The 71,613-nt window shown below is 44.0% G+C and overlaps 3 protein-coding genes across 7 annotated transcripts; 2 read left to right on the top strand and 1 right to left on the bottom strand.

Moving 5' to 3' along the window:
- Positions 1–24,088: 24,088 nt before the first annotated feature.
- On the top strand, positions 24,089–48,294 carry LOC106595311 (IgGFc-binding protein). The gene is given in 45 exon segments (XM_045712851.1): positions 24,089–24,134; positions 24,627–25,661; positions 26,064–26,404; positions 26,564–27,095; positions 27,188–27,564; positions 27,566–27,793; positions 27,956–28,526; positions 28,683–29,281; positions 29,373–29,717; positions 29,749–29,917; positions 30,079–30,275; positions 30,503–30,641; positions 30,788–31,113; positions 31,232–31,764; positions 31,766–31,806; positions 31,899–32,503; positions 32,666–33,236; positions 33,393–33,991; positions 34,083–34,626; positions 34,788–34,984; positions 35,212–35,350; positions 35,498–35,823; positions 35,942–35,978; positions 35,981–36,514; positions 36,607–37,211; positions 37,374–37,944; positions 38,101–38,699; positions 38,791–39,334; positions 39,496–39,692; positions 39,920–40,058; positions 40,206–40,531; positions 40,650–40,686; positions 40,689–41,222; positions 41,315–41,919; positions 42,082–42,652; positions 42,809–42,858; positions 42,860–43,408; positions 43,500–44,043; positions 44,205–44,401; positions 44,608–44,746; positions 44,892–45,220; positions 45,341–45,914; positions 46,059–46,660; positions 46,782–47,343; positions 47,531–48,294. Coding segments are annotated over 45 exon segments (17,733 nt in total). The 3' UTR covers positions 47,959–48,294.
- A 441-nt stretch (positions 48,295–48,735) lies between these two features.
- LOC123723804 (B-cell receptor CD22) lies at positions 48,736–54,850 on the top strand. 4 transcript variants are annotated; one of them, XR_006760480.1, is made up of 6 exons: positions 48,752–49,436; positions 51,023–51,262; positions 51,460–52,019; positions 53,826–53,873; positions 54,248–54,390; positions 54,582–54,850. XR_006760480.1 is itself a non-coding variant. In XM_045701353.1 (6 exons), exons 1-6 carry the CDS (start codon positions 48,905–48,907, stop codon positions 54,294–54,296), a joined length of 618 nt encoding a protein of 205 aa, XP_045557309.1. In that variant the 5' UTR covers positions 48,752–48,904; the 3' UTR covers positions 54,297–54,387. The 4 variants fall into 4 exon arrangements, 1 of the variants encoding a protein (XP_045557309.1); XM_045701353.1 differs by lacking the exon at positions 54,582–54,850 and having other exon boundaries at positions 48,752–48,959; positions 51,460–51,583; positions 51,918–52,019; positions 54,248–54,387; XR_006760481.1 differs by lacking the exons at positions 54,248–54,390; positions 54,582–54,850 and having other exon boundaries at positions 48,736–48,959; positions 49,048–49,436; positions 53,826–53,876.
- LOC106578377 (neural cell adhesion molecule 1-like) lies at positions 54,212–58,665 on the bottom strand. 2 transcript variants are annotated; one of them, XM_045701371.1, is made up of 4 exons: positions 57,909–58,665; positions 57,515–57,680; positions 56,089–56,293; positions 54,212–55,957 (listed from the first exon to the last, which is right to left on the bottom strand). In XM_045701371.1, exons 2-4 carry the CDS (start codon positions 57,585–57,587, stop codon positions 55,831–55,833), a joined length of 405 nt encoding a protein of 134 aa, XP_045557327.1. In that variant the 5' UTR covers positions 57,588–57,680; positions 57,909–58,665; the 3' UTR covers positions 54,212–55,830. The 2 variants fall into 2 exon arrangements, with proteins under 2 accessions (XP_045557327.1, XP_045557331.1); XM_045701375.1 differs by having other exon boundaries at positions 54,212–55,407.
- Between the last annotated feature and the right edge of the window lie 12,948 nt (positions 58,666–71,613).

Below are 71,613 nucleotides of genomic sequence, written 5' to 3'. Positions count from 1 at the left end.
TCTAATCAGGCAGCTACCTCATGGATAACGGTACACCACAGGGGGCGTGATTAGTCCTCTGTTGTTCTCAATCATGATCAATGATGTTTACTCTCCAGTACAGCCGGATATTGGGATATTGTTATTTGCAGATGATGGGGCCTTGTGGAAGAGGGGAAGAAGACTAGATGTCATGCAGGGGCAAGGACTCAGAATATGCAGTGGAGCGTTTTGGACGTCCCCTGTGGCTGCACTACAGGTGGAGATGGGGGATATGCCGTTGCAGATTAGGAGACAGCAGCTGGCAATTAATTATTGGGTCAACCTACAGGGACATGTTGTGTCTCATCCTGCAAAATGGATTTTACAGGCTTGCTGGGAACTTGAGAAAAGACTGAACATGAGCTTGGGTGGGTGCGTAATACCCAGGCAAAGGAGATGGGACTGTATGGAAGAAGTTTAGTCCAACAGTCGCTATTCCTGTAAATCCAGCATGGCTACTCCCGCCTCCAGTAGTTGATCTAGAAGTGTTGGAGAGACTACAGAAAGATAGGGAGGGTGTTGATCCATCTGATTTGTTTAAGAGACGCCTGTATACATTGTATCAGGATTTTGTGGCAATTTACACAGATGGTTCAAAAGATCCAAGGATAAGACATACTGGGTCAGCATTTGTAGCGCAAGAATTTGGGGTTTATATCTGGAAACGTATTACAGATCATCTGGCTGTATATACGGCAGAGCTGATGGCCATACTGTTGGCCTTTCAGTGGGTGGAGGAAGTCAAGCCAGACACATTAGTTATTTGCTTTGATTCATGTGCAGTGTTAATGAGTCTACAGTCATTTAGCTCAAGTAGCAGACAAGGCCTGCTGTTTGAGGTGTTACAAACCCATGGCAGGATTGGACAGATGGGTATACAGATAAGATTTACTTGGGTCCCAGCCCATGTGGGGGTAGAGGGGAATGTGGCAGTTGATGTACTGGCTAAATAAGCACTTAGTAGTGAGGATGTTGATGTTGTTGTTTTTCTCAAAATTCACCAGTCCTTGGTGTCATACATAATCCATCTAGTTAATATTGTCTTAATCGACCTGTGAGTCTACGAAACGTAAGTAGTATACAGTAACAGATGGACTGGATGATGTAGTCTATGCGCGTATGAAATGCATTAAAATGTAAACCGTGATCATTTTCACCTTTATTGGGGATTCTTCTTCTTGTAGTTAGTTTAGCCAATCTCTTCGTAACACTATTACATTTCACCCACAACGCAAACTAATACTTTAGCAATGAAATTTAGTTATCATGAAATTGATGTCTGCCTGAGACAAGTAGTCATGTTTAACTCAAAGCATATAAACTCAGCAAAAGAAGAAACGTCAGCAAACTTAACATGTGCAAATATTTGTATGAACATAACAAGATTCAACAACTGAGACATAAACTGAACAAGTTCCACAGACATGTGACTAACAGAAATGGAATAATGTGTCCCTGAACAAAGGGGGGGGTCAAAATCAAAAGTTACAGTCCGTATGTGGTGTGGCCACTAGCTGCATTAAGTACTGCAGTGCATCTCCTCCTCATGGACTGCACCAGATTTGCCATTTCTTGCTGTGAGATGTTAACCCACTCTTCCACCAAGGCACCTGCAAGTTCCCAGACATTTCTGTAGGGAATGGCCCTCACCCTCACCCTCACCCAACAGGTCGCAGACATGCTCAATGGGATTGAGATCCGGGGTCTTCGCTGGCCATGGCAGAACATTGACAATCCTGTCTTGCAGGGTATCACGCACAGAACGAGCAGTATGGCTGGTGGCATTGTCATGCTGGAGGGTCATGTCAGGATGAGCCTGCAGGAAGGGTACCACATGAGGGAGGGGGATGTCATCCTTGTAACGTACAGCGTTGAGATTGCCTTCAATGACAACAAGCTCAGTTCGATGATGCATTGACACACCGCCCCAGACCATGATGGACCCTCCACCTCCAAATCGATCCCGCTCCAGTGTACAGGCCTCGGTGTAACGATCGTTCCTTCGACGATAAACGCGAATCCGACCATCACCCCTGGTGAGACAAAACCGCGGCTCTTCAGTGAAGAGCACTTTTTGCCAGTCCTGTCTGGTCCAGCAACGGTGGGTTTGTGCCCATAGGCGACGTTGTTGCCGGTGATGTCTGGTGAGAACCTGCCTTACAACAGGCCTACAAGCCCTCAGTCCAGCCTCTCTCAGCCTATTGTGGACAGTCTGAGAACTGATGGAGGGATTGTGCATTCCTGGTGTAACTCGGGCAGTTGTTTTTGCCATCCAGTACCTGTCCTGCAGGTGTGATGTTCTGATGTACCGATCCTGTGCAGGTGATGTTACACGTGGTCTGCCACAGCGAGGACGATCAGCTGTCCGTCCTGTCTCCCTGTAGCGCTGTCTAAGGCGTCTCAAAGTACGGACATTGCAATTTATTGCCCTGGTCACATCTGCAGTCCTCATGCCTCCTTGCAGCATGACTAAGGCACGTTCACGCAGATGAGCAGGGACCCTGGGCATCTTTCTTTTGGTGTTTTTCAGAGTCAGTAGAAAGGCCTCTTTGGTGTCCTAAGTTTTCATAACTGTGACCTTAATTGCCTACCGTCTGCAAGCTGTTAGTGTCTTAACGACCGTTCCACAGGTGCATGTTCATAAATTGTTTATGGTTCATTGAACAAGCATGAGTAACAGTGTTTAAATCCTTTACAATGAAGATCTGTGAAGTTATGTGGATTTTTACGAATTATCATTTAAAAGACAGGGTCCTGAAAAAGGGACGTTTCTTTTTTTGCTGAGTGTAGTATTTAGTTGAAAATATGGATGTGATCCCTTCCATTGTTTTTCACATTGAAGCTTTCTTTTTACAGGTCTACTGTCACAGCTGTCGTGGAAGATAGAATGGGACCAAGGCGCAGCGGGTTGCGTGCTCAACATCTTTATTATAAAAATGAGAACACCACCAAAAAACAATAAACAAACTAACGACAGGAACAGAGTAGCAGGCTCAACAAAAGCAGTGCTAACAAATAACTACCCACAAGTGACAAACAAAACACACACCTACTTATAGGACTCCCAATCAGAGGCAACTAGAAACACCTGCCTCCAATTGAGAGTCCAGCACCCAACCTACACATAGAAAAACTAACCTACAACATACCCATAGAAATACAAACAAACCAGTGACCAACAAACCCCGTAATACATAAATCAACTACCCTCTGCCACGTCCTGACCAAACTACAATAACAAAATATCCTCTATACTGGTCAGGACGTGACAGTGGGTGTAGCTGGTGCACTGTCCGATTTCAAAAAGGCTTTACAGCGAAAGCAAAACATTAGATTATGTCAGCAGAGTACCCAGCCAGAAATAATCACACACCCATTTTTCAAGCTAGCATATAATGTCACAAAAAACAAAACCACAGCTAAATGCAGCACTAACCTTTGATGATCTTCATCAGATGACACGACTAGGACATTATGTTATACAATACATGCATGTTTTGTTCAATCAAGTTCATATTTATATCAAAAACCAGCTTTTTACATTAGCATGTGACGTTCAGAACTAGCATTCCCACCGAACACTTCCGGTGAATTTACTAAATTACTCACGATAAACGTTCACAAAAAACATAACAAATATTTTAAGAATTATAGATACAGAACTCCTTTGTGCAATCGAGGTGTCCGATTTTAAAATAGCTTTTCGGTGAAAGCACATTTTGCAATATTCTGAGTAGATAGCCCAGCCATCACGGCTAGCTATTTTGACACACACCAAGTTTGACCCTCACCAAACTCCGATTTACTATTAGAAAAGTTTGATTACCTTTGGTGTTCTTCGTCAGAATGCACTCCCAGGACTGCTACTTCAATAACAAATGTTGGTTTGGTTCAAAATAATACATAGTTATATCCAAATAGCGGCGTTTTGTTCGTTGCGTTCAAGACACTATCCAAGGGTGACGAAGGGTTACGCGCCCGACGAGTTTCGTGACAAAAAAATTCTAAATATTCCATTACCGTACTTCGAAGCATGTCAACCGCTGTTTAAAATCAATTTTTATGCCATTTTTCTCGTAAAAAAGCGATAATATTCCAACCGGGAGTCGTTGTTTTCGTTCAAAGAGAGAGAAAGTAAACATGGAGTCGACTCGTGCCCGCGCCTCAGTCTCATAGTACTCTGACCGGCCGCCTTCTGAGAGCCCATGGGAGCCGTAGGAAGTGTCACGTAACAGCAGAGATCCCCTGTTTTGGATAGAGATAATCAAGAAGGCCAAGAAATGGTCAGACAGGGTACTTCCTGTACAGAATCTTCTCAGGTTTTGGCCTGCCAAATGAGTTCTGTTATACGCACAGACACCATTCAAACAGTTTTAGAAACTTTGGAGTGTTTTCTATCCAAAGCTAATAATTATATGCATATTCTAGTTTCTGGGCAGGAGTAATAATCAGATTAAATCGGGTACGTTTTTTATCCGGTCGTGAAAATACTGCCCCCTATCCATAACAAGTTATCTTTCAAATGGTGTAAAATAGTCGTATGTTTGAAAAACTGAAATTATTGGATTTTTTAGGTTTTTGTATTTCGCGCCATGCGATCCCATTGGCTGTTTGCTAGGGGTTCCGCTGGCGGAACGGGGTTCCGCTAGCGGAACGCCTAGATGTAAGAGAAGCGCGGTTTGGCGGGTCATGTTTCGGGGGACACATTACTCGACCATCGCCTCTCCCGAGCCCGTTGGGGAGTTGCAGCGATGAGACAAGATCGTAATTGGATTGCAATTGGATATCATGAAATTGGGGAGAAAAAGGGGGTTAAACAAAAAAGAAGATGTAGGTAGGCTAGAAGCTATTGCAATGCTCTATTTCAAGTCGGATGGCCAGGAATCAGATTTGTATCTGACTTCAAACCATCTATGATGGTGGTTTGAAATGTGGCTTGACATATCTGATTCCATGTGCTTTTTGACTGTTCAGACGGAAGAAAAAAAGCACAGTTTCTAATCGGATATGCAAAAAAATGGATTTGAGTCACTTCAAACTGCCAATGTGATAAAGGCTATAGTTAGCCAACCCCTTGACATGTTTCACCAACATATAACTGATAAAGTTGAAATAGGCCTACTTCATCAGTTATCGTGACTAGAGGTTGACCGATTATGATTTTTCAACGCCGATACGAATACAGATTATTGGAGAACCAAAAAAAGCTAATACAGATTAATCGGCCGATTTATATGTATATATATTTGTAATAATTACACTTACAACAATACTGAATGAACAATCACATTTTTATTTTAACTTAATATAATACATAAATAAAATCTATTTAGTCTCAAATAAATTATGAAACATGATCAATTTGGTTTAAATAATGCAAAAACACAGTGTTGGAGAAGAAAGTAAAAGTGCAATATGTGCCATGTAAAAAAAGCTAACGTTTAAGTTCCTAGCTCAGAACATATGAAAGCTGGTGGTTCAATATTCCCAGTTGTTCAATATTCCCAGTTAAGAAGTTTTAGGTTGTATTTATTATAGGAATTATGATGCGTCGACTATTTCTCTCTATTCCATTTGTATTTCATATTCCTTTGACTATTGGATGTTCTAATAGGCACTTTAGTATTGCCAGCCTAATCTAAGGAGTTGATAGACTTGAAGTCATATACAGCGCTGTGCTTCAAGCATTGCTAAGAACTGCTGGTAAACACAGTAAAGTTTGAATGAATGCTTACGAGCCTGCTGCTGCCTACCACCGCTCAGTCAGACTGCTCTATCAAATCATATACTTTATTATACTAAACACAGAAATACGAGCCTTTGGTCATTAATATGGTCTAATACGGAAACTATCATTTAGAAAACAAAACGTTCATTCTTTCAGTGAAATACGGGATCGTTTCATATTTTATCGGAAGGGTGGCATCCCAAAGTCTAAATATTGCTGTTACATTGCACAACCTTCAATGTTATGTCATAATTACGTAAAATTCTGGCAAATTAGTTCGCAACGAGCCAGGCGGCCCAAACTGTTGCATATAACCTGACTCTGCTTGCACTGAATGCAAGAGAAGTGACACAATTTCCCTTGTTAATATTGCCTGCTAACATGAATTTCTTTTAACTAATTATGCAGGTTTAAAAATATATACTTCTGTGTATTGATTTTAAGAAAGGCATTGATGTTTATGGTTAGGTACATTTGTGCAAAGATTGTGTTTTTTTCGGCAATGCACTTTTGTTAAATCATCCCCCGTTTGGCGAAGTTGAAGTAGGCTGTGATTCGATGGTAAATGAACAGGCACCGCATTGATTATATGCATCACAGGACAAGCTAGTTAACCTAGTAATATCATCAACCATGTGTAGTTAAGTAGTGATTATGTGAAGATTGATTGTTTTTTATAAGATAAGTTTAATGCTAGCTAGCAACTTACCTTGGCTCCTTGCTGCACTCGCGTAACAGGTGGTCAGCCTGCCACGCAGTTTCCTCGTGGAATGCAATGTAATCGGCCATAATCGATTGTTATGAAAACTTGAAATCTGTCCTAATTAATCGGCCATTTCGATTAATCGGTCGACCTCTAATCATGACTCTTGGTACATTTAACTGAGACAAGTATAACCATGCATGGTGTAACTCAAGGCATATAGTATTTTCAATATATGGATGTGATCCCCATTTATTTCCACATGTAAGATTTATTTTTACAGGTCTTCTCAAAAGCATGAGGGATGAAAAGACAATTGTCATCTCACAGCTTATGTCGACTTCATTGCTTTTCTCAGGTAGCTAGTTATCATATTCCATCATCTTATCATGTGTACATTTGTATACAAACATTTAGTAAAGCATTATTTAGAATGTTGGTTTTACAACAACCGTCACTATGAAGCACAAAAGTATCACAGTATCTTTGGTGATCAAATACAAGAGAATTTAACTTTTTCCCTAATCTATGGCTGTATTGTCTGTCTCCTTCCTTAGCCATTATTGAGGTTCAGTTGCCTATTTCACCTACGGGAGTGTCAGCTCTGGGCAGTGACATCACCCTTAGATGCTCTTTACCTCCGTATGAAAACCTGAACAACCTGATTGTCAACTGACAGTGTGGAGAATCAGTGGTGGTCCACAGCTATTACCATGGGAGAGATCAGCTGGAAAGACAGAGTGTTGTTTACAAGGGACTCATCTGTTTGAAGACCAGCTCAGTGTGGGAAATGCCTCACTTAGACTGAGTGGTGTGCAGCTGAGTGACCAGGGCCCATACACTTGTGATGTGACAGATGAACAGGGAAGCACCCTGGAAAAGCTACTACTTTTAGTGAGATGTTAGAGAGTAGGTATTTTTGTCCGTTCAGATTTTTTTAGTAATCTTTTATCATTGGGGGATAAAGAGACATAAAAGTATTAAGCTATCTGCACAAAATCAACTTAGTCATCTACTTGCCTAAAGCCCTTTGCAGTCAGAATTCTCCTTTGTTAAGAGCTGAATATGAGTATTGTTGTTTTTGTTTACCCCTGGCCCCCTTCAAGAATCCACAGCTCAGCTGTCTGTACAGTCATCCTGTGACAGCTTCATCATCACCCTCACCTCCTCCCAGGGTTTCCCCCAGCCTGATGTGTGGTGGACGGACTCCATTGGAGGAGACATCTCCAATTAGAGCCACGGCCGTATCGGTCTGGACAGCAGGGGGCGCTATGAGGTCCACAGCTCCATGGAGGTCAGGCCAAACAGTACACTCACCATCATTGCTGAAATGAGACTGGAGGTTCTCAATCAAAGCTTCACCCGCTCGCTCACCCTCCACCCACTCCCAGGTAAAGGTGCGACCTACCAACAGGTTTAGGGGTAGAGCAATGTGACCAAGTATGGATCACTGATTTAGTGATGAAATATTAAACCATTTCATAATCACTAAAGGCTAAACCCTGACAAGAGAGTACTCTTACACAAATTCTGCAATGTATGAATTCTAGACAAAATTTGTAGTCAAACACCCATCCTAAATACGGATTTGACATTTCACTTTGAGGGCAAATGAGTCATATGAGCATTGTGTATCGATGTACTGCATGCAAGAATAACACCATTGCAGAGTGCATCTTCCCATGACAGGAACTGTTTACAATGCCCTCAATGAAAGGTTCAGTGACCAGGCAGTACTACTAGAGGAACAGGTCTTTGGGATGTGAAGCTGAAAGTGTCTCTTTCTCTCTTCTCCTCCTCTTCAACAGAATGCTGTGAGGTGCCTCTTACAACCGGGGGCAGACAGGCTTTGGTATTATTAGGGATAGTTCTCTTAGCAGCATTAGCAATGCCACTCATTTTGTACTTCAGACGCAAGCCTGAAACACACCAACACCAGCTGGTCTCACATGACGATACAACAGGACAAGATGAGGCTCATGAAACAGAGACTTGATACATCATGAACAAAAAGTCTAATAATAAATAATAATAATAAAATAATAAAATAATAATAAATAAATAATAATAATAAAATAATAAAATAATAATAATAATAAAAGTCTAAGCTTATAGGACTGTTTCAATGTCACAAATATAGGTGTGTGTGTGTTGCTGCCTTCTGAAATATTTCCACTCCCTCTTGGTAATGTATTATAGAGTACTGCTAGCAGTAGACTTTGCTACTCTCTGCAGCCCTATGTAATCCAGCCTACTTAGTTTTTTTTGGGATGCAAAGCTGTCATGAAGGCGAAGGGTGGCTACTTTGAAGAATCTCAAATAAAAATATATTTTGATTTGATTAACACTTTTTTGGGTTACGACATGATTTCATATGTGTTATTTTATAGTTTTGATGTCTTCACTATTACGCTACAATGTAGAAAATAGTAAAAATAAAGAAAAACCCTTGAATGAGTTAGTGTGTCCAAACATTTGACTGGTACTGTACATTTTGTCTAATGTTATTGTCAAAGGTGGCCTGGTAACAACAACTGGGAAAAGTACTATCCACCTCACAGTTGGGCTGGTTGAAAAGTTGATGCTACATGACGAGGTGGATGTAACTGCAACGTCTGGGGCATATTACAGAAATATTTCACGTTACTACATGGTACTTGGAGTCACTCTGTGAGACAGTTCATTACATTACCATTTTACTGTTGCTGCAACGCAGCTATTTTGAAAAGCACCTGTCAACCAGCACATCAACCAAGTTGTTACAAGCTGTTGCAACAAGACATGTTTGACAAACCTTGAGCCACCCACAGAAGGTACATATACAAATACAACACACCTACTCCTCCATCCCCACCTTAAATATATTTGTTTTGTAAATTCGCAAGTTGAGCCAACAGGAAAAGGTCACTAATAGGAACTTTTCATTTTATGGGAGGAATTTGCATTGTCACTTAGATAAAGAATGAAATACAACCCTGGTGATAGCAGTTCAAAAAGGCGCCCTCTGACACTTCACCCTCAGAGCTATACTGTGAACCCATACACCAGCCTCCACACCACCACTACCTGCCTTCGTCCCATCTAAGCCGGTTCGTCGAATACCCCTGTCCCTCCCAGAGCATTTTGACGGCGCTTCTTTGACCTGTACCCCGCTTGCTACGCCGACGCTATCTCCGGGAGAGCCAGGGTTGCCACATCATCTCGGCACTGACCAGACGGGCCCTGAACTGGGGTGCCACGGTCTGGGAGATGGGTGGACCCGAAGTCGAGTCCTATGAGCGCTTCACCCTCGTCTTCTGCTTGGTGTTCGAACATTCTGTGGAGGGCCGAGAAGGGAGTGAGCGCCTACTACGAGTACACCAGGGATCTAGGACCGTCCTGGAGTTCCGGACCATCGCAGCCAGAGTCGACAGTAGGGAGTGAACATTACCCCATAGTATACACAGTATGCCGGAGGGAGAAGGAAGTGTCTAAGGATGGAGTAGGCATGTGGGTGTTTGGAATGGCAAAGTGGGATCAATTTCAGGAGCTGAGTGAGCAGGTGATGGCTCAGGTGGATATGAGAGGGGATGTGGATAGTATGAATAACTGGGTGAGAACAACATTAGTGGGGGCTGCTACTGAGGCTATACCTAAGAGTTCAGGGAGGAAGAAAGCAGTCCCATGCTGGACGGAGGAGTGCGGAGCATTGGTGAGGAGTAGGAAGGAAGCAGTAGAGGTACCAATCCGGAATCCAGGGAAGGACCCAATGAGGCCAACAAGCTATCGGCCAGTAGCTTTAACATATGTACAGTTGAAGTCGGAAGTTTACATACAGCTTAGCCAAATAGATTTAAACTCAGCTTTCACAATTCCTGACATTTAATCCTAGTAAAATTCCCTACCTTAGGTCAGTTAGGATCACCACTTTATTATAAGAATGTTAAATGTCAGAATAATAGTAGAGAGAATGATTTATTTCAGCTTTTGTTTCTTTCATCACATTCCCAGTGGGTCAGAAGTTTACATACACTCAATTAGTATTTGGTAGCATTGTCTTTAAATTGTTTACCTTGGGTCAAATGTTTCGGGTAACCTTCCACAAGCTTCCCAGAATAAGTTGGGTGACTTTTGGCCCATTCTTCCTGACAGAGCTGGTGTAACTGAGTCAGGTTTGAAGGCCTCCTTGCTCACACACACTTTTTCAGTTCTGCCCACACATTTTCTATGGGATTGAGGTTAGGGCTTGTGATGGCCACTCCAATACCTTGACTTTGTTGTCCTTAAGCCATTTTGCCACTACTTTGGAAGTATGCTTGGGGTCATTGTCCATTTGGAAGACCCATTTGCGACCAAGCTTTAACTTCCTGACTGATGTCTTGAGATGTTGCTTCAATATATCCACATAATTTTCCATCCTCATGTTGTCATCTATTTTGTGAAGTGCACCAGTCCTTCCTGCAGCAAAGCACCCCACAACATGATGCTGCTATCCCAGTGTTTCACGGTTGGGATGGTGTTCTTTGGCTTGCAAGCCTCTCCCTATTTCCTCCAAATGATGGTCATTATGGCCAAACAGTTCTATTTTTGTTTCATCAGACCAGAGGACATTTCTCCAAAAAGTATGATCTTTGTTCCCGCGTGCAGTTGCAAACCGCAGTCTGGCTTTATTTATGGCGGTTTTAGAGCAGTGACTTCTTCCTTGCTGAGCGGCCTTTCAGGTTATGTTGATATAGGACTCGTTTTACTGTGGATATAGATACTGTACTTTTGTACCTGTTTCCTCCAGCATCTTCACAAGGTCCTTTGCTGTTGTTCTGGGATTGATTTGCACTTTTCGCAGCAAAGTATGTTCATCTCTAGGAGACAGAACGCGTCTCCTTCCTGAGCGGTATGATGGATGCGTGGTCCAATGGTGTTTATACTTGCATACTATTGTTTGTACAGATGAACGTGGTACCTTCAGGCATTTGGAAATTGCTCCAAAGGATGAACCAGACTTGTGGAGGTCTACAATTTGTTTTCTGAGTTCTGATTTCTTTTGATTTTCACATGATGTCAAGCAAAGAGGCACTGAGTTTGAAGGTAGGCCTTGAAATACATCCACATGTACACCTTCAATTGACTCAAATGATGTCAATGAGCCTATCAGAAGCTTCTAAAGCCATGACATAATTTTCTGGAATTTTCCAAGCTGTTTAAAGGCACAGTCAAATTAATGTATGTAAACGTCTGACCCACTGGAATTGTGATACAGTGAATTATAAGTGATACAATCTGTCTGTAAACAATTGTTGGAAATGATGTGCTAACCGACTTGCCAAAACTATAGTTTGTTAACAAGAAATGTGTGGAGTGGTTGAAAAAAGAAGTTTTAATGACTCCAACCTAAGTGTATGTAAACTTCTGACTTCAACTGTACGTAAGATTATTGAATGTATTATTACGGAGAAGCTAAATTTCTTCCTGGAGAGCAGGGTGCTAGTATCGGCACATCAGAGTCGATTCAGGAAAGGTAGGGGAACAATGGACCCAGTGCTCTGCTTAGAAGCAGAGGTCAGGAAGGCTCAGGTGAACAAGGAGACTGTTGTTGCTTTATTTTTTGATGTGGAGAAGGCGTATGATATGATGTGGAATAAGGGGTTGTTAATCAAGCTTGATATTATGGGGGTAGGAGGAAAAACGTACAACTGGATAAAGGATTTCTGTTTGGAAGGTCTATCCAGGTGAGGGTGGGGAAGTCTAATCAGGCAGCTACCTCGTGGATAACGGTACACCACAGGGGGCGTGATTAGTCCTCTGTTGTTCTCAATCATGATCAATGATGTTTACTCTCCAGTACAGCCGGATATTGGGATATTGTTATTTGCAGATGATGGGGCCTTGTGGAAGAGGGGAAGAAATATGCCACACATAGTCAGGAAGGTACAGGAAGCAATTGATGAGATAGAGCAGTGGGCATTAATGTGGGGATTCAGGTTCTCTGTAGAGAACTCATACAGTGTTCTTTACTAGGAGGAAGGTGGGAGATGAGGTATGCTAGAGTTTGAACTTGGATAGAGTGGTGGTAAAGTGTAAGAAGGTGCTAAATGTGATGCTCTGTCTGATGGGGAAGGAGTAGGGGCTGGGCGTTCCTCATTGAGGAACATTTATTGTTCATTGATCCGATCTGTAATAGACTATGGCAGTATAGCATATGGTTCGGCAGCCCGGACCTCATTGGAAAGACTAGATGTCATGCAGGGGCAAGGACTCAGAATATGCAGTGGAGCGTTTTGGACGTCCCCTGTGGCTGCACTACAGGTGGAGATGGGGGATATGCCGTTGCAGATTAGGAGACAGCAGCTGGCAATTAATTATTGGGTCAACCTACAGGGACATGTTGTGTCTCATCCTGCAAAATGGATTTTACAGGCTTGCTGGGAACTTGAGAAAAGACTGAACATGAGCTTGGGTGGGTGCGTAATACCCAGGCAAAGGAGATGGGACTGTATGGAAGAAGTTTAGTCCAACAGTCGCTATTCCTGTAAATCCAGCATGGCTACTCCCGCCTCCAGTAGTTGATCTAGAAGTGTTGGAGAGACTACAGAAAGATAGGGAGGGTGTTGATCCATCTGATTTGTTTAAGAGACGCCTGTATACATTGTATCAGGATTTTGTGGCAATTTACACAGATGGTTCAAAAGATCCAAGGATAAGACATACTGGGTCAACATTTGTAGTGCAGGAATTTGGGGTGGATGTCTGGAAACGTATTACAGATCATCTGGCTGTATATACGGCAGAGCTGATGGCCATACTGTTGGCCTTTCAGTGGGTGGAGGAGGTCAAGCCAGACACATTAGTTATTTGCTTTGATTCATGTGCAGTGTTAATGAGTCTACAGTCATTTAGCTCAAGTAGCAGACAAGGCCTGCTGTTTGAGGTGTTACAAACCCATGGCAGGATTAGACAGATGGGTATACAGACAACATTTATTTGGGTCCCAGCCTATGTGGGGGTGGAGGGGAATGTGGCAGGTGATGTACTGGCTAAATAAGCACTTAGTAGTGGGGATGTTGTTGTTTTTCTCAAACTTCACCTGTCCTTGGTGTCATACATAATCCATCTAGTTAATATTGTCTTAATCGACCTGTGAGTCTACAAAACGTAAGTAGTATACAGTTACAGATGTACTGGATGATGTAGACTATGCGCGTATGAAACGCATTAAAATGTAAACCGTGATCAATTTCACCTTTATTGGGGATTCTTCTTCTTGTAGTTAGTTTAGCCAATCTCTTCGTAACACTATTACATTTCACCCACAACGCAAACTAATACTTTAGCAATGAAATTAAGTTATCATGAAATTGATGTCTGCCTGAGACAAGTAGTCATGTTTAACTCAAAGCATATAAACTCAGCAAAAGAAGAAACGTCAGCAAACTTAACATGTGCAAAAATTTGTATGAACATAACAAGATTCAACAACTGAGACAGAAACTGAACAAGTTCCACAGACATGTGACTAACAGAAATTGAATAATGTGTTCCCTGAACAAAGGGGGGGGGGGTCAAAATCAAAAGTTACAGTTCGTATGTGGTGTGGCCACTAGCTGCATTAAGTACTGCAGTGCATCTCCTCCTCATGGACTGCACCAGATTTGCCAGTTTTTGCTGTGAGATGTTACCCCACTCTTCCACCAAGGCACCTGCAAATTCCCAGACATTTCTGTAGGGAATGGCCCTGGCCCTAGCCCTCACCCTCACCCTCACCCAAAAGGTCGCAGACATGCTCAATGGGATTGAGATCCGTGGTCTTCGCTGGCCATGGCAGAACACTGACAATCCTGTCTTGCAGGGTATCACGCACAGAACGAGCAGTATGGCTGGTGGCATTGTCATGCTGGAGGGTCATGTCAGGATGAGCCTGCAGGAAGGGTACCACATGAGGGAGGGGGATGTCATCCCTGTAACGCACAGCGTTGAGATTGCCTTCAATGACAACAAGCTCAGTTCGATGATGCAGTGACACACCGCCCCAGACCATGATGGACCCTTCACCTCCAAATCGATCCCGCTACAGAGTACAGGCCTCGGTGTAACGATCGTTCCTTTGACGATAAACGCGAATCAGACCATCACCCCTGGTGAGACAAAACCGCGGCTCTTCAGTGAAGAGCACTTTTTGCCAGTCCTGTCTGGTCCAGCAACGGTGCGTTTGTGCTCATAGGCGACGTTGTTGCCGGTGATGTCTGGTGAGAACCTGCCTTACAAAAGGCCTACAAGCCCTCAGTCCAGCCTCTCTCAGCCTATTGTGGACAGTCTGAGCACTGATGGAGGGATTGTGCATTCCTGGTGTAACTCGGGCAGTTGTTTTTGCCATCCAGTACCTGTCCTGCAGGTGTGATGTTCTGATGTACCGATCCTGTGCAGGTGATGTTACACGTGGTCTGCCACAGCGAGGACGATCAGCTGTCCGTCCTGTCTCCCTGTAGCGCTGTCTTAGGCGTCTCAAAGTACGGACATTGCAATTTATTGCCCTGGTCACATCTGCAGTCCTCATGCCTCCTTGCAGCATGACTAAGGCACGTTCACGCAGATGAGCAGGGACCCTGGGCATCTTTCTTTTGGTGTTTTTCAGAGTCAGTAGAAAGGCCTCTTTGGTGTCCTAAGTTTTCATAACTGTGACCTTAATTGCCTACCGTCTGCAAGCTGTTAGTGTCTTAACGACCGTTCCACAGGTGCATGTACATAAATTGTTTATGGTTCATTGAACAAGCATGAGTAACAGTGTTTAAATCCTTTACAATGAAAGTTATGTGGATTTTTACGAATTATCATTTAAAAGACAGGGTCCTGAAAAAGGGACGTTTCTTTTTTTGCTGAGTGTAGTATTTAGTTGAAAATATGGATGTGATCCCTCCCATTGTTTTTCACATTGAAGCTTTCTTTTTACAGGTCTACTCAAAAGCATGTAGGATGAAGACAAGCCATCTCAAAGCTTCACTGAATTTCTCAGGTAGCTATAGCTATCATATTCCATAATTTCATCAAGTGTGAACATGCAGGGTGTGTCAGTGTCAACGGTGGGTGTAGCTGGTGCGTGGAAGTTAGGCGCAGGAGAGCAGAGATGAGTGGACAAAGCACTTTACTGAGGCAATCATTTGAACAGAATGCAACTGCATCACAAACAAATGCCCAAACAACAAGTGAGGCAGCACAAAGTACAATAACACAGTACAAAGTACCGGCTGCCACAAAGCATGGGTACAAAAACAACACCCGCCGCAAACCAGCCGGAAGCGTGCCAACCTGACAATAAGCAATTTCACACACAGACATGGGGGGAACAGAGGGTTAAATACACGACAAGTAATGAGGGAATGTAAACCAGGTGTGTGGGAAAACAAGACAAAACAAATGGAAAATGAAAGGTGGATCGGTGATGGCTAGAAGACCGGTGATGTCGACCGCCGAATGCCGCCCGAACAAGGAGAGGAACCGACTTCAGCGGAAGTCGTGACAGTCAGATATTGCGCTGCAGTTTAGGTAAACTCATCTGACATCATTATAACTGGATGATGCCCAGACTAGTATGTATCCATATTTATTAAATTATATGTTTATTGTCTTTCAATAAGCCATGCTATTCAATTTTAATTCAGTTCACATGGGCTCTGATTGCACTCAATAATGATATTTCTAAGATAAAGCTAAGTTACAAAACCCAAAGTTTGGATATAGGTAACTGCCGAAATAAAGGAAACACCAATATAAAGTGTCTTAATATGGTGTTGGGCCACCATGCAGCCTGGTGTCATAGACTAGACGTAACATAGTGAACGTAAATCTGGGATACATGTTATACTGAACAAAAATATAAATTCCACAATTTCAAATATTGTACTAAGTTACAGTTCACATAAGGAAATCAGTTAATTGAAATAAATTCATTAGGCCCTAATCTATGGATTTCACATGACTGGGAATACTGATATGCATCTGTTGGTCAGACACCTAAAAAAAAAGTTAGGGGCGTTGATCAGAAAACCAGTCATATCTGGTGTGACCACCATTTGAATCATGCAGTGCGACACATCTCCTTCGTATAGAGTTGATCAGGCTGTTGATTGTGGCCTGTGGAATGTTGTCCCACTCCTCTTCAATGGCTGTGCGAAGTTGCTGGATATTGGCGTCGTCTGGGTTAGGGGAGGGTTTGGCCAGGGGGGGCTTTACTTGGCTCATCGTGATCTAGTGACTCCTTGTGGCGGGCTGGGCGCCTGCAGGTTGACTTCGGTTGTCAGTTGAACACTGTTTCCTCCGACACATTGTTGCGGCTGGCTTCCGAGTTAAGTGGGCGGGTGTTAAGAAGCGCGGTTTGGCGGGTCATGTTTCGGGGGACACATTACTCGACCATCGCCTCTCCCGAGCCCGTTGGGGAGTTGCAGCGATGAGACAAGATCGTAATTGGATTGCAATTGGATATCATGAAATTGGGGAGAAAAAGGGGGTTAAATAAAAGTAAATAAAAAAGAAGATGTAGGTAGGCTAGAAGCTATCACAGTGCTGTATTTCAAGTCGACTGGCCAGGAATCAGATTTGTATCTGACTTCAAATAATCTACGATGCTGGTTTGAAATGTGGCTTAACATATCTGATTCCATGTGCTTTTTGGCAGTTCTGACTGCAGGACAAAGTGCAGTTTCTAATGGGATATGCAAAAAAATTGGATTTGAGTCACTTCAAACTGCCAATGTGAAAAAGGCTATAGTTAGCGAACCTCTTGACACGTTTCACCCACATATAACTGATAAAGTTGAAATAGGCCTACTTCATCAGTTATCATGACTCTTGGTACATCTGACTGAGACAGGTATAACCATGCATGGTGTAACTCAAGGCATATAGTATTTTCAATATATGGATGTGTTCCCCATTGTTTTTCCACATGTAAGCTTTCTTTTTACAGGTCTACTCAAAAGCATGTGGGATGAAAAGAAAATTGTCATCTCACAGCTTATTTTGACTTCTTTGCTTTTCTCAGGTAGCTAGTTATCATATTCCATCATCTTATCATGTGTACATTTGTATACTAACATTTAGTAAAGCATTATTTAGAATGTTGGTTTTACAACAACCGTCACTATGAAGCACAAAAGTATCACAGTATCTTTGGTGATCAAATACAAGACAATTTAAGTTTTTCCCTAATCTATGGCTGTATTGTCTGTCTCCTTCCTTAGCCATTATTGAGGTTCAGTTGCCTATTTCACCTACGGGAGTGTTAGCTCCAGGCAGTGACATCACCCTTAGATGCTCTTTACCTCCGTATGAAAACCTCAACAACCTGATTGTCAACTGACAGTGTGGAGAATAAGTGGTGGTCCACAGCTATTATCATGGGAGAGATCAGCTGGAAAGACAGAGTGTTGTTTACAAGGGACTCGTCTGTTTGAAGACCAGCTCAGTGTGGGAAATGCCTCACTTAGACTGAGTGGTGTGCAGCTGAGTGACCAGGGCCCATACACTTGTGATGTGACAGATGAACAGGGAAGCACCCTGGAAAAGCTACTACTTTTAGTGAGATGTTAGAGAGTAAGTATTTTTGGACATTCAGATTTTTTAGGAATCTTTTATCATTGGGGGATAAAGAGACATACAAGTATTAAGCTATCTGCACAAAATCAACTTAGTCATCTACTTGCCTAAAGCCCTTTGCAGTCAGAATTCTCCTTTGTTAACCTGTTTAGGATAGGGGGCAGTATTGACACGGCTGGATAAAAAACATACCCGATTTAATCTGGTTACCACTCCTACCCAGTAACTAGAATATGCATATACTTATTACATATGGATAGAAAACACCCTAAATTTTCTAAAACTGTTTGAATGGTGTCTCTGAGTATAACAGAACTCAAATGGCAGGTCAAAACCTGAGAGATTCCTTTACAGGAAGTGGCCTGTCTGACCATTTCTTGAACTTCTTTTCCATCTCTATCATTTACTAAGGATCTCTGCTCTAACATGACACTTCCCACGTCGTCCATAGGCGCTCAGAGCCCGGGAAAAAACAGAATGTCGTCATTCCAGCCCCAGGCTGAAACACATTATCGCCTTTCTCAAGTGGCCGATCAAGGGACACTGGGCTTATGCTCGTGACCCGACCGCCCCGCCTTTGGGATTTTTTTCCTCTGTTTGCCGAAAAGGAGATTCCCTGTCGGAATATTATCGCTTTTCTACGAGAAAAATGTCGTAAAAATTTATTTTAAACAGCGGTTGACATGCTTCGAAGTACGGTAATGGAATATTTAGAATTTTATTGTCACGAATTGCGCCATGCGCGACACTTCTTTACTATTTCGGATAGTGTCTGGAACGCATACGAACAAAACGCCGCTATTCGGATATAACGATGGATTATTTTGGACCAAACCAACATTTGTTATTGAAGTAGCAGTCCTGGGTGTGCATTCTGACGAAGACAACAAAAGGTAATCAAACTTTTATAATAGTAAATATGATTATGGTGAGTGCTAAACTTGCCGGGTGTCTAAATAGCGAGCCCGTGATGCCTGGGCTATGTACTTAGAATATTGCAAAATGTGCTTTCACCAAAAAGCTATTTTAAAATCGGACATATCGAGTGCATAGAGGAGGTCTGTATCTATAATTCTTAAAATAATTGTTATGCTTTTTGTGAACGTTTATCGTGAGTAATTTAGTAAAATGTTAGCGAATTCCCCGGAAGTTTGCGGGGGGTATGCTAGTTCTGAACGTCACATGCTAATGTAAAAAGCTGGTTTTTGATATAAATATGAACTTGATTGAACAAAACATGCATGTATTGTATAACATAATGTCCTAGGGTTGTCATCTGATGAAGATCATCAAAGGTGAGTGCTGCATTTAGCTGTCTTCTGGGTTTTGGTGACATTATATGCTGGCTTGAAAAATGGGTGTCTGATTATTTCTGGCTTGGTACTCTGCTGACATAATCTAATGTTTTGCTTTCGTTGTAAAGCCTTTTTGAAATCGGACAGTGTGGTTAGATTAACGAGAGTCTTGTCTTTAAATAGCTGTAAAATAGTCATATGTTTGAGAAATTGAAGTAATAGGATTTTTAAGGTTTTTAAAATCGCGCCACAGGCTGCCAGTGGCTGTTACGTAGGTGGGACGAATTCGTCCCGCCTAGCCCAGAGAGGTTTTAAGAGCTGAATATGAGTATTGTTGTTTTTGTTTACCCCTGGCCCCCTTCAAGAATCCACAGCTCAGCTGTCTGTACAGTCATCCTGTGACAGCTTCATCATCACCCTCACCTCCTCCCAGGGTTTCCCCCAGCCTGATGTGTGGTGGATGGACTCCATTGGAGGAGACATCTCCAATTAGAGCCACGGCCGTATCGGTCTGGACAGCAGGGGGCGCTATGATGTCCACAGCTCCATGGAGGTCAGGCCAAACAGTACACTCACCATAATTGCTGAAATGAGACTGGAGGTTCTCAATCAAAGCTTCACCCACTCGCTCACCCTCCACCCTCTCCCAGGTAAAGGTGCGACCTACCAACAGGTTTAGGGGTAGAGCAATGTGACCAAGTATGGATCACTGATTTAGTGATGAAATATTAAACCATTTCATAATCACTAAAGGCTAAACCCTGACAAGAGAGTACTCTTACACAAATTCTGCAATGTATGAATTCTAGACAAAATTTGTAGTCAAACACCCATGCTAAATACGGATTTGACATTTCACTTTGAGGGCAAATGAGTCATATGAGCATTGTGTATAGATTTACTGCATGCAAGAATAACACCATTGCAGAGTGCAACTTCACATGACAGGAACTGTTTACAATGCCCTCACTGAAAGGTTCAGTGACCAGGCAGTACTACTAGAGGAACAGGTCTTTGGGATGTGAAGCTGAAAGTGTCTCTTTCTCTCTTCTCCTCCTCTTCAACAGAATGCTGTGAGGTGCCTCTTACAACCGGGGGCAGACAGGCTTTGGTATTATTAGGGATAGTTCTCTTAGCAGCATTAGCAATGCCACTCATTTTGTACTTCAGACGCAAGCCTGAAACACACCAACACCAGCTGGTCCCACATGACGATACAACAGGACAAGATGAGGCTCATGAAACAGAGACTTGATACATCATGAACAAAAACGAGTTATAAAAGTCTAAGCTTATAGGACTGTTTCAATGTCACAAATATAGGTGTGTGTGTGTTGCTGCCTTCTGAAATATTTCCACTCCCTCTTGGTAATGTATTATAGAGTACTGCTAGCAGTAGACTTTGCTACTCTCTGCAGCCCTATGTAATCCAGCCTACTTAGTTTTTTTTGGGATGCAAAGCTGTCATGAAGGCGAAGGGTGGCTACTTTGAAGAATCTCAAATAAAAATATATTTTGATTTGATTAACACTTTTTTTGGTTACGACATGATTTCATATGTGTTATTTTATAGTTTTGATGTCTTCACTATTACGCTACAATGTAGAAAATAGTAAAAATAAAGAAAAACCCTTGAATGAGTTGGTGTGTCCAAACATTTGACTGGTACTGTACATTTTGTCTAATGTTATTGTCAAAGGTGGCCTGGTAACAACAACTGGGAAAAGTACTATCCACCTCACAGTTGGGCTGGTTGAAAAGTTGATGCTACATGACGAGGTGGATGTAACTGCAACGTCTGGGGAATATTACAGAAATATTTCACGTTACTACATGGTACTTGGAGTCACTCTGTGAGACAGTTCATTACATTACCATTTTACTGTTGCTGCAACGCAGCCATTTTGAAAAGCACCTGTCAACCAGCACATCAACCAATAGTTGTTACAAGCTTTTGCAACAAGACATGCTCGACTAACCTTGAGCCACCCACAGAAGGTACATATACAACACACCTACTCCTCCATCCCCACCTTAATTATATTTGTTTTGTAATTCTGTTCATTAACCCAACAGGAAAAGGTTACTGTCACGTCCTGACCAGTATAGGGGTTATTTTGTTATTTGTAGCTTGGTCAGGACGTGGCAGAGGGTATTTGTTTTATGTGGTTCGAGCTGGTTGTGTTAGTTGTAGGGTGTTTGATTTAGTATTCCGGGGTTTGGGCACTGTTCTATGTTTATGTATTTCTATATTCAGTCTAGTTATTTGTATTTCTATGTTTAGGTAATTGGGGGTTGAACCCTCAATTGGAGGCAGGTGTTTTCTCGTTGCCTCTGATTGAGGGTTCTATAAATAGGTATGTGTTTGTTTTAGTATTTGTGGGAGATTGTGCTAGTTATAGCTTGTTTGCCTTACCGGCCTGTTATTTTGTTGTTGTGTTTTTTGTGTGTATGTATGTATTTATTTTGGTTTACCTTCTTTGTCCGTTAAATAAAAAGAAGATGAGTGCACATTTCCCCGCTGCGTCTTGGTCCACTTTACCCTACAACAACCGTGACAGTTACTAATAGGAACTTCCATTTTATGGGAGGAATTTGCATTGTCACTTTGATAAATAATGACATTCAACCCTGGTGATAGCAGTTCAAAAAGGTGCCCTCTGACACGTCACCCTCAGAGCTATACTGTGAACCCATACATGCATTTGAAGCACTTTACTTATATTGATGACAGGGATGAGGCCTGCCTGTGCCCATCCTTTCAAAGCGTCAAAGAAACTAAGCAAGAGGAATGTTTTGTCTGTGATCTGCAATGCCATGTAGGCCTACTGTTGGTTACAAGAGGAGACATTTTAAAGTTGAATAAATATATTAGCAGCTCTGTAATGCATTTCAGATACTCACCTCTCCCCTTAAAATATACAAACACGACCATGACATGTGTATTTAAGACAAATAAATCCTCACCCCTTTTGTCACACCCCCAAAATCCTAATGAGGTTCTATAGTCAATTCTTGTTCAGACCTCTGTCACCCTATTCTTGATTGAGCTGACAGTAAATAAAGATGTGGCTCTCATATCCTGTTTCAATAACAATGTTTCTGTAATGGTATCCATGGTTTGTGTAAGCTCTCCTCGCCCGTCTCCTATTGACATACACTTAAGCCATGTTCTGTTGACATACACTTAAAACATCCATGTATATGTAATGAGCACTTCTTGTAATCCATGTTTAAATAATTCCATAAAACAATAAATTAAACACCCATGATATTTTGAATCATTTGAAAATACATTGTTATTTTATATGGTCCCGATTTTTATTACGTTTTATTTAACCTTTATTTAACCGGCCAAGTTAATTAAGAACAAATTATTAGTTACATCACTACACAGTGATGCTAAAAACTATATAATAATTACATGGTTTACATGCCTTATAAGAGGTATAATAGTTGATAGTACTATGTAACAACTACCCACACTAGTTACATTATGCTGCTATATTAACATTATGTGATAGTTAATATAAAGTGGGACCTTTATAAAAGTTATATTCCATTGCTAAAAAAGAAATAATTGTTTCTGGTCAGTAGGCCATAGTAAATGAGTCTAGGAAAAATGTTTGGCAAATTATTTACCAGGTCTCTCTTACAAAATCTAAATGGGACAAACCTGCTTAAATAAATGTTTTATTTTATATATATTGAGGTAACATTTTATGAAACAGATGTTTGTTTCCAATTTCTTAAAAAAATCTTGTTTATAAGGAAAAATACTATGTAATAGTTTGGTTAGTGTCACGGTTGTCGTCGGTGAAGGAGGACCAAAACGCAGCAGGTATGTGCAGGCTCATCTTGATGTTTATTTGCTTTCAAAATGAACGTACAAAAATAACAAAACACGAACGATCAACAAAAACAGTCTGGTAAGGCACAAGGCGAAACACAGAACAATCTCCCACAAAATACAAGACAAACACACCCAACTAATATAGGACTTCCAATCAAAGGCAACACCAAACAGCTGCCTTCAATTGGAAGTCCAACCCCAATTAACTCAACATAGAACCAGACACACTAGACTAAACATAGAAATACCTAAACATAAACCAAACCCGGAAATACTAAATCAAACACCCTTTTAACAAACACACCACCCCGAACCACATAAAACGAATACCCTCTGCCACGTCCTGACCAAACTACAATACTAATTAACCCTTATACTGGCCAGGACGTGACAGTTAGATGGAAACTTTAGTCACACAATTGTCAATATATGCATTACAGTCATGCATACGCTATGTTGACTTAATTAGTACGGTAATTCAATATTTTGTCAAGGATGTGTTTTTTTTATCCATCCTCTTCACAATATAAAACACCCTCTCATCCCTCCCTGTCTGTTATATCCTTCATGGTCCCACCAACAGGTAAAGTATGGACATCAGATCAGTCTTTTGCATTAGAAATATTGTTGAATATTATCAGTTGAAGACCAAATTATTACGGAGGTGAAAGTGAATCGAAATAAACTATTTCCTGTCTTTGTAGATGCATGTACAATGTATTAATGCAAGCTCATTTATATTTACAAAATATTTATGTAATTTATTGATGGATATAAATGAATTAAAGTAAATGCATTTAATATGAATTATATATGTTTTCTCTCCTGTCAGTAGCTACTCTATAATCTAATCTAAAACAAAACTGATTTAGTTTTTACATCCATTTTCCATGTAATTTGTTGACTGTGCATTTTAGTTTCCAGCCATGGGGACAACTTTCCTGCTTTGTGTGGCTGTCACCCTATTCATAGGTAAGAATCACAGTTTACCTTTCAATATTCCATGTCATGTAATCACTACAAGAATTGAGCAAGTTGATCATTTATTATTATCTAACATTATGGGTAAACATAAACAAACAGTAGCTTGGCAAATGAAATCTTTCTAGCCTCCTCTAATTAGATAGTACATTTATGTTGTTTGTTCTGCAGGGCACACTATATAGACATGTAATACTGGTTATAAAGCTATGCAGGTGGAAGTGACAGCATGTGTATTGTTATGTACACAAAAATAAATTCTATACGATTATGTCATTCAAGCAAAAACAAATGATTTTGTGCCTTACTAAATTAACACTTGACAGTCAGTGAATTCAGCAAGAGCAGTCGGAGCAAGACAATTGTACTGTATTTAAGCTACAGTATATGTTTCATTATTACATTTATATTACAGTACCCAAATTGTTGCGAAAAGAATGCAGGTGCTCTTCTGTAAAATTGTCTTTCTCCTTTACGTTTTAGTGGTCAGCGGATCATGCCCAGTGGGGCGGGAGTTCATTACTGCCTTTATGCCTAACTATTTGCTGAGCTACCATAATGATCAGAGACTTCAACTGGCCATTACCACACAGGATTATCCAGCTATTGTTAAAATTCAGGTCAATGCAATCGGCTTCTCCACCTCAGTGACAATAGAGAAACAGAACACCAAATGGATCGGCATACCTGGTACCGCTGAAATTGGGGGTCCAGGAGCTTCCACCAAAACAGTGCAGGTCACCTCCAACTCTGACATCTCGGTGGTGGCCTTCAACTACAAGTTCTCGACTGGAGACAGCAGTGTGGTCTTCCCAACTGACCAGCTGGGTACTGACTATGTGGTCTTCACCCCCGATGAGGGTCCAAGCAACATTCACAAGCTTATGTCTATTGTCAACGGCAAAGAGCCCAACAAGATCACAATCATCCCTGTCTCCAACATGAATCTCAGTGGCGTGGATTCCTGGAAGCAAAGAAGGGCAATGATTGTTACCATGGAACCATACCAGGTCAACCTCTACCAAAGCTACACCACTTTCACTGGGACCAGGGTAAAAGCCAAGCACCCTGTGGCAGTCCTGGGAGGACACGAGTGCGTCGCAGATGGAGGCCGCTGCAATCACGTCTACGAACAACTGCTACCAGTACAGAGCCTCTCCACCAATTACCTGGTTCCTTCCATGCACATGACCCATTCAACAGACTTTGTCAACATTGTGGCCTCAGAGGACAACACTCTAGTGAAGATCTTTGAGGGAAAGGTATCCACTGCTAAACAGCTGAATGAGGGGCAGGCGTATGTGGTTTCTGTCCAACCCAAATATCCACTGATCATCAAAAGTGATAAGAAGGTCATGGTGATGTACTTCAGCAACAACAAGCCTTACGATCCGTTCCTCACCAACATCCTCCCAACGTCTGATCTGGCCAACGAGTGGTCGGTGGACACGCAGAGCAAATTCGAGAGCACGTTGGTCATTGTCTCCGAGGGGGAAGGGATCAACACCGTTAAAGTCTGTGAGAAAAATTATTGTGTGAAATCTCTCCAATGGACATCATTCAACTCAGACCCTAAGTACATGTGGGTAAATATTCCATTGGGAGAGCAGCAACAGCATTTCTCCATCAAAGGCGACTCCCTCATGGCTGTTTACGTTTATGGTGGCATGCCAAGAGACGGCTACGCTACAACAGGAGTATGTTCGAAAGGTACGCTGTTTAATTGACACATCCACTTAAATGGCCTATCAACTGCCCCTCAATACCTCCCTGTTAAAGAGGACAACTCTTTAACAATACAATGCATCGCAACACATCACAATGCAACGCAACACAAAAAAACAAATCGCAACACAACACAACAAATGCACTGCATGAAAACAAGAGTTAGTCTTAAATGTTGCTTCTGTTCTCACTCAGGCACTACACCACCCACTACACCACCAGACCCCTGTGAGAACGTCAAATGCAGAGAAAAGGAAGAATGTACAAAGGGGGTATGTGTCCACATCTCCAAAGCAACCTGCAGGGCTGTGGGCGACCCCCACTACCTCACCTTTGATGGGGAGCGATTTGACTTCCAGGGCACCTGCTCTTATGTCATGGCCACGGTTGTTAAATCTGAACCTGGCCTCATCCCGTTCACTGTCCTGACCAAGAACAACCACAGAGGGAACAACAGGGTGTCTTTCGTAAGGAAAGTCTCAGTCACGGTCTATGGGCTGACTGTTGTGATCAGCACGCATAAAGGGAAGGTTGAGGTAAGTAACAAGAGACCAGAGGGAAATGATCAGGATTGGGGTTGGTTCCATGGTAAATTTGGTCAATCCAGGAGGTGAACTGAGTGGTTTTTCCATATGCTTATTGATCTTTTCTTAGGTGAATGGTGAGAATGTCTACCTGCCTGTGACCCTAGCCAGGGGAACCTAACGGTGGTGTATAGTGGCAGCTATGCTGTTCTGAAGACAAACTTTGGCCTGAAGGTTATGTACGACTGGAACATGAAGTTCTACGTCACTGTCCCCAGCAGCTACTTCCGCACCCTGGGTGGGCTCTGTGGGAACTACAACGGGGATCGCAATGACGAGTTCACTAACCCCAAAGGTAACAAGGAACCCACAGTGGTGAAGTTTGCCCAGAGCTGGAGAACTGAAGACGGCGACTTGTTCTGTCATGATGACTGCCAAGGGGAATGTCCTAGCTGCACTCCGGCTCTCCAACAGAAATACAAGGAAGAGAAGTTATGTGGTCTCTTGGCCAAAAAAGATGGCCCATTCGCCAGCTGCCACAAGGTCCTGGACCCAGGCATGTTCATGGACAACTGTGTCTATGACATCTGCATCAATAAAGGCATCTATCAGTTCCTCTGTGAGAACATGAAAAGCTACAATGATGCCTGCTTGGCCGAGGGGGTCAAAATTAGCCCTGAGTGGAGGACAATCACTGGATGCTGTGAGTTTTCCTCTTTCCAGACATTTCATGCAGATTTTTAGATTGCACTTTTCACTATTATTTAAATCTATTTTCTCATTTCACATTTGCAGCACTGGAATGTCCGTCAAACAGCTACTACGAGGCATGTGGCACAGCTTGCCCTGCCTCTTGTTCAGATCTAGATGCCGAAGCAAAGTGCAAGGAACCCTGTGTGGAGACCTGTCAATGCAACAAGGGCTTTGTCCTCAGTGGAGACAAATGCGTCTCCAAGGAGAGCTGTGGCTGCTCTTATGAAGGACGATACTACCCGTCTGGAATGAAGTTCTGGGAAGATGACAAATGCACAAAGCAGTGTGAATGCAATCCAGGAACAGCCAAGGTTGAATGCAAAGCAACAGCATGCAAGAAGTCAGAGATGTGTGGCCAGCAGAGTGGTAAGAGAGATTGCTACCCAACATCTTATGCCACTTGCCAAGGTTCAGGCGACCCCCCACTACCGCACGTTTGATGGCAAGAGGTTCGACTTCCAGGGAACGTGTACTTACGTTCTCTCCAAATTGGTCAGCAAAGATGACAAGTCTCTGGCGCCTTTTGAGGTGCTTGTAAAGAATCAGAATAGGGGGAGGAACACGGCAGTGTCTTACACAAAGACAGTCACCGTCATTGTCTTCAAAAACATCATCACCATGAGTAGGGACAACCCTGGCAAAGTATTGGTAAGCTACCTTAAAATGTTATCCATTCCAAATGAATGACACAATTGCATTCCGGGTTTACTTGGTCAATGAGCTTTTATGATTATACTACTTAATGAAAGAGGAAATATCAGGACAGTATCGTCCTTCGTGTTTCATTAACGTTTCTTTCTCTCTTCCCAGGTCAACAACCAGTATGTGAACTTGCCATTTGATGTAGAAGATGGCCAACTGTCCATCTTCCGCAGTGGGTATTTCGGGGTGGTGAAGACCAAATTTGGCCTGACACTGAAGTTCAACTGGAACAGCCACGTCTCCCTAACCCTCCCCAGCTCCTACTCAGACCTCATCGGAGGGCTCTGCGGAAACTGGAACGGCCAACGGAACGACGACCTCCTCAAACCAGACAAGAGCCCTGCCAACTCCTCAACAGTATTTGGGGACAGCTGGAAAGTGGGGAACGACCCTGGCTGCTCCAGCGACTGCAACGGCAAGAAGTGCCCCACCTGTGACCACAGCCTGATGCTTGATTACCAAACAGGGAAGTACTGCGGCAGGATCACAGACAAAAACGGTCCGTTCAAGCACTGCCACGCCAAGGTGGACCCCACAGAGTACTATGAGGACTGTGTGTTTGATATGTGTCTGTACCGTGGCCATGCCTCTGCCCTCTGTAACGCCCTCAGCACCTACACCACTGCCTGCCAGGATGCCCCTGCCAAGGTGGAACAGTGGAGGTCGGACAGCTTCTGTCGTAAGTAGTGCACAGACACACCTCATCAGATGTGTATTTCTAACAACAACTGTAACAATTATGGTCATTACAATAAGTCAGAAGTGGCTTGTCTAGCTAACAGCTCCTGGTTCCGACATTATTAAATTCTATCATGTTTGACCTAATGTGTTGTAGCATCTTCCTGCAAGGCCAAGAGCCACTATGAGGTGTGTGCCTCAGGCTGCCCCCAGACCTGCAGCAGCCTCAATGAGCCTGAGAGCTGTGAGAACTCCCTGTGCACCGAGGGCTGTGTCTGTGACGACGGCTTCATACTGAGCGACAGTGAGTGTGTGCCACTGGCTGAATGTGGCTGCGTTCACCAAGGCCAATACTACCAGATGGGCCAGGTGTTCTTCCCCAACGGCCAGTGCAAAGAGCGCTGTGTGTGTAAAAAGGATGGACACATGGAGTGTAATGTGAAGTTTGCCTGCGGTCCCAATGAGAAGTGCCAGGTCCAAGACGGGGTGCAGGCTTGTATACCCATGAGCACGGGCACCTGCCATGTGAGCGGGGCCAGGAGATTCCACTCGTTCGATGGCAACTGCTTCAGCCTACACGGGGACTGTGTGTACAAAATGTCGGAGGTTGTGGAGAAAGACGGATCGATGGCTCCATTTGTTGTGTCAGTGCAGCAGTTGACCAAGATGGATGATGCAATGGTCACCAGGAGGGTTGAAATACAGGCCTACAAATACAAGATATCTATGTCTCCCAGAGTTATATGGGAAATAACGGTAGTTTTCTGTCTTGATCTACTCATTTCAGTATTAAAAAGCAACACTTGATTCGAAAAACGGATGTTTTCAATCTTTCCTCCTTTCACAGGTGGATGACGTTGCAACAAATCTCCCACTGTCACTCGGAGATGGAAAGGTCAGGGCCTACCAGAACGGCATTAACATCATCGTGGTAACAGACTTTGGCTTGATGGTGACCTACGACACCGTTGCGGGCGCCATCATACAGCTTCCATCCACTTACAAAGGTGTTACCGGTGGTCTCTGTGGCAACTATAATGACAAGAAGGAGGATGACTTCCTGCTGCCCAGTGGGCTGCAGGAGTCGTCTGTGGAGAAGTTTGCAGCGGGGTGGTTAGTGGTTCAGGAAGGGGTCAAATGTCAGACAGGATGTGACGGTGGCTTGAAGTGTCCTCCCACCAGTGGACCCCCCGCCGGCTTGTAGCATCATAAAGTCAACCAAGGGTCCATTTGCCCAATGCCATGCTGTTGTGCCACCACAAGAGCACTTTGAGGAGTGCATGAAGGAGGGAGAGGGTGGAGATGCCCTGTGCCGCCACTTACAGACCTATGTGACTTTCTGTCAGGCATCCGGTGGCCTTGTCAGCAGCTGGAGATCTGACCAGTTTTGTCGTGAGTGAATTTTGATATTGAAAGTTAATTGACCTTATCCTGGTTTATCTTAGTGTGCAATATTTTTCTGACCTAATGCTCTGCTGAAAAACAATTGAAGCTGAAGCTGATTTAAGTTTTTTGATAACATGCATCTCCTCCCATTTCCATCTGTCCTCTAGCTCTGACGTGTCCAGCTAACAGTCACTATGAGTTGTGTGCCGACACCTGTTCTTCCACCTGTGACTCTCTCAGTGAGTCTCCCAAATGCCCACTATGCCAGGAGGGCTGCCAGTGTGACGACGGCTTTGTGTTTGATGGTGGCAAGTGTGTCCAACTGGAGAACTGTGGCTGTGTGGTTGATGGACACTATTACAAGGTGATTACTGATTTATTGACAATAAATTGCCATTTCATATCCCAAAAATGCAATAATATCCTAAAGTCATTTTTACAATTATAGGCCTATATCTGTTCTACGCTAAATGCAAATATATATAATCAATCTCTATCCTTGGTAAATATTTATTGTTTACAATCATCCTATGGTTTCCACCATAGTATAAACACTCAATGATATCACTGATATGTTTTGCTGGTTTTCAGTCTGGCCAGTCTGTGATGCTTGGCAACTGTTCTGAGACCTGCAGCTGTGCAGCAGGAGTGTTCACCTGCAAGAACTCACAGTGCAAAGAGGGTCAGAAATGTGGGTTGAAGAATGGAGTCATGGACTGTTACAGCACAGGTAAAAAACATTAATAATAATGCAACCCAACAGATATGGCTTTGTGTTAGTACATTTGGATGTGGAATTTTGGACTTTGTTGATGTTTCTATTTTGATATTGCAATGAGCAAGCTATGTTAACATCTCTAATACCCATTTTGTCAGACCCCTGTGAGGACACTGAGTGCCGTGAGAAGGAAAACTGTGTGGTGAAGAACAATAAGGCGGTATGTGTGGCCCAGTCCAAGGCCACCTGCAGGGCTGTGGGCGACCCCCACTACCTCACCTTTGATGGGGAGCGATTTGACTTCCAGGGCACCTGCTCTTATGTCATGGCCACGGTTGTTAAATCTGAACCTGGCCTCATCCCGTTCACTGTCCTGACCAAGAACAACCACAGAGGGAACAACAGGGTGTCTTTCGTAAGGAAAGTCTCAGTCACGGTCTATGGGCTGACTGTTGTGATCAGCACGCATAAAGGGAAGGTTGAGGTAAGTAACAAGAGACCAGAGGGAAATGATCAGGATTGGGGTTGGTTCCATGGTAAATTTGGTCAATCCAGGAGGTGAACTGAGTGGTTTTTCCATATGCTTATTGATCTTTTCTTAGGTGAATGGTGAGAATGTCTACCTGCCTGTGACCCTAGCCAGGGGGAACCTAACGGTGGTGTATAGTGGCAGCTATGCTGTTCTGAAGACAAACTTTGGCCTGAAGGTTATGTACGACTGGAACATGAAGTTCTACGTCACTGTCCCCAGCAGCTACTTCCGCACCCTGGGTGGGCTCTGTGGGAACTACAACGGGGATCGCAATGACGAGTTCACTAACCCCAAAGGTAACAAGGAACCCACAGTGGTGAAGTTTGCCCAGAGCTGGAGAACTGAAGACGGCGACTTGTTCTGTCATGATGACTGCCAAGGGGAATGTCCTAGCTGCACTCCGGCTCTCCAACAGAAATACAAGGAAGAGAAGTTATGTGGTCTCTTGGCCAAAAAAGATGGCCCATTCGCCAGCTGCCACAAGGTCCTGGACCCAGGCATGTTCATGGACAACTGTGTCTATGACATCTGCATCAATAAAGGCATCTATCAGTTCCTCTGTGAGAACATGAAAAGCTACAATGATGCCTGCTTGGCCGAGGGGGGTCAAAATTAGCCCTGAGTGGAGGACAATCACTGGATGCTGTGAGTTTTCCTCTTTCCAGACATTTCATGCAGATTTTTAGATTGCACTTTTCACTATTATTTAAATCTATTTTCTCATTTCACATTTGCAGCACTGGAATGTCCGTCAAACAGCTACTACGAGGCATGTGGCACAGCTTGCCCTGCCTCTTGTTCAGATCTAGATGCCGAAGCAAAGTGCAAGGAACCCTGTGTGGAGACCTGTCAATGCAACAAGGGCTTTGTCCTCAGTGGAGACAAATGCGTCTCCAAGGAGAGCTGTGGCTGCTCTTATGAAGGACGATACTACCCGTCTGGAATGAAGTTCTGGGAAGATGACAAATGCACAAAGCAGTGTGAATGCAATCCAGGAACAGCCAAGGTTGAATGCAAAGCAACAGCATGCAAGAAGTCAGAGATGTGTGGCCAGCAGAGTGGTAAGAGAGATTGCTACCCAACATCTTATGCCACTTGCCAAGGTTCAGGCGACCCCCACTACCGCACGTTTGATGGCAAGAGGTTCGACTTCCAGGGAACGTGTACTTACGTTCTCTCCAAATTGGTCAGCAAAGATGACAAGTCTCTGGCGCCTTTTGAGGTGCTTGTAAAGAATCAGAATAGGGGGAGGAACACGGCAGTGTCTTACACAAAGACAGTCACCGTCATTGTCTTCAAAAACATCATCACCATGAGTAGGGACAACCCTGGCAAAGTATTGGTAAGCTACCTTAAAATGTTATCCATTCCAAATGAATGACACAATTGCATTCCGGGTTTACTTGGTCAATGAGCTTTTATGATTATACTACTTAATGAAAGAGGAAATATCAGGACAGTATCGTCCTTCGTGTTTCATTAACGTTTCTTTCTCTCTTCCCAGGTCAACAACCAGTATGTGAACTTGCCATTTGATGTAGAAGATGGCCAACTGTCCATCTTCCGCAGTGGGTATTTCGGGGTGGTGAAGACCAAATTTGGCCTGACACTGAAGTTCAACTGGAACAGCCACGTCTCCCTAACCCTCCCCAGCTCCTACTCAGACCTCATCGGAGGGCTCTGCGGAAACTGGAACGGCCAACGGAACGACGACCTCCTCAAACCAGACAAGAGCCCTGCCAACTCCTCAACAGTATTTGGGGACAGCTGGAAAGTGGGGAACGACCCTGGCTGCTCCAGCGACTGCAACGGCAAGAAGTGCCCCACCTGTGACCACAGCCTGATGCTTGATTACCAAACAGGGAAGTACTGCGGCAGGATCACAGACAAAAACGGTCCGTTCAAGCACTGCCACGCCAAGGTGGACCCCACAGAGTACTATGAGGACTGTGTGTTTGATATGTGTCTGTACCGTGGCCATGCCTCTGCCCTCTGTAACGCCCTCAGCACCTACACCACTGCCTGCCAGGATGCCCCTGCCAAGGTGGAACAGTGGAGGTCGGACAGCTTCTGTCGTAAGTAGTGCACAGACACACCTCATCAGATGTGTATTTCTAACAACAACTGTAACAATTATGGTCATTACAATAAGTCAGAAGTGGCTTGTCTAGCTAACAGCTCCTGGTTCCGACATTATTAAATTCTATCATGTTTGACCTAATGTGTTGTAGCATCTTCCTGCAAGGCCAAGAGCCACTATGAGGTGTGTGCCTCAGGCTGCCCCCAGACCTGCAGCAGCCTCAATGAGCCTGAGAGCTGTGAGAACTCCCTGTGCACCGAGGGCTGTGTCTGTGACGACGGCTTCATACTGAGCGACAGTGAGTGTGTGCCACTGGCTGAATGTGGCTGCGTTCACCAAGGCCAATACTACCAGATGGGCCAGGTGTTCTTCCCCAACGGCCAGTGCAAAGAGCGCTGTGTGTGTAAAAAGGATGGACACATGGAGTGTAATGTGAAGTTTGCCTGCGGTCCCAATGAGAAGTGCCAGGTCCAAGACGGGGTGCAGGCTTGTATACCCATGAGCACGGGCACCTGCCATGTGAGCGGGGCCAGGAGATTCCACTCGTTCGATGGCAACTGCTTCAGCCTACACGGGGACTGTGTGTACAAAATGTCGGAGGTTGTGGAGAAAGACGGATCGATGGCTCCATTTGTTGTGTCAGTGCAGCAGTTGACCAAGATGGATGATGCAATGGTCACCAGGAGGGTTGAAATACAGGCCTACAAATACAAGATATCTATGTCTCCCAGAGTTATATGGGAAATAACGGTAGTTTTCTGTCTTGATCTACTCATTTCAGTATTAAAAAGCAACACTTGATTCGAAAAACGGATGTTTTCAATCTTTCCTCCTTTCACAGGTGGATGACGTTGCAACAAATCTCCCACTGTCACTCGGAGATGGAAAGGTCAGGGCCTACCAGAACGGCATTAACATCATCGTGGTAACAGACTTTGGCTTGATGGTGACCTACGACACCGTTGCGGGCGCCATCATACAGCTTCCATCCACTTACAAAGGTGTTACCGGTGGTCTCTGTGGCAACTATAATGACAAGAAGGAGGATGACTTCCTGCTGCCCAGTGGGCTGCAGGAGTCGTCTGTGGAGAAGTTTGCAGCGGGGTGGTTAGTGGTTCAGGAAGGGGTCAAATGTCAGACAGGATGTGACGGTGGCTTGAAGTGTCCTCCCACCAGTGGACCCCCGCCGGCTTGTAGCATCATAAAGTCAACCAAGGGTCCATTTGCCCAATGCCATGCTGTTGTGCCACCACAAGAGCACTTTGAGGAGTGCATGAAGGAGGGAGAGGGTGGAGATGCCCTGTGCCGCCACTTACAGACCTATGTGACTTTCTGTCAGGCATCCGGTGGCCTTGTCAGCAGCTGGAGATCTGACCAGTTTTGTCGTGAGTGAATTTTGATATTGAAAGTTAATTGACCTTATCCTGGTTTATCTTAGTGTGCAATATTTTTCTGACCTAATGCTCTGCTGAAAAACAATTGAAGCTGAAGCTGATTTAAGTTTTTTGATAACATGCATCTCCTCCCATTTCCATCTGTCCTCTAGCTCTGACGTGTCCAGCTAACAGTCACTATGAGTTGTGTGCCGACACCTGTTCTTCCACCTGTGACTCTCTCAGTGAGTCTCCCAAATGCCCACTATGCCAGGAGGGCTGCCAGTGTGACGACGGCTTTGTGTTTGATGGTGGCAAGTGTGTCCAACTGGAGAACTGTGGCTGTGTGGTTGATGGACACTATTACAAGGTGATTACTGATTTATTGACAATAAATTGCCATTTCATATCCCAAAAATGCAATAATATCCTAAAGTCATTTTTACAATTATAGGCCTATATCTGTTCTACGCTAAATGCAAATATATATAATCAATCTCTATCCTTGGTAAATATTTATTGTTTACAATCATCCTATGGTTTCCACCATAGTATAAACACTCAATGATATCACTGATATGTTTTGCTGGTTTTCAGTCTGGCCAGTCTGTGATGCTTGGCAACTGTTCTGAGACCTGCAGCTGTGCAGCAGGAGTGTTCACCTGCAAGAACTCACAGTGCAAAGAGGGTCAGAAATGTGGGTTGAAGAATGGAGTCATGGACTGTTACAGCACAGGTAAAAAAACATTAATAATAATGCAACCCAACAGATATGGCTTTGTGTTAGTACATTTGGATGTGGAATTTTGGACTTTGTTGATGTTTCTATTTTGATATTGCAATGAGCAAGCTATGTTAACATCTCTAATACCCATTTTGTCAGACCCCTGTGAGGACACTGAGTGCCGTGAGAAGGAAAACTGTGTGGTGAAGAACAATAAGGCGGTATGTGTGGCCCAGTCCAAGGCCACCTGCAGGGCTGTGGGCGACCCCCACTACCTCACCTTTGATGGGGAGCGATTTGACTTCCAGGGCACCTGCTCTTATGTCATGGCCACGGTTGTTAAATCTGAACCTGGCCTCATCCCGTTCACTGTCCTGACCAAGAACAACCACAGAGGGAACAACAGGGTGTCTTTCGTAAGGAAAGTCTCAGTCACGGTCTATGGGCTGACTGTTGTGATCAGCACGCATAAAGGGAAGGTTGAGGTAAGTAACAAGAGACCAGAGGGAAATGATCAGGATTGGGGTTGGTTCCATGGTAAATTTGGTCAATCCAGGAGGTGAACTGAGTGGTTTTTCCATATGCTTATTGATCTTTTCTTAGGTGAATGGTGAGAATGTCTACCTGCCTGTGACCCTAGCCAGGGGAACCTAACGGTGGTGTATAGTGGCAGCTATGCTGTTCTGAAGACAAACTTTGGCCTGAAGGTTATGTACGACTGGAACATGAAGTTCTACGTCACTGTCCCCAGCAGCTACTTCCGCACCCTGGGTGGGCTCTGTGGGAACTACAACGGGGATCGCAATGACGAGTTCACTAACCCCAAAGGTAACAAGGAACCCACAGTGGTGAAGTTTGCCCAGAGCTGGAGAACTGAAGACGGCGACTTGTTCTGTCATGATGACTGCCAAGGGGAATGTCCTAGCTGCACTCCGGCTCTCCAACAGAAATACAAGGAAGAGAAGTTATGTGGTCTCTTGGCCAAAAAAGATGGCCCATTCGCCAGCTGCCACAAGGTCCTGGACCCAGGCATGTTCATGGACAACTGTGTCTATGACATCTGCATCAATAAAGGCATCTATCAGTTCCTCTGTGAGAACATGAAAAGCTACAATGATGCCTGCTTGGCCGAGGGGGTCAAAATTAGCCCTGAGTGGAGGACAATCACTGGATGCTGTGAGTTTTCCTCTTTCCAGACATTTCATGCAGATTTTTAGATTGCACTTTTCACTATTATTTAAATCTATTTTCTCATTTCACATTTGCAGCACTGGAATGTCCGTCAAACAGCTACTACGAGGCATGTGGCACAGCTTGCCCTGCCTCTTGTTCAGATCTAGATGCCGAAGCAAAGTGCAAGGAACCCTGTGTGGAGACCTGTCAATGCAACAAGGGCTTTGTCCTCAGTGGAGACAAATGCGTCTCCAAGGAGAGCTGTGGCTGCTCTTATGAAGGACGATACTACCCGTCTGGAATGAAGTTCTGGGAAGATGACAAATGCACAAAGCAGTGTGAATGCAATCCAGGAACAGCCAAGGTTGAATGCAAAGCAACAGCATGCAAGAAGTCAGAGATGTGTGGCCAGCAGAGTGGTAAGAGAGATTGCTACCCAACATCTTATGCCACTTGCCAAGGTTCAGGCGACCCCCACTACCGCACGTTTGATGGCAAGAGGTTCGACTTCCAGGGAACGTGTACTTACGTTCTCTCCAAATTGGTCAGCAAAGATGACAAGTCTCTGGCGCCTTTTGAGGTGCTTGTAAAGAATCAGAATAGGGGGAGGAACACGGCAGTGTCTTACACAAAGACAGTCACCGTCATTGTCTTCAAAAACATCATCACCATGAGTAGGGACAACCCTGGCAAAGTATTGGTAAGCTACCTTAAAATGTTATCCATTCCAAATGAATGACACAATTGCATTCCGGGTTTACTTGGTCAATGAGCTTTTATGATTATACTACTTAATGAAAGAGGAAATATCAGGACAGTATCGTCCTTCGTGTTTCATTAACGTTTCTTTCTCTCTTCCCAGGTCAACAACCAGTATGTGAACTTGCCATTTGATGTAGAAGATGGCCAACTGTCCATCTTCCGCAGTGGGTATTTCGGGGTGGTGAAGACCAAATTTGGCCTGACACTGAAGTTCAACTGGAACAGCCACGTCTCCCTAACCCTCCCCAGCTCCTACTCAGACCTCATCGGAGGGCTCTGCGGAAACTGGAACGGCCAACGGAACGACGACCTCCTCAAACCAGACAAGAGCCCTGCCAACTCCTCAACAGTATTTGGGGACAGCTGGAAAGTGGGGAACGACCCTGGCTGCTCCAGCGACTGCAACGGCAAGAAGTGCCCCACCTGTGACCACAGCCTGATGCTTGATTACCAAACAGGGAAGTACTGCGGCAGGATCACAGACAAAAACGGTCCGTTCAAGCACTGCCACGCCAAGGTGGACCCCACAGAGTACTATGAGGACTGTGTGTTTGATATGTGTCTGTACCGTGGCCATGCCTCTGCCCTCTGTAACGCCCTCAGCACCTACACCACTGCCTGCCAGGATGCCCCTGCCAAGGTGGAACAGTGGAGGTCGGACAGCTTCTGTCGTAAGTAGTGCACAGACACACCTCATCAGATGTGTATTTCTAACAACAACTGTAACAATTATGGTCATTACAATAAGTCAGAAGTGGCTTGTCTAGCTAACAGCTCCTGGTTCCGACATTATTAAATTCTATCATGTTTGACCTAATGTGTTGTAGCATCTTCCTGCAAGGCCAAGAGCCACTATGAGGTGTGTGCCTCAGGCTGCCCCCAGACCTGCAGCAGCCTCAATGAGCCTGAGAGCTGTGAGAACTCCCTGTGCACCGAGGGCTGTGTCTGTGACGACGGCTTCATACTGAGCGACAGTGAGTGTGTGCCACTGGCTGAATGTGGCTGCGTTCACCAAGGCCAATACTACCAGATGGGCCAGGTGTTCTTCCCCAACGGCCAGTGCAAAGAGCGCTGTGTGTGTAAAAAGGATGGACACATGGAGTGTAATGTGAAGTTTGCCTGCGGTCCCAATGAGAAGTGCCAGGTCCAAGACGGGGTGCAGGCTTGTATACCCATGAGCACGGGCACCTGCCATGTGAGCGGGGCCAGGAGATTCCACTCGTTCGATGGCAACTGCTTCAGCCTACACGGGGACTGTGTGTACAAAATGTCGGAGGTTGTGGAGAAAGACGGATCGATGGCTCCATTTGTTGTGTCAGTGCAGCAGTTGACCAAGATGGATGATGCAATGGTCACCAGGAGGGTTGAAATACAGGCCTACAAATACAAGATATCTATGTCTCCCAGAGTTATATGGGAAATAACGGTAGTTTTCTGTCTTGATCTACTCATTTCAGTATTAAAAAGCAACACTTGATTCGAAAAACGGATGTTTTCAATCTTTCCTCCTTTCACAGGTGGATGACGTTGCAACAAATCTCCCACTGTCACTCGGAGATGGAAAGGTCAGGGCCTACCAGAACGGCATTAACATCATCGTGGTAACAGACTTTGGCTTGATGGTGACCTACGACACCGTTGCGGGCGCCATCATACAGCTTCCATCCACTTACAAAGGTGTTACCGGTGGTCTCTGTGGCAACTATAATGACAAGAAGGAGGATGACTTCCTGCTGCCCAGTGGGCTGCAGGAGTCGTCTGTGGAGAAGTTTGCAGCGGGGTGGTTAGTGGTTCAGGAAGGGGTCAAATGTCAGACAGGATGTGACGGTGGCTTGAAGTGTCCTCCCACCAGTGGACCCCCGCCGGCTTGTAGCATCATAAAGTCAACCAAGGGTCCATTTGCCCAATGCCATGCTGTTGTGCCACCACAAGAGCACTTTGAGGAGTGCATGAAGGAGGGAGAGGGTGGAGATGCCCTGTGCCGCCACTTACAGACCTATGTGACTTTCTGTCAGGCATCCGGTGGCCTTGTCAGCAGCTGGAGATCTGACCAGTTTTGTCGTGAGTGAATTTTGATATTGAAAGTTAATTGACCTTATCCTGGTTTATCTTAGTGTGCAATATTTTTCTGACCTAATGCTCTGCTGAAAAACAATTGAAGCTGAAGCTGATTTAAGTTTTTTGATAACATGCATCTCCTCCCATTTCCATCTGTCCTCTAGCTCTGACGTGTCCAGCTAACAGTCACTATGAGTTGTGTGCCGACACCTGTTCTTCCACCTGTGACTCTCTCAGTGAGTCTCCCAAATGCCCACTATGCCAGGAGGGCTGCCAGTGTGACGACGGCTTTGTGTTTGATGGTGGCAAGTGTGTCCAACTGGAGAACTGTGGCTGTGTGGTTGATGGACACTATTACAAGGTGATTACTGATTTATTGACAATAAATTGCCATTTCATATCCCAAAAATGCAATAATATCCTAAAGTCATTTTTACAATTATAGGCCTATATCTGTTCTACGCTAAATGCAAATATATATAATCAATCTCTATCCTTGGTAAATATTTATTGTTTACAATCATCCTATGGTTTCCACCATAGTATAAACACTCAATGATATCACTGATATGTTTTGCTGGTTTTCAGTCTGGCCAGTCTGTGATGCTTGGCAACTGTTCTGAGACCTGCAGCTGTGCAGCAGGAGTGTTCACCTGCAAGAACTCACAGTGCAAAGAGGGTCAGAAATGTGGGTTGAAGAATGGAGTCATGGACTGTTACAGCACAGGTAAAAAAACATTAATAATAATGCAACCCAACAGATATGGCTTTGTGTTAGTACATTTGGATGTGGAATTTTGGACTTTGTTGATGTTTCTATTTTGATATTGCAATGAGCAAGCTATGTTAACATCTCTAATACCCATTTTGTCAGACCCCTGTGAGGACACTGAGTGCCGTGAGAAGGAAAACTGTGTGGTGAAGAACAATAAGGCGGTATGTGTGGCCCAGTCCAAGGCCACCTGCAGGGCTGTGGGCGACCCCCACTACCTCACCTTTGATGGGGAGCGATTTGACTTCCAGGGCACCTGCTCTTATGTCATGGCCACGGTTGTTAAATCTGAACCTGGCCTCATCCCGTTCACTGTCCTGACCAAGAACAACCACAGAGGGAACAACAGGGTGTCTTTCGTAAGGAAAGTCTCAGTCACGGTCTATGGGCTGACTGTTGTGATCAGCACGCATAAAGGGAAGGTTGAGGTAAGTAACAAGAGACCAGAGGGAAATGATCAGGATTGGGGTTGGTTCCATGGTAAATTTGGTCAATCCAGGAGGTGAACTGAGTGGTTTTTCCATATGCTTATTGATCTTTTCTTAGGTGAATGGTGAGAATGTCTACCTGCCTGTGACCCTAGCCAGGGGAACCTAACGGTGGTGTATAGTGGCAGCTATGCTGTTCTGAAGACAAACTTTGGCCTGAAGGTTATGTACGACTGGAACATGAAGTTCTACGTCACTGTCCCCAGCAGCTACTTCCGCACCCTGGGTGGGCTCTGTGGGAACTACAACGGGGATCGCAATGACGAGTTCACTAACCCCAAAGGTAACAAGGAACCCACAGTGGTGAAGTTTGCCCAGAGCTGGAGAACTGAAGACGGCGACTTGTTCTGTCATGATGACTGCCAAGGGGAATGTCCTAGCTGCACTCCGGCTCTCCAACAGAAATACAAGGAAGAGAAGTTATGTGGTCTCTTGGCCAAAAAAGATGGCCCATTCGCCAGCTGCCACAAGGTCCTGGACCCAGGCATGTTCATGGACAACTGTGTCTATGACATCTGCATCAATAAAGGCATCTATCAGTTCCTCTGTGAGAACATGAAAAGCTACAATGATGCCTGCTTGGCCGAGGGGGTCAAAATTAGCCCTGAGTGGAGGACAATCACTGGATGCTGTGAGTTTTCCTCTTTCCAGACATTTCATGCAGATTTTTAGATTGCACTTTTCACTATTATTTAAATCTATTTTCTCATTTCACATTTGCAGCACTGGAATGTCCGTCAAACAGCTACTACGAGGCATGTGGCACAGCTTGCCCTGCCTCTTGTTCAGATCTAGATGCCGAAGCAAAGTGCAAGGAACCCTGTGTGGAGACCTGTCAATGCAACAAGGGCTTTGTCCTCAGTGGAGACAAATGCGTCTCCAAGGAGAGCTGTGGCTGCTCTTATGAAGGACGATACTACCCGTCTGGAATGAAGTTCTGGGAAGATGACAAATGCACAAAGCAGTGTGAATGCAATCCAGGAACAGCCAAGGTTGAATGCAAAGCAACAGCATGCAAGAAGTCAGAGATGTGTGGCCAGCAGAGTGGTAAGAGAGATTGCTACCCAACATCTTATGCCACTTGCCAAGGTTCAGGCGACCCCCACTACCGCACGTTTGATGGCAAGAGGTTCGACTTCCAGGGAACGTGTACTTACGTTCTCTCCAAATTGGTCAGCAAAGATGACAAGTCTCTGGCGCCTTTTGAGGTGCTTGTAAAGAATCAGAATAGGGGGAGGAACACGGCAGTGTCTTACACAAAGACAGTCACCGTCATTGTCTTCAAAAACATCATCACCATGAGTAGGGACAACCCTGGCAAAGTATTGGTAAGCTACCTTAAAATGTTATCCATTCCAAATGAATGACACAATTGCATTCCGGGTTTACTTGGTCAATGAGCTTTTATGATTATACTACTTAATGAAAGAGGAAATATCAGGACAGTATCGTCCTTCGTGTTTCATTAACGTTTCTTTCTCTCTTCCCAGGTCAACAACCAGTATGTGAACTTGCCATTTGATGTAGAAGATGGCCAACTGTCCATCTTCCGCAGTGGGTATTTCGGGGTGGTGAAGACCAAATTTGGCCTGACACTGAAGTTCAACTGGAACAGCCACGTCTCCCTAACCCTCCCCAGCTCCTACTCAGACCTCATCGGAGGGCTCTGCGGAAACTGGAACGGCCAACGGAACGACGACCTCCTCAAACCAGACAAGAGCCCTGCCAACTCCTCAACAGTATTTGGGGACAGCTGGAAAGTGGGGAACGACCCTGGCTGCTCCAGCGACTGCAACGGCAAGAAGTGCCCCACCTGTGACCACAGCCTGATGCTTGATTACCAAACAGGGAAGTACTGCGGCAGGATCACAGACAAAAACGGTCCGTTCAAGCACTGCCACGCCAAGGTGGACCCCACAGAGTACTATGAGGACTGTGTGTTTGATATGTGTCTGTACCGTGGCCATGCCTCTGCCCTCTGTAACGCCCTCAGCACCTACACCACTGCCTGCCAGGATGCCCCTGCCAAGGTGGAACAGTGGAGGTCGGACAGCTTCTGTCGTAAGTAGTGCACAGACACACCTCATCAGATGTGTATTTCTAACAACAACTGTAACAATTATGGTCATTACAATAAGTCAGAAGTGGCTTGTCTAGCTAACAGCTCCTGGTTCCGACATTATTAAATTCTATCATGTTTGACCTAATGTGTTGTAGCATCTTCCTGCAAGGCCAAGAGCCACTATGAGGTGTGTGCCTCAGGCTGCCCCCCAGACCTGCAGCAGCCTCAATGAGCCTGAGAGCTGTGAGAACTCCCTGTGCACCGAGGGCTGTGTCTGTGACGACGGCTTCATACTGAGCGACAGTGAGTGTGTGCCACTGGCTGAATGTGGCTGCGTTCACCAAGGCCAATACTACCAGATGGGCCAGGTGTTCTTCCCCAACGGCCAGTGCAAAGAGCGCTGTGTGTGTAAAAAGGATGGACACATGGAGTGTAATGTGAAGTTTGCCTGCGGTCCCAATGAGAAGTGCCAGGTCCAAGACGGGGTGCAGGCTTGTATACCCATGAGCACGGGCACCTGCCATGTGAGCGGGGCCAGGAGATTCCACTCGTTCGATGGCAACTGCTTCAGCCTACACGGGGACTGTGTGTACAAAATGTCGGAGGTTGTGGAGAAAGACGGATCGATGGCTCCATTTGTTGTGTCAGTGCAGCAGTTGACCAAGATGGATGATGCAATGGTCACCAGGAGGGTTGAAATACAGGCCTACAAATACAAGATATCTATGTCTCCCAGAGTTATATGGGAAATAACGGTAGTTTTCTGTCTTGATCTACTCATTTCAGTATTAAAAAGCAACACTTGATTCGAAAAACGGATGTTTTCAATCTTTCCTCCTTTCACAGGTGGATGACGTTGCAACAAATCTCCCACTGTCACTCGGAGATGGAAAGGTCAGGGCCTACCAGAACGGCATTAACATCATCGTGGTAACAGACTTTGGCTTGATGGTGACCTACGACACCGTTGCGGGCGCCATCATACAGCTTCCATCCACTTACAAAGGTGTTACCGGTGGTCTCTGTGGCAACTATAATGACAAGAAGGAGGATGACTTCCTGCTGCCCAGTGGGCTGCAGGAGTCGTCTGTGGAGCAGTTTGCAGCGGGGTGGTTAGTGGTTCAGGAAGGGGTCAAATGTCAGACAGGATGTGACGGTGGCTTGAAGTGTCCTCCCACCAGTGGACCCCCGCCGGCTTGTAGCATCATAAAGTCAACCAAGGGTCCATTTGCCCAATGCCATGCTGTTGTGCCACCACAAGAGCACTTTGAGGAGTGCATGAAGGAGGGAGAGGGTGGAGATGCCCTGTGCCGCCACTTACAGACCTATGTGACTTTCTGTCAGGCATCCGGTGGCCTTGTCAGCAGCTGGAGATCTGACCAGTTTTGTCGTGAGTGAATTTTGATATTGAAAGTTAATTGACCTTATCCTGGTTTATCTTAGTGTGCAATATTTTTCTGACCTAATGCTCTGCTGAAAAACAATTGAAGCTGAAGCTGATTTAAGTTTTTTGATAACATGCATCTCCTCCCATTTCCATCTGTCCTCTAGCTCTGACGTGTCCAGCTAACAGTCACTATGAGTTGTGTGCCGACACCTGTTCTTCCACCTGTGACTCTCTCAGTGAGTCTCCCAAATGCCCACTATGCCAGGAGGGCTGCCAGTGTGACGACGGCTTTGTGTTTGATGGTGGCAAGTGTGTCCAACTGGAGAACTGTGGCTGTGTGGTTGATGGACACTATTACAAGGTGATTACTGATTTATTGACAATAAATTGCCATTTCATATCCCAAAAATGCAATAATATCCTAAAGTCATTTTTACAATTATAGGCCTGTATCTGTTCTACGCTAAATGCAAATATAAAGTGCAAATAAGATAATCAATCACTGTCCTTGGTAAATATGTATTGTTTACAATCGTCCTATGGTTACCATGTTTTGCTGGTTTTCAGTCTGGCCAGTCTGTGATGCTTGGCAACTGTTCTGAGACCTGCAGCTGTGCAGCAGGAGTATTCACCTGCAAGAACTCACAGTGCAAAGAGGGTCAGAAATGTGGGTTGAAGAATGGAGTCATGGACTGTTACAGCACAGGTAAAAAAGCATTAATAATAATGCAAACAAACAGATGGCCTTGTGTTAGTACATTTAGATGTGGAATTATGGACTTTGTTGATGTTCTTATTTTGATATTACTTTGAGCAAGATATGTTAACATCTCTAATTCACATTCTGTCAGACCCCTGTGAGGACTCTGTGTGCCGTGAGAAAGAGAACTGTGTGGTGATGAACAATAAGGCGGTGTGTGTGGCCCAGTTCAAGGCCTACTGCTGGGCGTTCGGTGACCCTCATTACTCCACATTCGATGGCCAGCCCTTCTCCTTCATGGGCACCTGCTCCTACATTCTGGTGAATACGACGGGCAAAGATCCCTCCCTGCCTCAGTTCAGCATCCTGACCAAGAACGAGCTGCGCGGCAACTCCGAGGGCTCCTTCGTCAAATCAGCCATCATAGACCTGAGTGGTCACAGGATCACCATTCTCAGTGGCCAAAGAGGGACAGTGGAGGTGGGTGGCTTCCAGTTATACTTGATACAGATTTTCCATGTTATAATTGAATGTAAGAATCCTCAATGCTCTCCATCCGCTTTAAGTCCTCTTTAAATCCTCATCTCTCTATCGTCTCAGATTGATGGCATTAGGTCTGACCTCCCTGTGAGTTTGGAGTCTGGCAGCATCAGAATCACAGAGTCTGGTATTCGAGGGACAATCCAGACAGATGTTGGCCTGGAGATCACTTTTGACTGGACCAGCCTCTTCATGGTGACCATCACCAGCAGTTACTACAACAACCTCGGTGGCATCTGTGGCAACTACAATGGTAACAAAGCAGATGACTTCACCACTCCCACAGGTGTGCTTTCAGCAAATACCACGGCGTGGGTGGCATCCTGGAGTGTTGCCGACGGTGACCCATTCTGCTGGCACGTCTGTAACAGCAACTGCCCCACGTGCTCAGATGCAGACCGGGCACTTTACACTGGACCACAGTACTGTGGTTTGATGACAGACGGCGGGGGCCCATTTGAACAGTGTCATAAGAAAGTGCCGGTGAAGGAGTTTGCCTTAGACTGCCTCTATGATGTGTGTCTGAATGAGGGTCGACAGGAGGTGTTGTGTGAGGCCTTGGCTAACTACGTGGCCGAATGTCAGCAGGCTGGGGCTGTAGTCTCACCACTGTGGAGAAAGGCCTCCAACTGCCGTAAGTACTCAGCTATAACAAAACATCACATTTAGGAACTCAGATCTCCTCAAATGTGTATAATGACACGATAGACCAAATTCTGCATTTGCAGAATGTATTAGGACTACATTTGTGATGTTTGTTTTTTCTCAACTCGAACAGCCCTGGCTTGCCCATACCACAGCCACTATGAGCTATGTGGCACTGCCTGCCCTGCTACCTGTGCCGATCTCAATGTCCCAGAGATCTGTTCCAAAGTCTGTGTGGAGGGCTGCCAGTGCGACAAGGGTTACGTGCTCAGCGGTGAACACTGTGTCGTCAAGGAGACAGGGTGTGGCTGTACACACAATGACCACTACTACCTGCCCGAAGAAACCTTCTGGGAGGGCAACACATGTCAGAGTAAGTGTGTGTGTGACGGAGCCACACAGAAGGTGGTGTGTATGCCCAGGAAGTGCAAGGCTAGTGAGCACTGTGCAGTGGTCAATGGGGTTCAGGACTGCTACCCCCTCAGCTTCAAGACCTGCTCAGCACAGGGGGACCCCCACTTCCGCACCTTTGATGGGAAGCGCTTCGACTTCCAGGGAAACTGTATCTACAAGCTGGCGGGCGTCTGCTCCAAAGATCCTGATCTGGAGAACTTTGAGGTGACTCTGGAGAACAACAACAGAGGCAGCACCAGAGTCTCCTACGCCAAGGTGGTGACTGTCATTGTGTTGGGAAGTAGTTACACCTTCACAGGTGATTATCACGGCAAAGTCCTGGTGAGTAACACAGGTCCTTCACTAGTTGTTGATATTAACTATTTTGTATAATATATTGTTTTGAAAAAAGAAATCACTCTTATGGAATTCCACTCTCTTTTTTCACTGGACTGTATTTTAGGTGAACAATGTCCTGACATCTCTGCCATACTACTCCAACAACACTGAGGTTCAGATCTACAGAAACAGACGTTTTGCTGTTCTGGAGACTCATTTCGGTCTCAAGGTCTCCTTTGACTGGTCCAGCGAGGTGAGGGTGAAGGTCCCGAGCACCTACCACAACGCCATCTGTGGTCTCTGTGGCAACCTCAATGACAACCCTGATGACGACCTGCTTCTGCCCAACGGGAAAAAGCCCATGAGTCCCAAGGAGTTTGGAAACAGTTACTGGGTAGCTGACGTACCGGGCTGCTCCCACGAGTGCAAAGATTGTTCCGTTGTAGACATCCCCCTTATAAAGCCCAAATATGTCAGCGCCTGTGATGTCATTGTGGATAAGAGTGGTCCCCTCAGAGACTGCATTGGTAGAGTGGAGTCTAATGAGTACAAAGAAGACTGCATCTATGACATGATACTCAACAACGGCCTACTGACGGCAGCCTGTGACATCATCACCAACTATGTAGAAGAGTGTCAGGAGAAGGGAGGGAAAATTGAGGCCTGGAGGAGTAAAGACTTCTGCCGTAAGTCCTCTGGTTTTGTATCACAAATGTTCAGGTTTATGATGAGTCGCAATTCATAAATTCTTTAAAACAGGAATCTGAGTAAAATAAGACTGCAAATTCTAAACCCTACATTTTAAATGAAATACTGAAACTTTAAAATTATAACTGATTCCACAGACCTCTCTTTCTCCCTGTGTGTTTTCAGACCTCCCCTGTCCAGAGAACAGTGTCTACAGCCTCTCGGCCTCCGGGTGCCCGGCCACATGCTATTCCATGACCTCCGCCCCAGGATGCACCACTCCTCCAGGGGAGGGCTGTCAATGCAAACCTGGTTTCCTGCAGAGCGATGACAAGTGTGTTCATGTGAAGAACTGTGGCTGTCACCACAAGGGTCGCTACTTTGTGTCCGGCGAGGTCTTCTATAAGGAGGAGAACTGCCACCACCGCTGCAGCTGTAACTCCGGCGAGATGGCCTGTGAGGTGGCGCCCTGCGGTCCGAAGACCACGTGTGCGGTGGTGAAGGGGGTCAGGGGCTGTTACATTATCAGTAGCCCAGATTCAAACAACCAGTCATGGATTGAAAAACTCCTTAACAAATATGTCAAACCTGTACATGTCAAGTTTGGAGGCTAGAACATTTACATTTTAAAATAAGATCTCATGGCTCTAAAATATCCTTAAAAAGTGTCCCTTTCATGTCCTGGTTGTAGGCTAAAGCATTTCAACATAAAATCGAAAAATTCTCTTAAAATGACCTTCTGTATGTGATAACATATTCCGAACCATATAATGTTGTGAGGGATTATGAGTATTCATGCATGGAATTGTTATTGAACTCTATATTCATTCAAATTCAAATATAATCCCAGAGTTGTGTATTACTAAAACTCAGATCATCTCTGTACGCATGTATCTGTGTCTATCCTTTACAACTTTCAAAAGCCAAATAATAAACATATAGCAGCAAAATGAGTCTGTGTCATCTGTTTATCCAGCATTTAGTAGTAATGGTGGAATTACTACAGTTTTGGTAACTGTAATAACTCATACCCTCTCAAGTAATTCATTCAAACAAAACTGTTGAGTTTATTAATCTTGAAGTATATGTCATGCCATATTGTATACTGCCTCTGCTCACTGAAAAAAAGACAATCCCCTTACATTGATGCCTTTTTGCAAATCCAATTAGTTTTCACGTTGATTCAATGTCATAATATAGATTTCTGGGGGTTGAAATGACATGGAAACAATGTTGATTCAACCAGTTTTTGTCCAGTGGGTGTTATTGCAAAATAACACAAATCAGTTTGGTGGTTTGGCTGTGGAATTGTTGTGGCTGTTGGAATTTTTTTCTCTCCAAAAAGCAGAAGTTTGACAGTAATTTCAGTGAAATCAATGTTTTATTTTGACATCAGTACTCCTACACAACCCTCCAGTCCTCAATAAGAATAATTTGCCCAGCCACTGCTGGTCAGATAACACACAGCAGAGCTGTTGGTACTACGTTCTTGGATCAAAGATTGTATTAATTACATATTTTCTGGAATACAACTCTCCTTCCTACAGGGCTAAAGCTGTTATGCACTGTCAATACATTCTACAGATATCTCTGCTAACTCTAATCTCCCTGCCAGGTACGTTTTATCTTTGTTTCGGTTAATTATATCTATCAGTGGTTTTTCTCATCACAAGGGCAATGATGTTTTAAATCGCGGTTTTCAGGCACACTGGCCCAGAACTGGTCAGTTTGGTACAGGGACAGGGACAGGGACAGGACTATCGTTATCTGTGCATCAAAAGGCTCATCAGTGGTATTTGACTGTACATACAGCTACCCAGCTACCCAGATAGTTAGAAGAAGGATATGGTTCACTCCGAGAGACTAGACGGCTCACAGCAAGGAGATGGAGTGTTTAACACATCTGGACTGATTAAGACAAGATACAGTATAAGAACAGAGTTTTATGACCAAGACAATAACTGCACACTGAAACTCAACAATGTGACTGAAGATGACAGTGGTCGATTTTTCTTCCGATTTTAATCAAATACAAGTAATGACGCCCCTCAGGGATTTACAGGATCATTGGGTGTGGACCTGAAAATATCAGGTAAATCTAGACTTATGTACAGTTGAAGTCGGAAGTTTACATACACTAGGTTGGAGTCATTAAAACTCGTTTTTCAACCACTCCACAAATGTCAGGTTAACAAACTATAGTTTTGGCAAGTCGTTTAGGACATCTACTTTGTGCATGACACAAGTGATTTTTCCAACAATTGTTTACAGACAGATTATTTCACTTATAATTCACTGTATCACAATTCCAGTGGGTCAGAAGTTTACATACACGAAGTTGACTGTGCCTTTAAACATCTTGGAAAAATCCAGAAAATGTCATGGCTTTAGAAGCTTCTGTTAGGCTAATTGACATCATTTGAGTCAATTGGAGGTGTACATGTGGATGTATTTCAAGGCCTACCTTCAAACTCACTGCCTCTTTGCTTGACATCATGGGAAAATCAGAAGAAATCAGCCAAGACCTCAGAAAAACAATTGTAGACCTCCACAAGTCTGGTTCATCCTTGGGAGCAATTTCCAAATGCCTGATGGTACCACGTTCATCTACACAAACAATAGTACACAAGTATAAACACCATGGGACCACATAGCCGTCATACCGCTCAGGAAGGAGACACGTTCTGTCTCCTAGAGATTAACTTAATTTGGTGTGTAAAGTGCAAATCAATCCCAGAACAACAGCAAAGGACCTTGTGAAGACGCTGGAGGAAACAGGTACAAAAGTATCTATTTCCACAGTAAAATGAGTCCTATATCGACATAACCTGAATGGCCACTCAGCAAGAAAAAAGCCACTGCTCAAAAACCGCCATAAAAAAAGGCAGACTACGGTTTGCAACTGCACATGGGGACAAAGATTGTACTTTTTGGAGAAATATCCTCTGGTCTGATGAAACAAAAATAGAACTGTTTGGCCATAATGACCATCATTATGTTTGGAGGAAAAAGGGGGAGGCTTGCAAGCCGAAGAACACCATCCCAACCATGAAGCACGGGGGTGGCAGCATCATGTTGCGGGAGTGCTTTGCTGCAGGAGGGACTGGTGCACTTCACAAAATAGATGGCATCATGAGGCAGGAAAATTATGTGGATATATTGAAGCAACATCTCAAGACATCAGTCAGGAAGTTAAAGATTGGTCGCAAATGGGTCTTCCAAGTGAACAATGACCCCAAGCATACTTCCAAAGTTGTGGCAAAATGGCTTAAGGACAACAAAGTCAATGTTTGACCCAAGTTAAACAATTAAAAGGCAACACTACCAAATACTAATTGAGTGTATGTAAACTTCTGACCCACTGGGAATGTGATGAAAGAAATTAAAGCTGAAATAAATCGCTCTCTATACTGTTATTCTGACATTTCACATTCTTAAAATAAAGTGGTGATCCTACTGACCTAAAACAGAGAATTGTTACTAGGATTAAATGTCAGGAATTGTGAAAAACTGAGTTTAAATGTATTTGGCTAAGTTGTATGTAAACTTCTGAATTCAACTGTACATGTCATCATACTAAACAATTAAGGTATTACCTAATGTACAGTAGAGTGGCCAGTTATTAACCCTTCAACATGTCCTATATTTGTTATACATGTTTCTTCTTCCTCATGTCAGTCTTATCCCTAAAGTTAAATGAAAATGGCCCTGTTAAGAAGAGAGATAATGTCATCCTGGCCTGCACCTCCACCTGTAAACTTCCTCAAATGGAGTTCCTCTGGTTTAAAGATGGCCGCCCACTCTCTGGTGTCCCTGGTGGGCAGTATCCTCTAGGTCCACTTTCCCCTAATGACACTGGGTGCTACTCCTGTGCTCTGGGGCAAGGCATATCTACACCAATACTGCTGGATGTGAGATGTAAGTCAGCAATAAATGTTGGTTTGAAGCGATTTTTTCAGTAGTCAGCTATCTTCAAGTTGTTGCGTTCTCTTCGCAGTGGCCAATGTAAATTTCAGTTGGCTTGGTTGATTCATTGTCTGTATTTATGTATAAACGCAGTACTATTAACATACAGTCAAGCTAATACACAAAGAACAATGTACGTCTGTTTCCAGATGCTCCAAGGGACGTTTCTGTTAAGGTCAGCCCGAGCCCCGAGGTAGTGAACGGCAGTCGTCTGACTATGACCTGCAGCAATAACGCCAACCCTGCAGCACAGACCTACATCTGGTTTCAGAGGTCAGGACCGCTAACTTCACTAAGATTAGGGATGGGGAAAGAACACACCTTCAAAGAAATAGATTCTGATGACAGTGGACTGTACTTCTGTATGGCCCAGAATGCCCTTGGATCACAGAACTCTACAGACCTGGAGGTGAAAGTTAAAGGTTGTGCAACACTTCTGCACTTCTTGTATGTCACGCTGTTGTGATATCTGTCCTGTGTATCTCAACAAAACAATGGCATGCAGACAGGGATATGAAGTTACAGTATATGATGTTGCATGTCATCTGTGGAATATCTTGGAGGAAATATTTTATATACAAAACCATGGTCTGATCGGTTCTAATAGTGTATTTTCAGAATCAGCCCATTTAATGATGGTCCTGGCAGCATTTTGGGCTCTTTTCCTTGTCACAGCAGTGATTGTGGTGCTCAACATTTACATAAAAAGGTGAGTGGTTTGAAAATGCGTAATAAAGAACTAAACATATATTATAGTGCACTGAAGGGCCCTCTCTCCCCTATCTTCTTTAGAAATGTACATAATTCCATTTCCCTCCCTCTTTAGCTGTGTATACAAATGAAAATACACTGTCTACAGGCTTGATGTTGTAATCATGTCACAACTGAGACTTCTTCTTTCTTCTTTCTTTCCAAATGTTCTTTCAAAAGAGATACCAAACTGGCATCGACAACCACCAACTGTTGGTTTGGTTGGCCAACAGTGGAAAGTTACTAAAAAGCATAACCTCTCTAGGGTATGTGGGACGAAATCGTCCCACCTACTCAACAGCCAGTGGAATCCCGTGGCGCAATATTCAAATACCTTAGAAATGCTATTACTTCAATTTCTCAAACATATGACTATTTTACACCATTTTAAAGACAAGACTCTCGTTAATCTAACCACACTGTCCGATTTCAAAAAGGCTTTACAACGAAAGCAAAACATTAGATTATGTCAGCAGAGTACCCAGCCAGAAATAATCAGACACCCATTTTTCAAGCTAGCATATAATGTCACATAAACCCAAACCACAGCTAAATGCAGCACTAACCTTTGATGATCTTCATCAGATGACACTCCTAGGACATTATGTTATACAATACATGCATGTTTTGTTCAATCAAGTTCATATTTATATCAAAAACCAGGTTTTTACATTAGCATGTGACGTTCAGAACTAGCATACCCACCGCAAACTTCCGGTGAATTTACTAAATTACTCACAATAAACGTTCACAAAAAACATAACAATTATTTTAAGAATTATAGATACAGAACTCCTTTATGCAATCCCTATGTCCGATTTTAAAATAGCTTTTCGGCAAAAGCACATTTTGCAATATTCTGAGTAGATAGCTCGCCATCACGGGCTAGCTATTTTGACACCCACCAAGTTTGGCACTCACCAAACTCAGATTTACTATAAGAAAAATTGGATTACCTTTGCTGTTCTTCGTCAGAATGCACTCCCAGGACTTCTACTTCAATAACAAATGTTGGTTTGGTTCAAAATAATCCATAGTTATGTTCAAATATCCTCTGTTTTGTTCGTGCGTTCAAGACACTATCCGAAGGGTAACGAAGGGTGACGCTCCGGCGCGTATCGTGACAAAAAAATTCTAAATATTCCATTACTGTACTTCGAAGCATGTCAAACGCTGTTTAAAATCATTTTTTATGCGATTTTTCGCGTAAAAAAGCGATAATATTCCGACCAGGTAACCCTGTTTTCGTTCAAAGACTAAAAATCTAAAATGGACTCTTCTCGTGCACGCGCGCGCCAGTCTCATTGTTCTCAGATCGACCACTTACCAAATGCGCTACTGTTTTTCAGCCATGGCCTGCAAAGTCATCATTCAACGTTCTGCCGCCTTCTGAGAGCCTATGGGAGCCGTAGGAAGTGTCACGTTACAGCAGAGATCCTCCGTTTTCAATAAAGAGAGTGTAGAAGGCCAAGAAATGGTCAGAGAGGGCACTTCCTGTAAGGAATCTTCTCAGGTTTTTGCCTGCCATATGAGTTCTGTTATACTCACAGACACCATTCAAACAGTTTTAGAAACCTCAGGGTGTTTTCTATCAAAATCAAACAATTATATGCATATTCTAGTTTCTGGGCAGTAGTAATAACCAGATTAAATCGGGTACGTTTTTTATCCGGCCGTGCAAATACTGCCCCCTACCCTAGAGAGGATAACAGGCTATTTAGTTGGCCTTTATGGCTGAATTCCCTCTTTGTTTTATCATCCACAGAATTGGAACAGGGCTGAGAAGAAGCTTCCGACCAAACAAGTCCCCCAGGTAGGTGTTCAGAGGAAAGTAATGTACTAACAGTAGCCTTACTGTGGTTGTCTGCTTCTACCCCTTCACCAACACAGTCAGTCTGATCACCAGGCCCTGTTGTCTGAAGGGAAATTACTAAATCGGTAACTGTGGAGAGTCACTTCAAAGTGATGCAATGGACTATGTTGTCATTGCAAAACAAACCTTACACATGTAATTTATTGTTCTATTTTTCTTAGATAATAAAAACCGGCTCGTATGAAAGTGAATGGTAAATGTGTAAATCAATCCCATTGAACTTTGAGTTAGTTAAACTATACCAAAGAGTAGAAAGAGAGTCATTCTATGTCTGGGGCCAGTGCTCAGTATTTTGACTGTATTCTGACTGTTAGATACAAAAATCAACATTGTCTACACCAGAGGACATCTATGAAAACATGAGACGGTCAGTCAAGCCGATCACTGATCCTGATGACATGAACTACGCAGAGCTCAATATCAGCCCTGCTCCTTCACCCATGTAAATAACCACAGAGTGAGTGAGACACTCACAGTAAATTCCACAAGTAAAATAATGTGTATCAAAACAGTTGCATAATAACTTGCAAAAAAACATGTACCCAACAATGCAACAACAGGCTTACATTACGTAGTATCTGTAATATAGTAATAACTACTAGGTAAATACAAATATAGATCTGCACTAAAATCTGTTCCCCTTAAAAGGAGGCAGCGGAATAACAAGGCAGAGGATGACAATGCAGTTAACTACAGCCAACTACAATCACACTGAGGTGGTCAGAGTAAGTACAAACAATGTACAGTGTACAATGTACAAAATAAACAGTAAAAAAGTGGATAATTAAACAAATACAAACATAAAATGATTACATGAGAACACAGGGTATGCCATTTAACAACAGGTTATAAAGAAATGTGCATTTCATATTGCTCTGTGCTATATAAGAGATCTGTATATTTCTCATGATTACAACACTTGAAGACATGTAATTTTGACACGTCGTTATTTGTTAATGAGATTATGCTGTATACTGTACATTCAATGTGGAAATATGTTAATATGTTAGGATAAAATGTCCTTATTAAATAATGGTATGTCACTTTCAGATTTTTTTCAGATTAAAGTGAATATAAACTTCAATAAATAATGAGTTATGATTAAATTCATGAACTACGAAGGTCTCCCTGACAATTTACAGCAGCCTTAATGTACTGAAATATAACATGAATGTACTGAAATATAAAAGCAAGGAAATGTAACACTTAACATGAGATTACACAGGGCTGGATGAAATTACAACCATCTGTTGATGTTAGACATTACAGTTCACAGATAACTTTCCTAATTCTTATCCTTTCTCAACATGGACTGTCCTGGGAACTCTCCAAAAACATTTAACTAAGACCCCCAACTCACAATACTTCCTCCTTACTTTGGCATTTATAGGTTCCATTCTTCAGATACTATGATGTCACTTCCTGTTCAGTAACTCAGGCCTCTGTGGCAGGATCTCCACTGGGGGACGTTTTCCTGATAGGAAATGATAGGTCAGGTTAGAAATAAAATACAACTCAATACAACTAGCCATGCAAATATTTAATGAGTCATTGGCTCAGTAACTCAATATGCACATGCAAATACAGGAAAAAAAGACTGTGTGCCTACTAATTCTGAGAGGGCATTCCCGTGTTCATCAGCTCAAGTCATCAAAGACTCTAGCAGTGGCAAGTGGGTGGTGGCTACCAAACAATTAACATGGGTATCAAAAAAATGGCTAAGATTTTCAATTTGCACATGGGTATAGTAGTTATAATTTAATTAGTCAGTGATCAATCACACTTGCTGACTTATAAGTGCGGAGGTGCCTCTTTTTGCCCTTTTTTAAGGATCACAGCCCGTTTAGGGCGAGGGTGGGCTGTGTCCACCCCTCTGACATCATCATGGGCAGCCTACTCAAAATTTGGTGAGGGGTGCTTTGTCGTACATGACCTCCGCCTGCAACCCATTATTTGCTCCATTTTGTGTCTGCAATTTTGGGATGCTATCCCTTGCTATGCCAAGCCTATTCAACTTCAAGTCTCTGCATTGAAGGACACACATAAACTGAGGCTCAGGAGGGTTCATACAGAGAAACACACATAACCACACTACAACCCTCTGAATATGTTACATTGAGGAACAGGCAGACAGTAGGCTAGAGAACAGTGTTACCCATTAGAGGTGCCGTCACCCTCCTCCACAGTCTTCATCCCAGGAACCTTCTGCCCAAACAGCTTGACAGCCAGGAACATCAGCATGCCACAGCGGTTGGTATAGCAACAGGTGGCGTCCACAGCGATCAGTAGCACCAAGAAGATGACTATGACAATGCCTGCCACAGCCCCTTTCCCCATCACACCCATATTCATCTTGGCTACTGAAAGGGAAGAAGGGAGGGAAGGAGTGAGGGAGGGTATGAAAGGGTGGGAGAGAAGGAGAGAGAGACACAGAGAGGGAGAGATAATCATAACATTTTGCTGATCATAACATCAGCAAAACATTTTATCCTGCCCTGGCATTCTGTTCTGTAACTGTTTTTATTTCAGAGATATTTTCCGCTCTATTGGACAATAGTCCGTTTTCCAGTATGTGACGTCACCAAATCATGAACTAATTGCTGGCACCTGTGCCTGTTTGCCAGCTTAGCCCGGGACTCTGGAAAACCTATTATAAGGGGAAAGTGCTGAAAGGTGTTAACGGGGGAGCTGGTCCTTCGATGAACGTGAGGCTCTGTAACCCTTGCAATTATATTGCACTCACCCTATAATCACACATAGGCTATGAGCTTAATTACACACTAGGAGGTGACATTGCACACAAAGGTGGGAACATGTGGTTACACAGAAAACTGGACATCAAATACTCTTAAAGCATGTGACTTCATTGCAGACAGGTGCTTGGACCAATTCATACAGTCAAAAGACCCACACGATAGTGATGAAGGCACATATAGGACCCAGCACTACAATTACAGTTCTGTCCTCCCTTCATAACCCAAACTGTAATTTCTAAAAACTAAACACATTTAACAGGACTCAGCCAACAGAATAGGACACAGACATGACACTAAAAACATTTAAAAATGTAAAAACATTGAGCTTGTCTAGCTGACGAGACGCTCCCGTGGGGTCTGAGCATGTGCACCCTTGCTGAGCTGGCAGGCATGGCAAGTTGCAGGCCGACGGTAGGTACATATCTAAGGTGCACTGAGTAGCCTTAGCCTTAATCAACAACCTCGCAAAAAAGCTTTCTTATCTGGTTGTCGTCAGCAGCCTTACACAGCAGCGAATAACACCCTCCCACCATGTGCCTTACACCACAGTTTTCTTCTTCCTACTCAGGCTCAGTGGCATAGACAGCAGAAATATAGTAGGGCGCCTATCTGAGATAGGCTGTCTTATGAAATTAAATGTTTTTAATAAAGTATATAATTCTTTGTTATATTGTTGTTGAGTTATGGTGTGTCCTTCACTCTGACATACCGGTTATTCTTAAGGTGGTGGCAGCACTACGTTACTCTGCTCAATCCAGTATTTGTCCCACCTCTTGGAAGGTCTCAAGCTTTATTTCACTACTACAGTATGCCATAACAGCTTACCAGGCTGTGGGACGTTGAAGTTCAGCTTGGCAGGGCTGGAGGAGCCGTAGGAGTTGACGGCTAGCACCTCCATGTGGTAGTCTGATTTATACTGCAGGTCATGGAGGTTGATCACTGTCGAGTTTGACGGCAGGTCCTTCTACCTCTAGTCCTCGTCCGCCTTATTCTTAGAGAGAGACAAAGAGGGGGGATAAGGACATGCAAACTCTGTAATGTCTTGAATGGAGCCGGAGAGGATGGCTGATGTTTTACATGCTCCTAAACAACTGTGTTACTTCTTTTTTTTCTTGTGTTGTTTGTAACTTATTTTTAAAATTATTTTGTACATAATGTAGCTGCTACTGCCTCTTATTACCGAAAATAACTTCTGGACATCAGAACAGCGATTACTCACCACGAAATGGAAGAAGCTTTTTCCTTTATCGAGTCCGATGTGAAGGATATACTGCTTTCCCGGGAACAGGCCCAAATCCCTGTCATTTGCGTGAAGCAAAGATGGAGAAAAAGGGGGCGGAGGTCAGGCTGCCATCTGAGAATTGGTAGGCGAGCGAGTAAACCTCCACTTCTATCCGTTCTACTGGTCAACGTGCAATCATTGGAAAATAAAATTGATGACCTACGAGCAAGATTAATAAACTACGGGACATTAAAAACTGTAATATCTTATGTTTCACCGAGTCATGGCTGAACGACGAGATGAATAACACAGCTGGCAGGCTATACACTGTATCGGCAGGACAGAACAGCAGCCACTGGCAAGACAAGGGGTGGGGGTCTTTGTATATTTGTAAACAACAGCTGGTGCATGATATCTAAGGAAGTCTCGAGGTTTTGCTTGCCTGAGGTAGAGTTTCTCATGATACGCTGTAGAATACACTATCTACCTAGAGAGTTTTCATCTGTATTTTTCATAGCTGTCTACATACCACCACAGAACAATGCTGGCACGAAGACCGCATATGTATACCACCATAAGTAAACAGGAAAATGCTCATCCAGAGGTGGCGCTCCTAGTGGCCGGAGACTTTTTAAATCCGTTGTACCAAATTTCTACAGGCATGTTAAATGTGCAACCAGAGGGAAAAAAAACTCAAGTCCACCTTTACTCCACACACAGAGACACGAACAAAGCTCTCCCTCGCCCTCCATTTGGCAAATTTGACCATAAATCTATCCTCCTGATTCCTGCTTACAAAAAAAATGTAAGCAGGAAGAACCAGTGACTCGGTCAATAAAAAGTGGTCAGATGAAAGAGTTGCTAAGCTACAGGACTGTTATTCTTGCACAGACTGTAAAATGTTCCAGGAATCTTCTGATGGCATTGAGGAGTACACAACATCAGTCACTGGCTTCATCAATAAGAGCATCGATGACGTCGTCCCCACAGTGACTGTACGTACATACCCCAACCAGAAGCCATGAATTACAGGCAACATCCACACTGAGATAAAGGTTAGAGCTGCCGCTTTCAAGCAGCGGGACTCTAACCCGGAAGCTTATAAGAAATCCCGCTATGCCCTCCGACAAACCATCAAACAGGCAAAGCATCAATACAGGACTAAGATTAAATCATACTACACTGGCTCCGACGCTCGTCGGATGTGGCAGGGCTTGAAAACTATTACAGACTACAAAGGGAAGCACAGCTGAGAGCTGATCAGTGACACAAGCCTACCAGATGAGTTAAATTACTTCTATGCTCGCTTCAAGGCAAGTAACACTGAAACATGCATGAGAGCATCAGTTGTTCTGGACAACTGTGTGATCACACTCTCCGCAGCCGATGTGAGTAAGACCTTTAAACAGGTCAACATGCACAAGGCCGCAGAGCCAGACGGATTAACAGGATGTGTACTCCGAGTACGCGCTGACCAACTGGCAAGTATCTTCCCTGACATTTTCAACCTCTCCCTGTCTGAGTCTGTAAGACCAACATGTTTCAAGCAGACCACCATAGTCCCAGTGCCCAAGAACACTAAGGTAACCTGCCTAAATGACTACTGACTCGTAGCACTCACGTCTGTAGCCATGAAGTGCTTTGAAAGGCTGGTCATGGCTCACATCAACACCATTATCCCAGAAACCCTAGACCCACTCCAATTTCCATACCACCCCAACAGATCCACAGATGATGCAATCTCTATTGAACTCCACAATGCCTTGTCCCAACTGGACAAAATGAACGCCTATGTGAGAATTACATTCATTGAGTACAGCTCAGCGTTCAACACCATAGTTACCTCAAAGCTCATTAATAAGCTAAGGACCCTGGGACTAAACACCTCCCTCTGCAACTGGATCCTAGACTTCCTGACGGGCAGCCCCTCAGGGGTGCATGCTCAGTCCCCTCCTGTACTCCCTGTTCACTCATAACTGCACGGCCAGGCACGAGTCCAACACAATTATTAAGTTTGCCGATGACACAACAGTGGTGGGCCTGATCACCAACAACAATGAGACAGCAACTACGGAGGAGGACAGAGACCTGGCCGTGTGGTGCCAGTACAACAACCTCTCCCTCAACGTGATCAAGACAAAGGAGATGATTGTGGTCTACAGGAAAAGGAGGACCGAGCACGCCCCCATTCTCATCGACGGTGCTGTAGTGGAGCAGGTTGAGAGCTTCAAGTTCCTTGGTGTCCACATCACCAACAAACTAACATGGTTCAAGCACACCAAGACAGACGTGAAGAGGGCACAACAAAACCTATTCCCCCGCAGGATACTGAAAGGATTTGGCAAGGGTCCTCAGATCCTCAAAGGTTTCTACAGTTGCACCATCGAGAGCATCCTGACTGGTTGCATCACCACCCTGGTATGGTAACTGCTCGGCTTCTGACTGCAAGGCACTACAGAGGGTATTGCGTACGGCCCAGTATATCACTGTGACCAAGCTCTCTGCTATTGCACGGCAAGTGATACCGGAGCGCCAAATCTACTTCAAGAAGATTCTAAACAGCTTCTACCCCGAAGCCATAAGACTCCTGAACGTCTAATCAAATGGCTACCCAGACTATTTGCATTGCCCCCCCCCATATTTTACGATGCTGCTACTCTCTGTTATTATCTATGCATAGTCACTTTAATAACTCTATCTACATGTACATATTACCTCAATTACCTCAACTAACCGGTGCACCCGCACATTGACTCTGCACCGGTACCCCCTGTATATATCCTCGCTATTGCTATTGTTATCTTACTGCTGCTCTTTAATTATTTGTTACTTTTATTTCTTAATCTTATATATATATATATATATATATATATATATATATATATATATATATATATATATATTTTTTTTAACTGCATTGTTGGTTAACCTGTTGTGGTATAGGGGGCAGTATTTTCACGGCCGGATAAAAAACCTACCCGATTTAATCTGGTTACTACTCCTGCCCAGAAACTAGAATATGCATATAATTAGTAGATTTGGATAGAAAACACTCTAAAGTGTCTAAAACTGTTTGAATGGTGTCTGTGAGTATAACAGAACTCATATGGCAGGCCAAAACCTGAGAAGATTCCATGCAGGAAGTGTCTGACAATTTGTTGTCCTTCTGTTGCATCTCTATCGACATTACAACATCTGTGCTGTAACGTGACACTTTCTAAGGCTTCCATTGGCTCTCTAAAGCCGACAGAAAGTGGAATGGGGTGTCTGCTGTCTCTGGGCAAAGTACAGCAGCAGAGTTTGTAAGTGGTCAGCCTGGGGACAGTGAGACTGAGATGCGCGTTCACGAGATTTCTAATTTTTTTCTTTCTCTCTCTGAATGAATACAACGTTGCCCGGTTGGAATATTAGCGCTATTTTATGAGAAAAGTAGCATAAAAATAGATTTTAAACAGCGTTTGCCATGCTTCTAAGTATGGTAATAGAATATTTGGATTTTTTTTTGTCACGAAATGCGCTCGCGCGTTACCTTCGGATGGTGACCTGAACGCACGAACAAAACGGCGGTATTTGGATATAACTATGGATTCTTTGGAACCAACACAACATTTGTTGTTGAAGTAGAAGTCCTGGGAGTGCATTCTGACGAAGAACAGCAAAGGTAATCCAATTTTTCTAATAGTAATTCTGAATTTTTAGGTTGTCCCAAACTTGGTGGGTGTCAAATTAGCTATCCGTGATGGCCGAGCTATGTACTCAGAATATTGCAAAATGTGCTTTCGCCGAAAAGCTATTCTAAAATCTGACATAGCGATTGCATAAAGGAGTTCTGTATCTATAATTCTTAAAATAATTGTTATGTATTTTGTCAACGTTTATCGTGAGTAATTTAGTAAATTCACCGGAAGTTTTCGGTGGGTATGCTAGTTCTGAACATCACATGCTAATGTAAAAAGCTGTTTTTTTATATAAATATGAACTTGATTGAACAAAACATGCATGTATTGTATAACATAATCTCCTAGGAGTGTCATCTGATGAAGATCATCAAAGGGTAGTGCTGCATTTAGCTGTGTTTTGGGTATTTGTGATGTATGCTAGTTGCTTGAAAATGGCTGTGTGGTTTTTTGTGTCTATGTACTCTCCTAACATAATCTAATGTTTTGCTTTTGCTGTAAAGCCTTTTGGAAATCGGACAACGTGGTTCGATTCAGGAGAAGTGTATCTATAAAATGGTATACTGCTCAAAAAAATAAAGGGAACACTAAAATAACACATCCTAGATCTGAATGAATGAAATAATCTTATTAACTACTTTTTTCTTACATAGTTGAATGTGCTGACAACAAAATCACACAAAAATAATCAATGGAAATCCAATTTATCAACCCATGGAGGTCTGGATTTGGAGTCACACTCAAAATTAAAGTGGAAAACCACACTACAGGCTGATCCAACTTTGATGTAATGTCCTTAAAACAAGTCAAAATGAGGCTCAGTAGTGTGTGTGGCCTCCACGTGCCTGTATGACCTCCCTACAACGCCTGGGCATGCTCCTGATGAGGTGGCGGATGGTCTCCTGAGGGATCTCCTCCCAGGCCTGGACTAAAGCATCCGCCAACTCCTGGACAGTCTGTGGTGCAACGTGGCGTTGGTGGATGGAGCGAGACATGATGTCCCAGATGTGCTCAATTGGATTCAGGTCTGGGGAACGGGCGGGCCAGTCCATAGCATTAATGCCTTCCTCTTGCAGGAACTGCTGACACACTCCAGCCACATGAGGTCTAGCATTGTCTTGCATTAGGAGGAACCCAGGGCCAACCGCACCAGCATATGGTCTCACAAGGGGTCTGAGGATCTCATCTCGGTACCTAATGGCAGTCAGGCTACCTCTGGCGAGCACATGGAGGGCTGTACGGCCCCCCCAAAAAATGCCACCCCACACCATGACTGACCCACCGCCAAACCGGTCATGCTGGAGGATGTTGCAGGCAGCAGAACGTTCTCCACGGCGTCTCCAGACTGTCACGTCTGTCACATGTGCTCAGTGTGAACCTGCTTCATCTGTGAAGAGCACAGGGCGCCAGTGGCGAATTTGCCAATCTTGGTGTTCTCTGGCAAATGCCAAACATCCTGCACAGTGTTGGGCTGTAAGAACAACCCCCACCTGTGGACGTCGGGCCCTCATACCACCCTCATGGTGTCTGTTTCTGACCGTTTGAGCAGACACATGCACATTTGTGGCCTGCTGGAGGTCATTTTGCAGGGCTCTGGCAGTGCTCCTCCTGCTCCTCCTTGCACAAAGGCGGAGGTAGCGGTCCTGCTGCTGGGTTGTTGCCCTCCTACGGCCTCCTCCATGTCTCCTGATGTACTGGCCTGTCTCCTGGTAGCGCCTCCATGCTCTGGACACTACGCTGACAGACACAGCAAACCTTCTTGCCACAGCTCGCATTGATGTGCCATCCTGGATGAGCTGCACTACCTGAGCCACTTGTGTGGGTTGTAGACTCCGTCTCATGCTACCACTAGAGTGAAAGCACCGCCAGCATTCAAAAGTGACCAAAACATCAGCCAGGAAGCATAAGAACTGAGAAGTGGTCTGTGGTCACCACCTGCCGAACCACTCCTTTATTGGGGGTGTCTTGCTAATTGCCTATAATTTCCACCTGTTGTCTATTCCATTTGCATAACAGCATGTGAAATCTATTGTCAATCAGTGTTGCTTCCTAAGTGGACAGTTTGATTTCACAGAAGTGTGATTGACTTCGAGTTACATTGTGTTGTTTAAGTGTTCCCTTTATTTTTTTGAGCAGTGTATAAAATAGTCCTATGTTTGAGAACTTTGAATTATGACATTTTGTGGCTTTATATTTGGCGCTCTGATTTGTCACTGGCTGTTGAATAGTGTGGGACGATTTCGTCCCACCTCCCCTAGAGAGGTTAACTACTTGGGCTCTACTGATCTCAACACTCCGAGAGCTTGCGAGCACTGATTTAGAAGCATCGAAAGCAAGGTGGGCTAAGAGCTCAGACAGCTCGGTTTTCGAGCTTAGGAGGGAACAATCACTCAAATTGGAAGGTGCGGCATCAGGGACAGGTGAGGTAAAAGATGACGCACAAAGGGGGTGGCTACCAAGTAACCACCACAACGATAACCACCGCAGTAAAGATAGCTATGATGAATATCCCCAACCTAACAGGTCCCGTAGAGATCAACCTGGCCTCACAAAGGGTCAGGACACAAGGGTAACAAGCATAACAAGTGCAACAAAGTGTTCAACAACAATCTAAACGTTAACCAAAACAATATAGAAGCTCTGATAAGAGATGTACTGCAGCAGAAGAAATTTGAGAAAGAGGACAGGGATAAGTCATTGTGACTAGGCATGCAATTGCCGGAGACCGAGTCCGCTGAAATTCACACCAATCGCGATGACGTCAACATTCCCATTACCCCCGCCCTCACTCAAATCCCTGTCCAGGACCGCTCATTCTAGACACAAGCCCACAGGTTTTGTCTACAGACTTTGATATGGATGTGGAAACGCACAAGGTAAGCAGCATTGCAACAGATGACTCCTCTCCCATTCTAATAGAGGACCCACTGGGTCACGAAGGTAGGTTATCTGTCTTGAAAATTGACACAGATAACAAACCGCTCCGTTCTTCCAACCCACTCCACTTTGTTGGGGATATGACAAGAAAAAACAACTCGAACAGGCCATACCTTAAAACAGTCTTAGAGTACTGTTTGACCTGTGATGCTCTGAAAGATTCGGGTTCGACAATTTCCCTCATATCTGAAACTTTGCTGGATGAACTCAAAAGGGCAGTGGACCCAGCAAAACATTGGTTGAAAACTCGGTGCAGCAAGGGCTAAGTTGGCCATCATGAAAGGACAATGGTGCAGGACAAAGGTAAACTACGTTGAGCTTTTGGTGGGTGCTGAGGGCATCTTGCCACAGACTAACAGAACCAAGCAGTCCGCAACATCAAAACACCAGTTTCTTGGGAGTATGTAATTACTCCCATCAATTAATTGAAAACTACGTTGACTTGACAAAGCCTGGTACCTGGTATACCCCAACAAAAACATTATTTTTGGAAGTCGGTTTCTCAGAGCACTGCCTTAGTGCTTGGTTGTACCAAAAATACAACCAGGACAAACGTGTGGTTGTTTACGCAAGCAAAACACTCAATCCTGCTAAACACAAGTACTCAAACTGCGAAAAAGCGCTGCTGTCGACAGTCTGGGCGGTCAAACACTTCACCAGTTATGTTGGTGGACAAAAAGTGATCATAGAAACATGTCACCAGCCTGTGACTTTTCTGTAAAGCCAACGAATCCGTGAGGGTGCTGTACACAACAGCAGAATAGCGGCTTGGTTTATGACGCTGCACAGCCATGATGTAGTAGTCAACTACGCAAAAGTGAGGGGCTTTGGCAGTGTGTCAACGCTGTGGTGACGATGAAAACGACTTCGCACCACCCCCGCGTGACATAGCTCCGACAGTGCCTTCGAACCACCGCTACTTTGAAGAGAAAGTGTCTTGGCATGTCGATGGCATTTGTGGATGGCTGTTCTTACCGTCATCTAGACCACTTGTAAGCTGGTCTGAGACTGGTATGGCACAACAACATTTTGTGCAAATCGCTTCAATTTCAGCTAGGCAACAAGACCAGCCAGTTCACAGAATGGCGGTGAAACACGAATTGTCAGAACTGCCGCTCTGCACCGACTCAAACTACGCCAAACTCACCTTCTTATGCCACTTGCCGTTTTGGAAACAAAAACACATGACTACTTCAAGTGACAAAGAAGTGAAAATCAAAGAGCTCATTCTAGCTTGCCATGACCTCATCAACAAACACGACATACAGGTGTATTGGAAGAAAATCAAGGGACACTCCAAATCACCTGGTCGTGACAAACTTGGCAACGACCATGCCGACAGCATGGCGAAATCTGATGCCATTCACGGCACCCCTTGGGTGTTCGATGGTCAAGATGCAATGATCCCCGAGGCTGTCATGGTGTCTGGGTAACGTGTAGCCATGTAGCACCACGGGAAACGTCTTCACATGAACATAATGTGTTGCTAACTCATTAATTCCTGAATGGCTAACCTGGTAGCAAGGCAACACCAAGATGTGTCCCTCACCACTTTGATGACTTTCCTGTCTGATCCTGTCAATCACCCAGTGTCCGAACTGGTTTTAGCAGGCTCACACAACATAACGCTCACACAGTGTTCGGTGTACGCAACTAAACAGCACCTCACGCTTGTAGATGACCTAATGGTTTATGTTTCAGAAACCGATGCCACACGAAGATGGATGGTTCCTAAAACACAGAGGGGGATAATGATAGTTCATGCCCACGACGAGCCATGTGGAGGCTATAGGGGGGATCAAGGCTACATGTGAAACATTGTGACAGGTGGCCCACTGGCCTCACATTGAATGTGGCACAATAAGTGAGGGGGTGTCTAGTTTGCTGCCAGTTCCAACCCTCCAAGCCACTTCACAGAGCACCCCTGCACAAGGGTGTGTCTTACCCCTGGAGCCCGATCCAGATCGACTGGGTCGGCCCAGTTGCCAGGTCGGCCAGAGGCAACAAGTATCTCCTCACAGTGACTTGCGCATTCACAAAGTGGGTGGAGTGCCTGCCCGCGACCAATGACACAGTGGAAACCACAGTCGTTCTTTTGCTCAACCACGTTTTCAGTCATTTCATCCTGCCAGGAGAAACCGTGGACAGCAACAGAGGAACCCAGTTTTCGGGCAGCTGTAATGACCAAACTGTTTTACACATACATGTTCTTCAATCATTGCACCCACACTGCTCGTGTGCGCCAACGAGCGTCTGCATTGCCAGGTGCTAAAATATAAGTTGCTTCTGTTTGTGATGTTGAACGCGATGCAAGTCCTGCCTCTTTCATCTCCTCATTGGCTCTTAGAAGCATATACCCATATGGGTGATTGAAAGATGAACTGAGGTCGGTCGTGGTAATAAATGTTATTATGAAAGTTAGATGTCAATCGCCATATAAAGTCCAAAGAAGAAAAAGCCTGGAAGGAGAAGAGATGACTAGAAATGATTCGGTTGACCGTTTTATGTGTGGATTAATTGTCGGAGTAGAGGACCTTCTGCATTTCAGGTAAAATAACAACTCAACATTTATATCCCAGGACAAATTAGCTAGCAACAGAAAGCTAATTGGCTCATTGGCCTTCCCTGTGGCTCAGTTGGTAGAGCATGGTGTTTGCAACGCCAGCATGGTGTGTGCAATGCCAGGGTTGTGGGTTTGATTCCCATGGGGGGCCAGTACACAAAAAAAATGCATGAAATGAAATGTATGTATTCACTACTGTAAGTCGCTCTGGATAAGAGCATCTGCTAAATGACTAAAATGTCAAATGAAGCTAAATAGGACAAATTAGCTAGCAACTGCAAGCTAGCTAGCTAAATTGCCATACGTGTTTAATGCTTTTTGACCTGTCCCCAAATTAATATAATTGGTTCAGAGTTTCATTTGATATTTCAACCTGCGTGTCGTGATCTCGTTTGGTGTCAACTTGTGCACGATGGCACACGCCAGGGTGTTTGACAGCGTGGGTAGGCCACTGGCATGTCTTTTTCTAAAACTACCGTGAGTTCCGGTAATTTAGTGCTAGCAAAGAAGAATGCCGAAAAGGTTTGAATGTAAAACGATTACTAGTAAAACCATTCCTTTGTTTAAGGGGATCCTGTGTTATGCTTGAACGTGTACAAAGTAGGATTATCTTGCACAAGATGCTACAGCTAACAAAGGAAGAGCAGACATTTTGTTTTTCCTGTTTCACGTTGGAATTCCTCCATCTTAGGCGATGGAAGTCCCGCCCTTTTTACTTCCGTTTGATTTCAGCTTTCTGCGATCAGTGACCCCAGGTGCTGAAGAATCGGCAGTAATAAAACATTTTTTTTAATTTATGTTACACTCAACGTGTATCACGTTTAACAAGTGGTTACTTATGATATCCAGCCAATCTCAACTGATTGGATATCGATGTCTCATTCAATTTAACTAAGAGGTAAAATGCCAGATTTACCTTTTTCAAATTGACGTTTTAAATAATATCCAAATTGATTGGTTTCTACAAATGAGACAATTTAAACTTTTCCACATTAACCTTGACACAGCTACGCTTTCAGGTTAATTAAAGTTTAATTCCCAAATAGCCAATACTGTCACGCCCTGATCTGTTTCACATGTCCTTGTGCTTGTCTCCACCCCATTCCCAGGTGTCGCTTATTATCCCCGATGTATTTATCCCTGTGTTTCCTGTCTCTCTGTGCCAGCTCGTCTTGTTTTGCCAAGTCAACCAGCGGTTTTCCTAGATCGTATTTTTCCCAGCCTCTGTTTTTTCCAAGCCCTCCTGGTTTTGACCCTTGCCTGTCCTGATGCCGAACCCGCCTGCCTGACCACTCTGCCTGTTCTGACCTCGACCTTGCCTATCCCCTTGTACTGTTTGAACTCAGACCTGATCACTGAACCCCTGCCTGGCCTGACCTCGAGCCTGCCTATCGCCTGGTACTGTTTGGATTCTGACCTGGTATATGAACTCTCGCCTGTCCCCGACCTGCCTTTTGCCTACCACTTTTGTTATAATAAATATCGGAGCTCAACCATCTGCCTCCTGTGTCTGCATTTGGGTCTCGCCTTGTTCCCTTATCCTCTTGAGGATACCCTAGGATAGGGGGCGCCACAGCGCATTTTGAAAAAAAATCGTTCCCATTTTCAACGGCCTACTAATCAAACTCAGAAGCTAGGGCATGCATATACTTATTATATATGGATAGAAAACACTCTAAAGTTTCTAAAACTGTTTGAATGGTGTCTGTGAGTATAACAGAACTCAAATGGCAGTCAAAACCCCGAGACCGATTGAAACAGGAAGTGGAATTCTGAATTGTGGACTCGACTTCTCATCTTTCCTTATTAATCACACCATTAACAATGGTTCAGTGAGCACTTCCTATTGCTTCCACTAGATGTCGCCAGTCTTTTCACAGTGGTTTGAGCCTTATACGGTCGAAACTCAGTGAATGAGACGAGTTGCAAATTGGTCACAGGGGATGGGCCATCACCATTATGACGCCGGCGGCCATGTCTACCCCCACCTTTGGAAACGGTTTTAAAGGCCATGAAATCATCCCCCTCGAATCTTATTGGCTCTCTTGGTGTTACAGGCCCTGAAGATTAATGTTTTACAACGTTTGACATGTTTGAACGAACCTACAGGCGGGAGAATCTCATTTTATCCGGAACTTCAGCCCTGCGCTTGGAGAGAGCCATAGGACGCGCTACCAACAGCAGGCTAATGGAACGTGAAGTATGGACTTTTTGACCGAAAATACATCTGTTGTGGACCTGGGATGCTTTCTGATGAAGACAACTAAAGGTAGGCGATTATTGACAATATTATACAAGATGAGATGTGACATGCGATTGTTTCCAAGATGGTGCCGAGCTCTGTATATTAGCTCATTTTCTGAGTATCGCATCTCCTTTTATCGCAAAGTGTGATTACCCAGTAAAGTTAATTTAAAATCTGGAATGACAGGTGTTCTCAAGAGATATTCATCTATAAATGTTAGATTGACAATATAAATTTAAAAAATCGTTATAGGATAGTAATTTAGGGAAATGTAGCATTGTTTACCGGGACGCATTTGAGGGGAAATTATTTATTATTTTCTATTATTTAGTCAACCTCAGACAGAGATGTAAAATGCTGTTTTTATATATAAATATGACCTTTATTGAACAAAAGAATGCATGCATTGTATAACATGATGTCCTAGGGGTGCCATCTGATGAAGTTTGTAAAAGGTTAGTGCTGCATTTAGCTGTTTTTTGATTATATGTGATGCAAGTGGTTGGTCGGAAAATGGCTATGAAGCTGCTTTTTACGATGGACTCATCTAACATAATCTAATGATTTGCTTTTCCTGTAAAACCTTTTTGAAATCGGACGACGTGGGTCGATTCAGGAGAGGTGTATCTATAAAAAAAAAAATATATATATATATATTTTTTAATTATGATTTTTTTTTAATGCTAATTGGCGATATGATTTTTCGCTGGATTTTGATCCCGCTGACGGGATGAGACGCTGAAGAGGATTTATACTATAAACAGGTTTGATTTATCATTAATATCAACTTGTGAGGTGTCTGTTTAACATAATTGAAAAAGGGTTTTCTAATGATCAATTAGCCTTTTAAAATGATAAACTTGGATTAGCTAACACAACGTGCCATTAGAACACAGGAGTGATGGTTGCTGATAATGGGCCTGTGTACGCCTATGTAGATATTCCATTAAAAATCAGCCGTTTCCAGCTACAATTGTCATTTAATTAACAATGTCTACACTGTATTTCTGATCAAATTTATGTTATTTTAATGGACAATTTTTTTTGCTTTTCCAAAAACAAGGACATTTCTAAGTGACCCGAAACTTTTGAATGGTAGTGTACCTTTTCAGGTTCTTCCAATTAAATGAGACATTTTAAACTTTCCAATATTAACCTAGATGAACCAACTTCTCAGGTTAATTCAAGTTGAATTATCAGATAGCCTATCCATGTATCATTAACCAATTCAATTTGCTTTTGCAAATTCATTCACATCCAACTCCCACATTACTGATACAGTACTGATGATTCATTATGTCTATAAATAGATTAAAATTGTCTTTACAACGAATTCCACACCCAAACTTTGAAAAAAATATAAACATTTTCCTCTCAATTTTTTAAATAATGTGCAAGCTATCAGAGGGGGTGGTCCCCACTCCCACGCTAATTAGTGAACCCTCACCCATAAAAGGATTGATCTCTGACCTCAGCAGCGATACCAACCCTAACTATGCCATTAGCGGAAAAACAGTAGAAATCGCGACAAACGCTCTCCAAAATCAGGCGCAAACCTTGTAAAGGTTCTCTCCAGTTTAGCCCTGATGTCTTGCCATCTGAGATTGGCATCGGTCGAACATGCATCCCCACTTCATAACCTACTTGGGCCCTACAGCCCACATTGGTTTGCCAATCTTAGAACTCAGAGTGCTTGCGAGCACAGCTTTTGAGGCATCAAAAGTGCACAGCTCTGAGATCCCTGACATCCCAGTTCTGAAGTTTGAACAGGAACACTCAGTCCAGTTAGAGCGTGCATTATCAGGTATTGAAGCATTGAGAGATGACACACATCAACGGTTTCTACCACGAAACCACAATACCAATACCCATCGCGGTTGAAATAACTGTAAAGTACTTCGCCAGCGACCGGGAACGCTATGTTCCCACACCCCATCCACCCGAAGTGTCAGAACACAAGGGTGACAAAGGGTTCAATGATGACCGAAACATATGCAAATACTCAATGAAAGCTCTGCTAAGAGAAGTAAAGAAACTGAAAAAAATGTATAAACCAGACAAATCACTATAACTAGACGTGGAATTGCTGGACAACAGGTCTGCCTGAATTAACACCCTTAGCAAGGACGTTAAGAACCAAATGACCCCGGCTCTAACTCGAGACCCTATTCAGGGCCTGGTCGATCAAGGTACAAGCCCACAGGCTTTGTCTATAGACTCTGATAAAAAGGTTGCGAAGAAAAAGGTCAAAAACTTTGCAATAGCCAATTCCACTTGAAA

The sequence above is a fragment of the Salmo salar genome, chromosome ssa02, assembly GCF_905237065.1.
Source record: "Salmo salar chromosome ssa02, Ssal_v3.1, whole genome shotgun sequence".
Lineage (NCBI taxonomy): Eukaryota > Metazoa > Chordata > Actinopteri > Salmoniformes > Salmonidae > Salmo > Salmo salar.
Note: the sequence above shows the minus strand (reverse complement) of the source record. Positions and strands in the feature narration are given on the sequence as shown.

What these genes read in the sequence shown, in the direction of transcription:
- LOC123723804 (XM_045701353.1), top strand. Translation starts at nt 48,905, where the DNA reads ATGCACTGTCAATACATTCTACAGATATCTCTGCTAACTCTAATCTCC. An exon ending in AACTCTAATCTCCCTGCCAG is followed by an intron (nt 48,960 to 51,022) that starts GTACGTTTTATC and finishes TCCTCATGTCAG; the next exon opens with TCTTATCCCTAAAGTTAAAT. An exon ending in ACCTACATCTGGTTTCAGAG is followed by an intron (nt 51,584 to 51,917) that starts GTCAGGACCGCT and finishes CGGTTCTAATAG; the next exon opens with TGTATTTTCAGAATCAGCCC.
- LOC106578377 (XM_045701371.1), bottom strand. Translation starts at nt 57,587, where the DNA reads ATGGAGGTGCTAGCCGTCAACTCCTACGGCTCCTCCAGCCCTGCCAAG. An exon ending in CTTCAACGTCCCACAGCCTG is followed by an intron (nt 56,294 to 57,514) that starts GTAAGCTGTTAT and finishes CTTCCCTTTCAG; the next exon opens with TAGCCAAGATGAATATGGGT. An exon ending in GGTGACGGCACCTCTAATGG is followed by an intron (nt 55,958 to 56,088) that starts GTAACACTGTTC and finishes CCTTCAATGCAG; the next exon opens with AGACTTGAAGTTGAATAGGC.